The 60483-nt window shown below is 45.8% G+C and overlaps 1 protein-coding gene across 1 annotated transcript; it reads left to right on the forward strand.

Moving 5' to 3' along the window:
* The first annotated feature begins 17031 nt into the window (after window positions 1–17031).
* LOC144767591 (uncharacterized) lies at window positions 17032–28954 on the forward strand. The gene is given in 3 exon segments (XM_078651003.1): window positions 17032–18217; window positions 18220–18444; window positions 26536–28954. Coding segments are annotated over 3 exon segments (2331 nt in total). The 3' UTR covers window positions 27456–28954.
* The last annotated feature ends 31529 nt before the right edge of the window (window positions 28955–60483 follow it).

A 60483-nucleotide genomic window follows, 5' to 3' on the forward strand; every position in this document is an offset into this window, starting at 1 on the left:
TTAAATGTTCGATTATGGCATCCACTCCAGTGCACAGGAACAGTATCCAGCTCACAGAACGCCCTTTAAATGTTCGATTATGGCATCCACTCCAGTGACAGGAACAGTATCCAGCTCACAGAACGCCCTTTAAATGTTCGATTATGGCATCCACTCCAGTGACAGGAACAGTATCCAGCTCGCAGAACGCCCTTTAAATGTTCGATTATGGCATCCACTCCAGTGACAGGAACAGTATCCAGCTCACAGAACGCCCTTTAAATGTTCGATTATGGCATCCACTCCAGTGCACAGGAACAGTATCCAGCTCACAGAACGCCCTTTAAATGTTCGATTATGGCATCCACTCCAGTGCACAGGAACAGTATCCAGCTCACAGAACGCCCTTTAAATGTTCGATTATGGCATCCACTCCAGTGACAGGAACAGTATCCAGCTCACAGAACGCCCTTTAAATGTTCAATTATGGCATCCACTCCAGTGACAGGAACAGTATCCAGCTCACAGAACGCCCTTTAAATGTTCGATTATGGCATCCACTCCAGTGCACAGGAACAGTATCCAGCTCACAGAACGCCCTTTAAATGTTCGATTATGGCATCCACTCCAGTGACAGGAACAGTATCCAGCTCACAGAACGCCCTTTAAATGTTCGTTTATGGCATCCACTCCAGTGCACAGGAACAGTATCCAGCTCACAGAACGCCCTTTAAATGTTCAATTATGGCATCCACTCCAGTGACAGGAACAGTATCCAGCTCACAGAACGCCCTTTAAATGTTCGATTATGGCATCCACTCCAGTGACAGGAACAGTATCCAGCTCACAGAACGCCCTTTAAATGTTCGATTATGGCATCCACTCCAGTGACAGGAACAGTATCCAGCTCACAGAACGCCCTTTAAATGTTCAATTATGGCATCCACTCCAGTGACAGGAACAGTATCCAGCTCACAGAACGCCCTTTAAATGTTCGATTATGGCATCCACTCCAGTGACAGGAAGAGTATACCAGCTCACAGAACGCCCTTTAAATGTTCGATTATGGCATCCACTCCAGTGACAGGAACAGTATCCAGCTCACAGAACGCCCTTTAAATGTTCGTTTATGGCATCCACTCCAGTGCACAGGAACAGTATCCAGCTCACAGAACGCCCTTTAAATGTTCAATTATGGCATCCACTCCAGTGACAGGAACAGTATCCAGCTCACAGAACGCCCTTTAAATGTTCGATTATGGCATCCACTCCAGTGACAGGAACAGTATCCAGCTCACAGAACGCCCTTTAAATGTTCGATTATGGCATCCACTCCAGTGACAGGAACAGTATCCAGCTCACAGAACGCCCTTTAAATGTTCAATTATGGCATCCACTCCAGTGACAGGAAGAGTATCCAGCTCACAGAACGCCCTTTAAATGTTCGATTATGGCATCCACTCCAGTGACAGGAACAGTATCCAGCTCACAGAACGCCCTTTAAATGTTCGATTATGGCATCCACTCCAGTGCACATGAACAGTATCCAGCTCACAGAACGCCCTTTAAATGTTCGATTATGGCATCCACTCCAGTGCACATGAACAGTATCCAGCTCACAGAACGCCCTTTAAATGTTCGATTATGGCATCCACTCCAGTGACAGGAACAGTATCCAGCTCACAGAACGCCCTTTAAATGTTCGATTATGGCATCTACTCCAGTGCACAGGAACAGTATCCAGCTCACAGAACGCCCTTTAAATGTTCGATTATGGCATCCACTCCAGTGACAGGAACAGTATCCAGCTCACAGAAGGCCCTTTAAATGTTCGATTATGGCATCCACTCCAGTGACAGGAACAGTATCCAGCTCACAGAAAGCCCTTTAAATGTTCGATTATGGCATCCACTCCAGTGACATGAACAGTATCCAGCTCACAGAAAGCCCTTTAAATGTTCGATTATGGCATACACTCCAGTGTGCGTGAATAGCTGTGTAAGATGCATGTATGATGCCTCTCCATCTCTATGATTCTCTGAGGCCACATGTCATGTGTGGCTATGTACTGCAGGAGAGGGATTTGTTTATAACATTCTTCAGCCAGACAACCGTCATTGCGAATGTACTATCAAAAGTTCCCATGCTTCTCTGTTTAAAAAACATATATTTTATTGATTTTTATGCTGAACAATCCAGCGAGACAGCGAATCATATGTAACAAAATACATATAGGAGTTTGAAAAGAAGATACTGAATCCAATTGTAATTATCTTCTTTATTGTAGAAAAGATACATCCACTAAAACGACCGGCCAGAAGGACAGCATACAGTAGCTGACCCTCAAGCATTCCACATGCCACCATTCCAGGATGGAACATCAGTCATGGTGGCATGTGCTACACTTATAAATAAATACACATCCATTAAAGAAACATGAGACCCAACAGAGTTTCCTACTGTAATCAGAGAGCGATCATTACAACTTACTTATATTCTGTAAAGCAGTGTTACCACCGTAGAAGATGCAGTGACCGTGTTGTAAATCATAGTAGCAGTGCTAGTTTCACTGGTATATTCATTCCTTCTACATCATCTTAACATACCCCTGCCTTCCTATAACTTACAACATAAACATTCCCACCCCCTCCCTTTCCTAGATTACCTCCTGTCCTCCCATGAGCCGATAAATAATTGGTTTAGTCCCTGTTTGTATGTATATTTCCAATTAATCGGTTTAAAGCTGTGCGTGTATCTGGTTTGTTAATGTCTGGGGGGATCTGTTTTTAGTTTTCTACGTTTTGTATTGGCGGGTGAGTATCTAAACTACAGCGTCTTAATGTAATGAAGCTTCAGAAGATATAAAGAGTTCACGGACTGTGTCCCATTCTAGTGAAATAGGGGTCTTTCTTAATCCCCTGGGTTCCTTCCTCCTTATTGCCATGCTTTCGGCCCTTCCCCATCTGACTCCTTCTCCATGCCAGGTGAGCACTGCAGGGGGCAATACGGATTTCCACCTCATAGTAATTGAGGGTTTTTCCAATATGAGGGCTAAGTTCGTAAATTGGGTTGCACTGTTTGTGTCCTGCGTTTACGGCGCAGTCCTAGTATACAGTATTCTATGGTGTGTCTCCCCCTATTATGTTCGTAGCAGTTCCTTACACCTTCATCACATTTGCCCAGAAGGGGACCAATTGAGGACAAGCCCATAATATATGTAGCAGATCATTGGTCTGTGCAAAGCATTGGGGACAGTGATCTCCCACCTCCGGGTACATCTTTTTTTTAATCGGTGCGGTGTAAGCTAGGCCCTATGTGACACCATGTGTTGAATAAGTTTTAATTTGGCATTGCAGGATACTTTTTTGGGGTATTCTAATGTGATATCCCATTCTTTGTCAATTGTTTCTTTACCTATAACAGTGCTCCACTTTTCTCTGAGCGCCTCCAGTGAAACTGCTGCGTGGGAGTGAATTCCCTTGTACAGCCATAGGGTTAAATGCCTTCCATTGCCCATAAGGTGTCATGTATGTATTAAATTGTGTGTGGGGGGCTCTCTGCTATCTGGTGCACAGTTCTGTCTAATGTACCTACTGATGCCGCGTGTAGAATGTAAAGGGAATTTGGTTCCCCTTGCTTTCTAACAAAGTTCTCATGGACTAATAAAACACTGTCCGGGAACAGCCTCCCAACCGTGTTCACACCATCTCATGTCCACCTGGAGATGCCTCTAGTTTTTATTACTCTTGTTTGTGAGGGGATCCCTAACAATGGAACATTAGGGGCGTAGGGGAGTAACCTCTTAGTGTATTGTTTTTTTTTTAATACATGAGGGCTGTTTTCAGCAAAGGTGGAGCCGCAATATTAGGGTATGGAGGGTCCTCTGGTCTGGTGTCTGTTGCGTCATCCCTGTCTCATGGAGGTTATGACCTTCAGTCCAGTATGATAGCCATTGAAGTTGACTTGCATAGCAGTGTGCCCAAGGTCGGGGACACCCAAGCCTCCCTGGTTAGTACTCAGCTGAATTTTCAAGAGCCCCACTTCCCTGCGGCCCCCACCCTATATTTATTCTGAAAGCAGCATGCTCAAGGTCTTGAAGATGTTTTTTGGTACTATTACTATGGGCAGATTTGTGAAATAATATTGTAGTCTTGGGAGCATAACCATATTTAGGTCTCGCCTGGCGACGCAGCGTGAAAGCGCTGTCACCAGCGAGATCTATTGTCGCTGACTTGCCTCTCAAGGGAGACCGGCGTTGGGCACGCGCAGGATGGACTGGAAATGTGAACGCGCCGTGCACATCTCCTGTCCCCCTTGGGAGGCAAGTCAGCAAGTCACTTTCACTTTTTTTAAAACTCACCCCATCGTTGGAGCGGCCTTTGCAGGCCCGCACAGTAAATAAACATTGGCACTGTGCCTTCAGCGGCACAAATAAAGAATCCCCCGCTCGCCCGGTGTGGCGGCTGGCTGCGGCGCGGTACTGGAGCACTCCAGCTCCTCCATATTTCTGCCAGCACAATGCGGGGCTATCCACCCTCAAAGCTTCATGCTTAGGGGAACGGACCAACTGCACGATGTCACAAACTACGTGCCCTGAAGGTAGGCAACATCACGTAAACGTCATGTGTGTGGATCGTGATCGTGCAGGGATTCTGCACCAGAGCTTTTGGGTGTGTAGTAAACTGGACTTGTGTTGGAAGGATTTTGTCTTTTGCACACACACGAGTAATAGTGCATTGAAGGTGGAGGTGACCTCCTAAATATATCGACTTCCCCATTGGGGAAAGCATTAAGGCCTCTATGACCCAGATGAACTTACTAGGACACCATTTAGATTAAACTCTCTTCTTGTTGCTGCACTGCACCTATAGAGTGGCCAAGGGGCCATTCAGCATGGTGCTCAAGCTCAGAGGCTGGCCTAGGATTTAGTCAATCGTTAACTTGGACTATTTAACAAGGGTTAGTATTGTGGCTAAGAGTCTGAACAGCTGGGCGTGACCTGGGCCTCCCTGGACGCAGTAGAAGGCTTGCATTAGGGCACAGTTTTGTAGCCCTTTGACCCCGCAACCAGATCAGTAATGGAGCCCCTGCTTTGAAGGGGCCCCTACTGTAAGGGCCCTTGCCCAGCCCAATGGTTTATATGGGGAGGGTGGCTAGAAAGTAAACCGCAATGTTATTATTAGATTACTTTGAAGTGACAGTTCCTAAGCAATAGCAGGGCCTGGCATTTGTATATCGTCTCTGAGGCAGGGGCTGGTGGGGGCTAAGTCCAGGGTAGACCCATACTCAGTACAAATGTCTGCTCCACGGGGTTCGTGACGACTAAATAACCAAAGAAAGTAGAGAAGGTAAAGGAGAATAATGAGAAAGAGCTACAGGCAAAAGGAAGGGAGCCAATTTTTGTGGCTTGCACGTGGTCTACTTTCTTTGGTTTCTTTTTTTGGATGATAGGTACAGGACTGTGCCCTATCAATTGCGTGTGTTTACATTCTGATAATTTTTTACTAATTGTTCAAATAAACATCCTATGCCCGGCTGGGCATATGGTTTAAACTTATAGAACTGACTCTATTCTATAAGATTATTTTGTGAAGTCATTTTCTCCTATTACTAGGACCTCTGTTTTTTAGAATAATTACTTACCCATGGTCCTAGTGTATCCATTGGGTCCCCTTGTTCATAAAAAGAAGACTAAATAAATGCAAGCACACTGTCTTCTCAATGCAAAGTGTAAACTGGTCTCTTATTTCCTTAGTTTTTCCTGCGCTTAATATGTAAGCTACCGGACAGGATATTATTGCAGTTGTCTGGCAGCACACTTGTGTGCCTGATCGGAAGGAGGCTGAGCTTCCATATTTGTTGGTCAATGCGTTCCTGGTGTAGACAAGCTTGTATTTCCCATGTGAGCTGCACACATTCCAAGCCAGTACAACTACTCAGGATTACCTAGATGCATGACTTTATCAATACCGAACACGCTTCTGCGTTGCAAGGTTTTTATATAAGGGGTTGCCTCTTACACTCTCTTTCGCTGTTCTTCTCCGCCTGTTTTTGGCGTGTTCTCTGTCGCCATCCCTCAGCATCTCCTCCAGGGGCCGCATTCACTTTAATAACACGACTCAGTGGCGGTGTGCATAGCACTGGTGTTTGTCCTGCACTGCCGTATGTCGGCTACACTCAGGGTCACTGGAATTATATGTTTGTGCGGGTGCTGCATTTTTTATATAATTAGGAATTTGCCGCATTAGCCATATCATTTATCATCTACTGTAGAATTGCAGATTGTAACAAAACATTATTTCTAGCTTAAACGGTCCAAAAGTTACGAAAAACGCAGCAGCACATGTTGCTGCACATTGGAAGGCCTTTTGCATAGGTTCACTGGTTACCTTTCTGTTGCTTATTACTATATTTGGGAGCTAAGCCAACACTAATGGTGCACAACTATGCCTAGACACTAATAAGTGTAAAAATAAGAAAATAATAAATACTGTCACAGAATGTACCACTTGCTGCTTAATTTGCCTTCACTTAGCCCTTAATTCAGTCAACCCTGTCGCATAAATTAGCCCCCTGCTGCTGCATAATTCCAGTGCCTCTGGCTATACTTCAGTGAGCCTCAGTCAGTGGTTCACAATTAGGACATGCTGGCAGTGAACTACTTTATGCAGAATGATACCAATATATAACCAAAATACACAACTTGTATGTTTTGACACCTCTTATTTCTCTATTTTGCAGTTTCCCACAAGAGTGGTATTCTATTTGTCTACAATTTATCAATATTGCTGATTGAGGAGCAACTCAATCAATATTAAATAATACTTTATAGTGTACTGTGTAGCAACAGTAGCTCCCAAAGCTACTGATGCTTGCCTGTAACTTTACATATGTTTTTATTTTAATTGTGTCAATCAACAAGCTAGCAGTGATAAACAAGCATTAGCAATGCAATAGGTCTCGCATTTATGCGAGTTTCAGCTATTGCCATTGTAAATGACATTGCCTTTTATTTATGTGTTGATTTTAAAAACATAAATGAAATGCATGGTTATTTACAATGCCAATATCTTAAACTCTCGCAAATGCGAGACCTATTGCATTGCAAATGCTTGTTGAAATGGCAACTCTCCCCGCCACCGACAGTGGTAATAAGGTCCAGAATGCAATCTGATTTTTAAGTGCCTTTGTTGCACGTAATAGGTTACCGTCCAGTAGTTCCTACGTTCCCCTATATATTTTTTATGCCAAGATATTTGAAAGTAGAAGGCTCAACTGGGAATGCCCAGGGGCCAAAGCGGATCGGCTCTACCCTTGCTGCGTCATTGAAATAGTAGGCATACGATTTGGGCTCACTCATGGAAAGGCCTGAAAGACTTTGGAACTGAACAAATATACTTGGGATGGGCTCGAGATCACCCTGTAGGTTTTTTAAATAGGTTGTTTAAATAAAGTATAATATCATCTGCATCTGCCTATGGTTAGAGAATATGGGTGGTGTTTCCGATCTTAATACCCTTTTCTGTTGCAACGGAACGTAGTTTGATGGCTAACGGTTCGAGTGCTAATACGAACAAAATTGGCGACAGTGGGCATCATTAATGCGTGCCATGGGCTACTGGGTAGGACTGTGAAATGCGGGCACCCGTGCGGGCTCATGCAGTAGGTGCCGTTTATAATAAGTTAACCCATCTCACAAACAAATTTTGAAAGCATCTCGTACGGCTGTTTTCTTTGAGGTCTCAGTGATTGCTGTCTGCTCCAGTCTACTTTCTATTTCTTTTAGCTCTTTATTAATTGTTTGTCGGGCTCCCACTATTGTGCTGATAGTTAAACCTCTAATAACTGTCTCAAATGCCTTTCCATTCTACTTGTCGTGATTCTGTAGTATCTTCATTTTCGGAGAAATAATTAGAAATAGCTGTGGCTAGGGTGTTGCGAAATACAGTCTTCTAGTGTTTGGGGCTGCAGTCTCCATGTTGGGATTGGAGTAGGAATTTTCCCCCATGAAATGTTACCTCTAGGGGGCTGTGGTCCAGCAGCATTTTCCCGAGGTATGTGGTTTGGGCAATTTGTGCAACCAGGGGCAAAGAGCAAAATATCCTATCTATTTGTGTATGTAACATATGTGGGGAGATTAAAATGAATACTGTCAGCCGCTCGGGTTTTTAGTGTGCCAAGCATCCGTTAGTGCCCATCCCTTTGCCCTTCTATGCAGAGAGGCTGCTTGTTTCTTGGCGCCTGCTCCGTGCAATGGAGGGGGAGAGCGATCGAGGTCTATATCAAGAACTGCATTGTAATCCCCTCCCAGAAGCCAGGGAGATTCTACCCTCAGCAAGGATATTGTTACGGCTACCTAAGAATGTATCCTGCTCTGTATTTGGGGCGCATATGCTGCCAATCACTATATGCATATTGTCTAGTGTACCGTGGATCAATACATATCTACCGTTCACATCCACTCTTTGGTCTAATGCAACAAAGGGAGTGCCGTTTCTGATCCATATAGCAGCTCCCCTTGCAAAGGCAGAGTATGTTGTATGGTATATTTGACCCCTCCATTCTTTCTGTATCTTGGTGGCCTCTGAGTTAGTGAGGTGTGTCTCCTGCATTAAAACAATATGTGACTTCCACCTATTCACTTGGGCATATATTCTGTGACGCTTATGCACAGATCCCTTTCATCTAATATTCCAGGTTGTTATTATGTACATTCCTAACATAGCCATACGTTTCTGTATGTTTTGTCTTACAACTTGTCATTCCTTGACAGCTTGTATACATGGTGGACTTACCTAGGAGTGAGGTAACTGTATAAGTACCCTTAACATTACCCAATACTAGGTCTTTCCGAAGAACCACGATAGACCAAACTACAAAACAAGGTTGATTATAATTAAGGCTCCCGGTTTTATGGAATTTATTTTTTTGTCATTTCCGTCTGTATTTATCCACATTTATTTTGGCCGCAATCAAAAGGCAGCGCTGCAGCTAGTATTTTTCCACATTTAAATAGACAATGTACACCGTTTACCTTTCATTTCTGTTTAATATGGGTGATGTGTGAGAAGCTGCAGACATTTCTTTTAGATCAAAACAGACCTCACCTATGAAAAATGGGCAGGTGTCACAGTGATTATTTGTTGTAAAATAAATAAGCTGCTGCCTTTGTGCACTCGGGTGAGCACTGCCGCTGCTTCCTTTGAAGCCTGTTTGTGCTTGAGCCTTAGGCTTGGTTCATGGAATCAGAAAGCTGACTTCCTGGCTCAAGACTTCCACTGGGGTGCGCTTGAAACTAGGGTGCAGTGATTAGACTCCTGTACAGGGTGGCCCCGGCCTGCACGAGTAATATCGACCCAACAAGCAAAATAAAAAGGAGTCAGAGACTAAATACATTCAATTTCTTTGAGCAGCAGCCGAAAAGGGTACATTTGAGGCGCCTCGCCCCCCTAGGCCAACTACTGCCCCAGTTAATGTATCACAAGAGGAGGGAATCCACCTAACTCCAGGGCTTTAAGCGAGCTGAGTCCCGCCGGTGCTCAGCATCAGCAGTTCTAAAAAACAGGGGTGTGGAATTCCGATCCGCACAATTATAACTAATTTGGTGTTTCTGCCCCTGGATTTACTGGGTGCAGGAACACTGGACTCGGTTTTACCAGCCAGTATAATCCCAGAGGGAAAATGCTTCAGTGACCCCTGCCCGACCCTCGGTCAAGGCACGGGAGGGTATGCCCTCCATAACCCCCTCCCTCCAGCTGCTGACCTGCATCAGACCCCTGCAGACATTTACCACCAGCTAAAAGGAAGTGGCAAATGTCTGCATTAAAACCTCCAGAATAGGGAAGACGGTATACACTGCATCTAGTGATTCCTGGTTCACATAGTTATTCCCCATTAAAGAGAATTAACTGGGAATTCAAGGAAATTTACATTGAGACTCTGGATAGTTTCAAAAATTCAGTTTGTCCAGAATCGTCGCATACAATTCTTCACGGGTGGAAAGAAGGCCCTAAGTCTTACAAAACAACCACCAGCCTCAAACTCAGTGTGCTAATGATTTACCCTATTAAAGTCGCATTTGTTGCAAAAGCCCTATGCCTTAAGGTGTCAGTTAATGGGTTTTTAAGCTTCTCAGATGTGGAGGCGTTTTGGTTTTATTTTTGCAAGTATGTGAAGGGAATTATAAACGGATCATTGTATATTTGATTCTAAAGAGCAAATAATTATCGTGTATAACTACTAGCTACTTTAACATGTAGAGCTGCGAAAATAATTTGAGGACTGGCTTGTAGCAAAGCTGTGCTTACTATTTTAGAACTGTGGACACATCACCAGGCTAGTAAAATAGCTCAGTGATTTCAGCTATTGCTCTTGACAACTGTGTCTGGTCGGCAGATCATAGAGTTGAATTTTGGCAAGGTTGACTCATCCTCTCATCCTTCCGATGTCGAAAAAATGAGCAGGCATTCTGACTAAATAATAATCATTCTATCATTATAATTGCCTTATAATTATTAACCTATATGTCCTTTAAATAATAAATGTTCTATGAATATTTTACATAAAGCGCTTCGGATAAAAGTGCTGTGTAAATGTACAATATATAAATTATTATCTTGGAACACTACATATTAAAATAGATAAAGACTAAACAGCTATTAAATCAATACACGAATACTATATACCACAACAGGTCAAACTGATTGACTCTGCCAATGCTTGTAGTCACTGGAGGTACCAGAGACTGCCTCTCATTTGTACAGAATGTGCAATCTTGTTTTGCGCAGTTAATAACTTCCGAAGAAGGCTCCATATCTTGTCCCCTCTCACCCTTTTTAGAAATGCATTATTCCGGACAGCAATACAAGTAACACAACCCTGCAGGTATTGCTGCAATTCAAACACAAACCCTAATATCAATCTGAGTTATAGTTTCAGTGAAATCGAATTAAAAATAAATGTTTTTCTTCTTGCACAGGGTTTACCCGCTGTAGAATCTGCCGCTGCAGTATTTGCTATTGACTTCTGGAGAATGGTGCCCCCATCAGCACTGGTCCTTGAACACCTGCATTAGTGGCATTTATAGATGCAGTGATCTCGCCTCCATCAGGTAGCCTCGCTCAGTCGCAACCACAGCTCTCACAGCGCACTGGGCTGCACTGCGCAGGATGAGAGCATGTCCCGCCTCGGGGGAGAGGAAGAAGGGGGGAGGTTTGGGGGTGGAGGGATGGGAAAACATTTCAGGGGCTGGGGGAGCTGACTCTCCCAGCAATAGTGAAATTAGAGATACAGGGGCTCTAGAAGAGGTAACAAAACAACAAAGCCTTGTTAACAAGTTAAAGGTCTTTTAAGACCTGTGAAGTACTAGGGTGCGGCGGCTGTGTGTGTGCAAGCTGTCTCAGTCCAGGCTGCCACACATGAGGGGGGGAGCCTGCCTGCCTGCAGCTGAGCACGGCTTGCTTGAATCCTGATGGTGCAGTGAGCAAGGGACTCACATCTGAGCATACCCTTCCACGCTTGTGGTGGCCAAAATGATTCAGAAAAGGGGGTGGTGATGGACAGAGCATCTGAATTAAGCAGAACACTCATACCCAGTCAAAAGATCAGGGCTTGATCCATCACCATTTTTTAGCTCACTGCACCATCCCAGTTCAGAACCTGGCTACATGCAAATTAGTCTGTCCCTGGCCCAGTGCATCATGGGAACAGGGCAGACCAAACTACCAAGCCAATTCTTTACTGGAAAGGAAACAAGCTTCCTGGGACCGGTTTCTGGCATTACAGCCGTCTTCGGCCCGGCTTGCTTGAATCCTGATGGTGCAGTGAGCAAGGGACTCACATCTGAGCATACCCTTCCACGCTTGTGGTGGCCAAAACGATTCAGAAAAGGGGGTGGTGATGGACAGAGCATCTGAATTAAGCAGAACACTCATACCCAGTCAAAAGATCAGGGCTTGATCCATCACCGTTTTTTAGCTCACTGCACCATCCCAGTTCAGAACCTGGCTACATGCAAATTAGTCTGTCCCTGGCCCAGTGCATCATGGGAACAGGGCAGACCAAACTACCAAGCCAATTCTTTACTGGAAAGGAAACAAGCTTCCGGGGACCGGTTTCTGGCATTACTGCCGTCTTCGGCCCGGCTTGCTTGAATCCTGATGGTGCAGTGAGCAAGGGACTCACATCTGAGCATACCCTTCCACGCTTGTGGTGGCCAAAACGATTCAGAAAGTGGGTGGTGATGGACAGAGCATCTGAATTAAGCAGAACACTCATACCCAGTCAAAAGATCAGGGCTTGATCCATCACCGTTTTTTAGCTCACTGCACCATCCCAGTTCAGAACCTGGCTTCATGCAAATTAGTCTGTCCCTGGCCCAGTGCATCATGGGAACAGGGCAGACCAAACTACCAAGCCAATTCTTTACTGGAAAGGAAACAAGCTTCCGGGGACCGGTTTCTGGCATTACAGCCGTCTTCGGCCCGGCTTGCTTGAATCCTGATGGTGCAATGAGCAAGGGACTCACATCTGAGCATACCCTTCCACGCTTGTGGTTGCCAAAACGATTCAGAAAAGGGAGTGGTGATGGACAGAGCATCTGAATTAAGCAGAACACTCATACCCAGTCAAAAGATCAGGGCTTGATCCATCACCGTTTTTTAGCTCACTGCACCATCCCAGTTCAGAACCTGGCTACACGCAAATTAGTCTGTCCCTGGCCCAGTGCATCATGGGAACAGGGCAGACCAAACTACCAAGCCAATTCTTTACTGGAAAGGAAACAAGCTTCCGGGGACCGGTTTCTGGCATTACAGCCGTCTTCGGCCCGGCTTGCTTGAATCCTGATGGTGCAGTGAGCAAGGGACTCACATCTGAGCATACCCTTCCACGCTTGTGGTGGCCAAAACGATTCAGAAAAGGGTGTGGTGATGGACAGAGCATCTGAATTAAGCAGAACACTGATACCCAGTCAAAAGATCAGGGCTTGATCCATCACCGTTTTTTAGCTCACTGCACCATCCCAGTTCAGAACCTGGCTACATGCAAATTAGTCTGTCCCTGGCCCAGTGCATCATGGGAACAGGGCAGACCAAACTACCAAGCCAATTCTTTACTGGAAAGGAAACAAGCTTCCGAGGACCGGTTTCTGGCATTACAGCCGTCTTCGGCCCGGCTTGCTTGAATCCTGATGGTGCAGTGAGCAAGGGACTCACATCTGAGCATACCCTTCCACGCTTGTGGTGGCCAAAACGATTCAGAAAAGGGGGTGGTGATGGACAGAGCATCTGAATTAAGCAGAACACTCATACCCAGTCAAAAGATCAGGGCTTGATCCATCACCGTTTTTTAGCTCACTGCACCATCCCAGTTCAGAACCTGGCTACATGCAAATTAGTCTGTCCCTGGCCCAGTGCATCATGGGAACAGAGCAGACCAAACTACCAAGACAATTCTTTACTGGAAAGGAAACCAGCTTCCGGGGACCAGTTTCTGGCATTACAGCCGTCTTCGGCCAGGCTTGCTTGAATCCTGATGGTGCAATGAGCAAGGGACTCACATCTGAGCATACCCTTCCACGCTTGTGGTGGCCAAAACGATTCAGAAAAGGGGGTGGTGATGGACAGAGCATCTGAATTAAGCAGAACACTCATACCCAGTCAAAAGATCAGGGCTTGATCCATCTCCGTTTTTTAGCTCACTGCACCATCCCAGTTCAGAACCTGGCTACATGCAAATTAGTCTGTCCCTGGCCCAGTGCATCATGGGAACAGGGCAGACCAAACTACCAAGCCAATTCTTTACTGGAAAAGAAACAAGCTTCCGGGGACCGGTTTCTGGCATTACAGCCGTCTTCGGCCCGGCTTGCTTGAATCCTGATGGTGCAGTGAGCAAGGGACTCACATCTGAGCATACCCTTCCACGCTTGTGGTGGCCAAAACGATTCAGAAAAGGGGGTGGTGATGGACAGAGCATCTGAATTAAGCAGAACACTCATATCCAGTCAAAAGATCAGGGCTTGATCCATCACCGTTTTTTAGCTCACTGCACCATCCCAGTTCAGAACCTGGCTACATGCAAATTAGTCTGTCCCTGGCCCAGTGCATCATGGGAACAGGGCAGACCAAACTACCAAGCCAATTCTTTACTGGAAAGGAAACAAGCGTCCGGGGACCGGTTTCTGGCATTACAGCCGTCTTCGGCCCGGCTTGCTTGAATCCTGATGGTGCAGTGAGCAAGGGACTCACATCTGAGCATACCCTTCCACGCTTGTGGTGGCCAAAACGATTCAGAAAAGGGGGTGGTGATGGACAGAGCATCTGAATTAAGCAGAACACTCATACCCAGTCAAAAGATCAGGGCTTGATCCATCACCGTTTATTAGCTCACTGCACCATCCCAGTTCAGAACCTGGCTACATGCAAATTAGTCTGTCCCTGGCCCAGTGCATCATGGGAACAGGGCAGACCAAACTACCAAGCCAATTCTTTACTGGAAAGGAAACAAGCTTCCGGGGACCGGTTTCTGGCATTACAGCCGTCTTCAGCCCGGCTTGCTTGAATCCTGATGGTGCAGTGAGCAAGGGACTCACATCTGAGCATACTCTTCCATGCTTGTGGGGGCCAGGGACTGACTAATTTGCATGTAGCCAGGTTCTGAACTGGGATGGTGCAGTGAGCTAAAAAACGGTGATGGATCAAGCCCTGATCTTTTGACTTGGTATGAGTGTTCTGCTTAATTCAGATGCTCTGTCCATCACCACCCCCTTTTCTGAATCATTCATTCACGAATTGGGCAAGAGCTGAAAGCATCACACTACACTGTGAGGAAACTGCAGGGTTGAGGAAGTTCCCGATCGCACAACTTTGGGATGCTGCCTTGAACTCGTTTCAACAGGCCAGTCTAGCCTGAGGGATCACTTAGTAGCTGGAACGACACATGGGACGCGCGCTTGTGGGGAGAGTCACCCCCGCATGTCCGGACCACACAAGCCCCTCGGCCCTTGTGAGCCTGACGGCTGACCTCCCTACCATTCCCTGGTTCATGGCGGACCGACCCCCCCCCGATCCACAAGGTACATAACGCCGTGCTTCCACCGTACTGTCCACTGAACAGGGCACTTGCCCCCCATGCCTACACGTAGACCCGCATACTGACACTGTGCATCTATCGACGAGACCTGTCCCCCCCACTTTTTCTTTCTACCCTCTTCCACGATTACTTCACGATCCCTGAGACCCTGTTTTTTACTTTTAATACCCTGTTCTTAGCCCTGATTGACCTCCTGTTCCTGAAGAGGTCTTGTTTGGGAGTTATCACGGCGACCTGGATTGCCGAATTTGTTGAACTATTGGATATGTTGAATCAGAGGTCTGACCACACCTAATATCTGCTGCACTACGGAGGGCATTGCGTCTAGCGCTGCCATATACTGGGAACCGAGACTTGGGTACACGCGGAACGAGGCCACCAGAGCATGCCACCTCCCGCTACGCTTCACTTGCTGACACTCCACAGATACACAGCCCTGCACGAGTAGGCCGCTACTGCGCCCACTGCAGACAAGATATCTGTAGCAATAGCCACACCCTTGCTATCTTACGACTCGATATGCATGTCATTTGCTACGCAGAGAGCTGCTACAAATTTACCCTACAACTTTGCCTTGTTTCCTCTGTAACAAAATGAAGATATATTCCTGTCTTGTTAGGCTGAAATTGTATGTTTGTGTACCATTTAAATGCATATTAAACTCAATAAAACATATTCAAACAAAAAAAATGACTTATGGCTTGATGCCTAATAGCCTTCGGAGATGGGCACTCTTCCACTCTTTGCTCAAAATGTGTAGGGCTTCAAAGTAAAGATCAACAGTTCTTTCTCTGTCTGGCAAGTTCTGTCAGTTGTGTCATTGTGCATGTATCATATTAAACGCCAGAAAGAGATTGCCCCTTATTTGACACTAGAAAGCAGGAACCTTGTAGCAGCTGCATAGGTTGGGTCCAGTTTGGACTAGTCGAACATCCTCTACTTACAGTTTCCTACACTCCACAAGAATGTTTATTTTGAGAGCCCAAAACATGGACAACGCCTCCTTCTCAGTAGTGGAATGTCTACATTCAGCCTCCGGCAAAGCCCTAGATGCAAAGGAAATAATGACTTGCTTTCCGATCATGCCGCTGTTTCAGTTCCTGGGCCCTTGTCTCTGGCGTCCGTAACAACGCAATGGGGCAAAACAATGTAGACTGTGAGCATTCACAAGACTCTCCTTAACATCTGCAAATTCTTCTCGTATTCCCTACTCCACACGTATTCTGCACCCTTCCTCAGCAGGTTTCACAAGGCACAAGTAAATTAGGTACAAACTCAGAATAGAATGTTTCTCACCAAAAACGTGTGTGTCTCTTCTTTCTTTATGGGTCTAGGTATTTCCTGTGTGGCTTTAATTGATTCATCTTTGGGGCAGACCCCATCAGCAGAGATTACGTGACCTAGGTAGCTCAATTCCTTACCAGCAAATTTTATTTTTTTCTGTTTATTAAAATCTATTATTCCCCAATGCTCAACTTCTTAGTTAATATCAATTATTGTAATGCTTACCGAATTTTCATTTAAATTTTTTTTAAGAATTACAAAAACGTAATAAATCCGTTAAATTATAGGGTTAGGTTTGATGAGGTCATTCTGATACATTTTGAAGCTTAACAGATCCGCTCTGGATAGGGAGTCCTCTCTGGCAGGGCAGAGCGGACCTGCATGAAATCTCACTATATCACGTAAGGGCAGCACTGAGCGGGTTTAGATATGTAGCAGGGTAACTCCTGATGTCCTCGAGGACAGCCTCACCTTGAGCAGGGTAGATCCTCTCCAGCTCTTGAGACAATTTAGTTCTTTCCAGCCATTAGCTGGACTGAATACTTTTTATTTAAAACTTAAACAACATGTGGTGAGACAGGAAGGAGTATTTTGACCTAATTGTCCTGTGATAATGTGTTGTCTTTTCTATTTTCTTCCCTTCACAGATACTTGAGGAGTGAACTTCAGAATTTCACAATGGAGAAAAGGCAGGATCCAAGGCAAAAGGGAGAAGTGCAGTGTTCACCTGAACCCCTGAGAGCCGCACTCCTTTCTTCTTGTATCCATAATGTGTCATCTTCAAGCTCCCAAAATGATGCTCAGAGGGACTGTGAGATGGAACCGCTATCGGGGAACTTGCCTAACATCATCCTTTTATCTTTGCTAGAGCAGTTGGAAGCCAAACTGGACAAATTGCAGAATACCTTAGAGGACGTGCCGTCAAGAGTCGCTGGGCTGATGGAGCAAATCTGGATAGCAAAGGGTCTGGATTACCTTGAAAATGGGTGTGTGTCTTTGGAGATGGCCAGTCCTGTGGTGGTTAGAGATTGTCATCTCAGCAGGTCCCCTCCGATCAATGTTTCAGTCGAGGCCAAGGAGGTGAACCCATGCCTTCAATCTACATCTTCACCTGGTCATGATCCACAGCTGAATCAGTGTCTTCATCCTACGTCTCCTCATGGGCATGAACCAAAGCAGAGCCAGTGCCTCCAACCTCTGTCTCCTCGTGGGCATGAACCAAAGCAGAGCCAGTGCCCCCAACCTCTGTCTCCTCATGGGCATGAACCAAAGCAGAGCCAGTGCCCTCAACCTCTGTGTTCTCATGGGCATGAACCAAAGCAGAGCCAGTGCCCCCAACCTCTGTCTCCGGCTGGCCCTGGACCACGGCAGGACGGTACTGTCTCCAGGTGCCCTCCTCCAGATATTCAAGTCATCCCAGTTGAGCCAAGCCTTCGTCTTCTACCAGTGTTTGATGATGGGCAGGAACCACAGCAGGACCAGTGCATACAACTAGTTTTCCCAGTTGAACACGAACAAGAGGAGCACGTGAAGAAGGAACCATTGTATGCAGATAGTTGGGACCCACAACAGAACGTCTGCCTGCAGCCACTGCTTCACGAGGGACATGAGCTACAGCAAATCCACTGCACACAACCAGTGCTCGAGGGAACAAGTGAACTCCTAAAGCAAGAGTTGTTGTGGTTTGAGGGTGAGGGTCAACGGCAAAACCTCTGCAGACAACCAGCATTTCAAGAGGACCAGAGTCTGCAGCACAACACATGCCTGCAGGTTCTTTCGGATGCACATGAATTGCATCAGAACTGCAAGACCGAACCAATGCACCTTGAGACACTCAGTCCAGATCGCGGCTATAAGCTAGAACACCGAGTCCTGAGGACTACAATCAGAACTACAAGCAAGAACCACTGCACCCTGAGAACCAAGATGAGAACTCTGACCTACAACTGACATGTGCTGATGCGCAGGGCCCATCTGGAGCCTCATCATTCCTGCCACAGAATGCTACTGATACTGATGGAGCTATCGCTAGAGACCCACTGGATCGAGGAAATACAGACGCAGATGGATTGCTGCTCAAAGTCATCCCAGGTATTTGGTTCGTATTGAATTAACATCCAGAATGGCGAGTAACTTGTACACTTGATGGAATGTAACATAAAATATCTCCAAAGTGGATGTTTCCAGATTTTTAGTAAGACCTGCCGGGGGCCAAATCTGAGTTTTGTGGAGTGGTATCTTTGTGGGGGCCTTAAGTACACCAGAAGCGGTTATGTACCTAGTATCGCCTTTATTTTCCCAAAGGAGTTTCTCCTTCCCGTTCAGTGATAGGCTAAGAATTGGGACTCTGCACATGAAAAATGACCTGAATTCTGGTCTGTGCATGAGACACCGCATTCCAGGCTCAGGAACTCTGAGGAATTATGTAGCAGAATCTGTGATTTCAATGCAAGCACCGCGATACTCACCAATCCCCTAAGTGTGAGGTGAAAGTGTGGTGTTATTCACCGAGAGTAACATTGCCTTTTTTGTTGCTAGTGCAAACTAAAGCACTTTAGAGATGGGACTGGGTCTTTGTGATGTTCAAATGTTCAGAATATAAGAGGATTTCTGGGTCAGTCAGGGTCTGACGCTTAGAAGGGGAGGAAGGCAGTGTGAAGAGGACAAGTGATCTGTAAGTCAGGTCTGTAGTGGTGGAATGGGTAGGGTAAGACCCGCGGCACCCCAGAGCCTTCGATAAGAAGTGGTCGTTTTTCTGAAGTGTGTAGGTACATGTACATAGAACTGGGGGGCCTGCAGGTCAGAGAGGGCTGGCTGTATTATAACATACTACATCATGTAGAACAACGTACAAGGTCAAGGGAGGTTCAAGATTATGTGTGGTCTGTAGGGTTAGGTGCACAGTACAAGGTGGTCTGAATATCAATCGGTTAGTTGTATTACCGTATACAGGATTGGGTGGTATATTTTCTCCTGTTTATTTTATCTAATATGGGCCCTATTATAAGGCCTCAGTTGTGTCTCCATAATGTCTCCTGTTACATTTCCCTCAATTTTTTCTCCCTCTAAGTCAGCAATATCAGCAATTACAGAAACTCTGCTGGAGGGTGGGTGAAGTAAATGGTGATTGCTCTGAGATATGTGGAATTACTGTGGAGATGTGGCATCTGATTCCCCCAGTAATTCCAGTGTACTATGATCGCATAAGGACCAAATCATGCACATTTCTGCCTCTCTGCACAAAATGGTGTAATGCAGTGTGTTGCAATAAGCTGAAAGCATAGCCCTTGCAGTATCTTCCACTTTGATACCGGCATGAAAAATCCTGATTGACCAATCTTTTCATCCTCTGTGCTTGGCCATTACTCTGTGGGTGATGACGACTAGCACATTTATCTTGAAACCGGTTCCATCCAAATACTGCTTTATTTCCCTCAAGATAAATTGTTCACCATTATCCGATACCAATTCACAGAAAACCCTCACTTCCATGTACAAATCATACTTTCAACCAATTTGACATGTACTCCACAAGCACAATGGTAAATTTCTGATGCACAGGAGCATCTGAAACAGACCTAAAAAATCATTACATTCATTGCCGCGCTCTCTGTCAGGAAAACCCACTTCTGTCATAAGCAGAACTCTGTATATCATCCTTTTATCATTTTGCAAACACCTGGTAACGCTCTCTAATGAGTTTTTCCACATCCCTCTCCATGTCAGGCCACCAGTATTGTATTGTCAGTCGTTTGCTGCTAGATATCACACCTGAATGTCCTTCACGGCTCACCTCTGACAGAATGAACTTGGCTATCGGTCTTCAGTTCACACAACAAATCGTTTTTCTTTTGGCTATTCTTTCCTCAATAAAATAGAATCTTCATCCAATGTCTTTCTCTACTTTTACACACACACACACACATACACACATACACTCACTCACTCACTCACTCTCTCACACTCACACTCACACTCACACTCACACACACACTCACACTCACACTCTCTCTCTACCCGACCAACAAAGACTTGCTGCAGTACATTCCACATCTTCGCAGTCATTCTCTTTGTTCTCATGTTCCGCATCTTCCTGCCCTCAGGGCAGTCGGGGCAAGCAATCAGTATTTTTGTTCCTCTCTCCTGCAGTGTGTTCAACCTCAAAATGATGTTTCAAAAGTTTCAAACTTAACCTCACCAACCTGGGAGTAGCCTGCTGGTCTTCACATTATTACCATTCAAAAAAGGTTGATTATCAGTTCATATTCTGAACTTGGTCCCACATAAGGATGACTTAGCCAGGTTATTTATAGATTTATTTCTGATCTAATGAGTGAATTTTCGGTTGAGATCAGTTTTTGTCTGTCTCTGGATTAATCTTTTAGACATTTCCCTACTTCCGCCCCACAGCAGGGAAAGGTCATCTATATCCCCGATCCAAATCAGCGCATGGTATGTCATGTTTTCATTTCGTGATGTCCAGACCACCTGTTATGTGCCCGGGTTAGGCCCATGTATCAAAGTGGCTCATTTAGTACATTGTCCAATGTTTTACAGTACCATTTCTGCTGTGACCTTTTGCACATATTTGCATGCATGACAATGTTGGATTTGTTTCTCTAAAACTATTTTGTTTACACATCTAACTTCGCACAACATTATCACGATGCCTCTAACACCATGTACAAGGCCTCTTGACGCACTATGTACAAATGTCATCTCTATCTTCATTCACGGAGTGACAGGGCTATCTACATATCTATAACATTGTCTAATCTATACGTACATCACAAGATGCTTTCTATTATAAATAATGAGCATCCCAATAGATTAGTAGAGGTGGCGCTACAGCTGACACCGAGGGTCCGTGCAGGCTAAGACTTCACTATGCAGCGGTTTGGCATCTCCGTGGGGGGTGTTCAGTTTGTAACCAATTTGTGGTCTGCATTCTCTCCTGTCATGTCCCTTAGTGGGGATTCTTGGCTGCACACCCACACACACTCTAGGTACACGCAGAGTAGGGAGTGCGTAGTAGGAGTACGCCGTGGCTAGGGCGACTGCCTCCGGAATCTGGGGATCACGGTTCGATCCCAGGGACCAGCGGCAGATTAGCCCAGCACCATGTGATTCTGGGCAATAGCTTGCTTAATCTTCCCGACGGCCCCCAGCACCTAGGGACCCTTACGGGTGATTGTGCACTTTACAAATGTGGATTATATTATATTGCTGCCTTGCTTATATGCCTGCATATATACACTGTTTTAGCACCATGGTAGAACTATATCTACTATTTACGTGCTTGTAATCACTTTCAGCTGCTTTTGTCTACTGATTATTGCAGCTTATGTATTCTATACAAGAATAACGTTGGTTCAATAAATATATTGAAAACGTCCCACTGTGTATTCTCTGTATATTTCTCTGAGAGCAAGTAAGCTTGAGTGACTGGGCGAAAGGTTCTGTTCTGTTTCCACGATCCCGGAGGGGTCAGGGTCGTCACGTTCAGTGGTTGCCAGAAACCATTCGCTTCCTGGTAAGGTTAGGGAGTCTTATGTTGGCACTGTGAGCTAGCTGGTCTCTAGGCCAACTCATCCTGCGGAGGTGCCCGGAGCCAGTCTAGGCACTAATCCCAAGTTTATGTTGTCCAACAAACGTGCAGGTCCTACGGATTAGTGGGAACTACACGACACACCTGTTCCTTTCACCAGACCACAAATACATTTGCAGAGCTTGGAGAGCAGGTGCCCATTGCTGTCCCTGAGTTTTGTCTGTAATATCTATCTTTAAATATGAAAATATTGTTATTTTGTTGTTTTGTTATTTTGGCAAAAGTCATGGTCCCAAGCATCCATGTATAGTCATATGGAGATATTGGTCTATTGCAAAAAGCATTTTCGTAGGCTCTTAGACCTTGCGTGTGTTGTACACATAATTAGCAAGATCACATCCTAGGTAATTGTCAAATATGATTGTCTCCTGTGTTTATCTTTCGTGGAAAATTCTCTCTATCTATACAATATGATGGGAGGCTCTCCACAAGAATCAGCAATAAATGGTTTTAGTTTATTGCTATGTTTTCCAGTAAACTATTGTTGGTGGGCACTATACGCCCCCCTTGTGCTTGCATACATTTGTTAGAAGGTAAAAGCATGGTGGTACAGTGGAGGGTAGTGTTTTACATAAATGAAAATGTTGCCATTCCCATTTCACAACAATCCGTATTTAATAATTATTGAAAAGCCTTTTGTTCATAATTGCAAACAATCATTAAAACCACATTCTTGCCCCTTATTGTATGACATTGGTACTTATGTTGTCATTACATAATGTGTTAATGGCCTCCCTTTGTCCATTACTCAAGTTGGGTCTGATTCTTCCCTTCTTGTAAATGTAAATGTAAATGTATTTCGATTTATATAGCGCACGTTTCACCCAGGGGTCTCAAGGCGCTTGCTTAGGGAACCCGTCCTGGTATTCCCCTGTGAGAGATACCCCGGCAGGGTATTCACAAGGTGAAAGCCAGGCATCCCGCCGCGAGGGGCCGTAGTGGAGATTAAGCAAGCTATTGCCCAGAGTCGCAGAGTGTGACCCCGTGAGTCGAGTAGGCACCGGAGCGAGAATTGTCGAGTCCGTGGAATTTTTGAGCCCGAGACCCGCCGAGGCGGGGAAACGAACCCTGGTCCACGGCTGATCTCAGCTTCCGGGTCTGCCGCCTCTAACCACTGAGCCACACTTCTCCACTGCCTCTTCTTGCATTGACTAGTGAACAATTTATTTGAACAAGTCTTTGGCGACCAAGTCACTAAAGACATCCAGATTATCATGAGGCAAGGAGGAGTTATATGTAGCTTGCTTTTTGAAGCGAGTTAGGCTTCCCTGATCTATCTGTGCCTCCTTTCCCAGCAATGCTTCTCGCTCTTTCGTTGCACATATATTTCCATTATCCAGACCAGCCAATGTCATGAAGTATCAGCGTCTCTTGAACACAAGTCATGTTTTCTGTATTGGGCTCCCTATTCTCATGTTCATTGGCTTGGGTCTGATTTTATGTTGATATCTTAGAAACGGAAATATGTCAATTCTACATGAACTGTAATCTAAGTCCCTACTGGGGCAGGAATATAAGTCAAGGTTCTGCATATTTAGTTCATCCTTTGTCAGTTAATGTTGTAATGAGTTAATAATGGAGAATTAATTCATATCTCGCCTTGCTCTATCACCTTTCTCTTCCTATGGGGTGAGTTATCTTTTTGTCTTCCATTTGCTCTTTCCTGTCTTTCTCTTCCTTTGTTTGTGCCTCTTGCTTTTGTTTTTCCTTTTTTATGATATTCCATTGTCCGTCCTTGTCTCAGTATCCCGTACTCAGCGAAAAAAGTGGCAAGTAGTTTTTTTTCCTAGGTAGTTGCTAGCAGAGTCGTCTGAGTCACCTTCTGAGCTTGATTCCTCTGTCAAAAGTTCATGTCGTCTTTGTGTCAATGGAATTTTGACTGCTCTCCTTACTTATTCGTATCATCTTACAAAGTTTAAGACTCTTCCAGAACAGTAGTAAAATTTCGTCTTTTGTAGCTATTACCTCTTTCTTATCACTTGTTCATCATTCTCGTTGTACTTAAGTTCAGCGCTTATTTTCAAGTGCAACACATGTGAGGTTGGAGAACTCCATCGGACTGCAGACTTAGAACTGTATAAAAAAAAACAAGTTAGCAGGCCTTCTCCATCTATGAACTCATGATCTGGAACAACATCCCTGTATCCATCAGGACCGCCCCAACATTGCTCCCGTTTAGGAAAGAGTTGAGGAGTCCCTTCTTTAAAAATAATTTATGCTCATCTTTGGCCCTAGCTTTAGGCTAGGTTTGCAGTATAGAAATAACATATACATACATACATAAAGAAGCTGGCCTAGCCTACACTAACGTTTGAATACTTTTGAAAAAACTCTTGTGAAAATGTTCATGGGAGAGTTGAGAATGGTTATCCCACCAGAGCACCCCTGGCATCCAGTTAAGATTTTAATGTTGTCTTATCAAGAGTAACAAGTCCACCTTTTAAGCCACTACATCACTGCAAGCCTTAATGTAGACAGTTGTCTACCTAGTAGCAGACACTTCCTCAAACAGTTGGCAAACTTCACGCCCCATAAGTAGATGAACTGTTCCTGCAAATTTACAAAGACAAAGTTAAATATGCATCCAGTGTTAAACATGCACTCATGCTCTACATTATCAGAATTGAAAATGTATGAAAAATAAGAAGTTTTTTTACCGGCACAATTTGGCATATGGTTTTCTACTCGGAGACTAGTTGTGGGCGGAATTTGTGTAGTTTGTTACACAAAACTCAGCAAAAAAATGTCCGTGAGCACGCAGAAATCTGCAAACACGCGGCGTTGCTTCTTCTGCCCTTTCACAATGCTTATATCCTGTTTGCGAACGCTGATTGCGTGGTCGGGGGGAAATAGCTCACGAACACACATTTTGAAAGCGTGAACAAGCAAAAAATACTGCGAAGCCACGGATCGCGGAAGTTTTGGCAATCCCACGTTCTCCACGGAACGCAAAATTACCCAATTCCACAAATTCCGCAAATGGAACTGAATTTCCCGCCCAGGCCTAGTGGAGACACCACATAGAAATACTATAGGCTGAGTCCACGTGTGATAAACATGCAACCTTGGCTTTTCTACCCAACATAGCTCTAGTAGATATTTGTAAAGCAGAAACATGTGGTTCTGTGCATCCTTTCACAAAATATTTCTCTGGTGACATCAATGCAAGGAAGAAGCCCAGAAGTGCTTAATTGTTCTAAGCATATTAGGTGGAGAAGTGTGGCTCACCGGTTAGAGGCGGCAGACCCAGAAGCAGAGGTCGGCCTGAGACCAGGGTTCAATTCCCGATGTGGCAGGGTACGGGACCAATGTAAGCGGGCTCGATAAATCTCGCCTCGGTGCCTCTCTAACCATGGGTCCCACGCTGCAACTCTGGGCAATAGCTTGCTGAATCTCCACAACGGCCCCCTCGCTGCCGGGGATGCCTGGCTTCACCTTGGGGATGCCCAATAGGGACCATCTCACAGGGAAAGCCAGGACGGGTTCCCCAGTGGTCCACAGCACCAAGAAACCCCAGGGTGAACGTGCGCTCTACAAATACATACTAACATAACATAACATAATATTAGTAACTGAATTAGCAATTCTTTCCTTTCAATCAATCAATCAATCAGCGGTTTATAGATCGCGCTACTCACCCGCGAGGGTCTCAAGGTGCTGAAGGTGGGGGGGGGGGAGAGAGCAGCTCCGGGTCAGTCGAAAAGCCAGGTCTTGAGGTCCTTCCTGAACGTGATGAGGGTTGGGGAGCGTCTGATGTTGACCGAGAGCTCGTTCCCAGATTTGGCTGCGATGTAGGAGAAGGCTCTCCTGCCGGTTCTGTTTCTGCGGATGCCGGGGACCTCTGCCAGGACGAGGACAGTGGAGCAGAGGTTCTTCTTGGGTACGTGGAGACATACTCGGTCGTTGAGGTATGTGGGTCTAATGTTGTTGAGGGGTTTGTAGGCATGGGTGAGGAGTATGAAGGTGATCCTCTTTTCGACGGGGAGACAGTGGAGGCTTCGTAGGTGTTGGGTCATATGTTCGTGGTGAGGAGTCCCTAGAATGAGCCTGGCTGCGGCGTTCTGGACTTTACCGATTCTTTTAAGTTATGGCATAACCTGTGATGTGCCACAGCTTGCTGCAAATGGAAAATGTTACTCACTTGCATGTTGCAGGCTCACATGCATCACCCACTTGCTGTATGGTTGGAAAATATATAGGTTGCTCAGATTAAGCAGTTTATTTTTTTTATTTTACCCATATAAGCAGTTGTACTCCGATGGAGAAACCAACACAATGATTTTAATTGGAGTCTGCACGCTGATGCATTATGCCTTTCTGGTATGGGATTACGAGTCGTTCTCCAGATCAAATCTCAATCTTTAATTTTTTTTTTTTTTAGTAGTCAGAACCTTACCCATGAGAGATCACCACATGTGAACTGTAGTACTACAAGCAACAAATGATTGTTTACAGGTAGTAACATTTTCCTTCCTTCCTAGATATTACTGTAAACCTTTCTCATATTATAACCGTGCATTTCTTTCAAGAAATATTTCCCATGTATAATTTTCAGTCTTTATTTCATTCTGCAGCACAGCAGTCGCAGACAGAAAGCATGAACGGGAAAGATAAGCTTAAAGCATCTGGAAGAAGGAAGAATTTTGCTTATAAAATGAATGAAAGAAAACACCAAGGAATACAGAGGAGGGAGAATTTTAACAATAAAACACTACTTGCAAAGCAGAAAAGAATAAGCACCAGCCTAAGAGCTTATGCCTGTGCTGAGTGTAAGAAGACATTTACTGGAAAGACTCATCTTTTACTGCATGAACAAACACACACAGATCGGTATCCCTACACTGAGCATGAAATGAGGTTTGCTGATAAAGCAACACATGAAAAAACTCACAGTGGAGAGCGGCCCTTTCACTGCAATATCTGTGAGAAAAGTTTTACTCAGAAGGGAAATCTTCTAAAACATCAAAGAATACACACAGGAGAGAGACCTTATCACTGCACTGTGTGTTCCAAGAGTTTTTCTCGGAAGGAGACCCTTGTACGGCATCAAAGCGTGCACACAGGAGAGAGGCCTTATCACTGCACTGTGTGTTCCAAACCCTTTTCTCAGAAGACAAACCTTGTACTACATCAAAGAACTCACACAGGAGAGAGGCCTTATCACTGCACAGTGTGTTCCAAGTGCTTTGCTCATCAGACATACCTTATGCTGCATCAAAGAACTCACACAGGAGAGCGGCCTTATCACTGCACTGTGTGTGAGAAGAGGTTTTTTCGGAAGGCGACACTTGTACGGCATCAAAGCGTACACACAGGAGAGAGGCCTTATCACTGCACTGTGTGTAGCAAGAGCTTTGATCTTAAGGCAGCCCTTGTACGCCATCAAGTCACACACACAGGACAGAGACTTTATCACTGCACTGTGTGTAGCAAGAGCTTTTATCTTAAGGCATGCCTTGTACGCCATCAAAGAACACACAGGCAAGGGCCATGACGCTGCACAGGATATGGAAACTGCTGTAAACAAAAGGTGGTGCTCAGCAACCTCAAGTAACACATACAAGATGGAAGCCTTCTCCAAGCACTGCCAAAAAACCTTCATTTAGAAAAAGAAATGTGATCTTTTACATCATCTAAGAATCTACAGCTGAAGTTAGACCTCCTATGACATCTAACGATCCTTCCGGGCTGAGGTCCTCCCTTTCCTCTGATGTCAGAAGAGCTTTGAGTTAAAGGACAAACTCCAACGTTCGCAGCGTCTCCAAACAGAATGTCCCTTCACCAAGCAACGAACTTCACAGAGGCTGCTTCACTGCGATTAAACCTGTCAGACTCTCATGAAATGTGTGCAGTGTTGAAGACATGTTACCAACTGTGGATCATAAACTATCCTGATAGACATAACTTCTAAGATTCAACAAAAAATTATTGAAAGACCTGAGCACATGGGAAAAAGAAACTAGAAGAAAAAGGAATCAAAAACCACTTGAGGACAAAAAACATAAACTCCTTTCATCACTAAAGCGGGAACATCTACTCGCTATCAGTATCTTCAGACCGGCTGTGTAAATATTCTGAACAACCCATCCAGGCTGAGAGATCAAAAGAGGATTCATGGCTGTCCAGATTGTAACAACTTACAAAGGTGGCACCAACCATATCATTCTACAGTTTCAATTGCCGAGACCGTTATACAATTCACAATGTTTTGAGATGGTTTATTCTGGTCAGAATTTTCTTTTTTTTGATAATCAATTTTATTATCATTTTTAAAAACAAACAAAGACAGCATACATCTTACACAGTAAAGCCAATTCCATCTCCAACAGACAGTAAAAATCCCCACTGTGTGGGTAGGAGTATTTATGCAAGCCACCCAAGCTGGAAGCAGCACCCCGTTACACGGGAGAGCCAAAGCTGGCAATTTAAAACAGTAGGTTCAGCCATTTGCCCCAAACCCTATGGAACCTCGCGGGACAACCATGTGTCTCAAAGAGGGGTTCCTCCTGGGCCGCGCCCCAATCCACTCCCCGGCGCCACTTTCGCAGGGTAGGGGCTGGGCCCAGGCCACTGCAATATCTCATTTAGCCACAGCGACCGCCGTTCCCTGAAAATGTTTGTCTGCTCTAGAGCCGTCCAAACCATCAAATACACCCAGGAGAAGACTTAAGGGATCGTGTGGAACCTGCCAACCCAAGGTCTGTGTGAGCTCAGATTCCACCTCGGACCAGAATGGGTCAAGGCCTGGGCAAAGCAAACCATATGGTAGAAGTCGGCCGGAGTTTGGCCGCTATTCTGATGAGAATTAAATACCCAAAAACTAACTTTCACATACATTACTAAACAAAGCATATTGTCAGATAAAGACACTGTAAGGAGTATTTCATCGCATGCTGTGATGTGTTTTGTGAGGTCAGTTGTGTCCTGTTCTAGTGTGAGGCGTGAGATTGACAACCAGACAAAGGACACTGCCGCAGTGAGCTGTTTGCCAAGAATGACTTATTTTATGCAATAAAACTTTGCTAATAAACCAATCTGCCTGCCTGTTTCATGTGGCGATGAGGCGGGCGATACTTCAAACTTATCAGTACGTTTAGTGTCTGTTTTCTATCTTGGTGATTAGTCTGTCACGGAAGAGGGTGGGGAGGATGTTTCCAAAGACAAGACAACTTTTGAAGTTTAATAGTGTAATTGCTTTGGGAACACCTTTGTCCCTTGGACCTTTTCCTTCACTGAGAGTATTGATTGGCTTAAAATAGTCCGATTACTCTGGACCCTGTGCCATCTGTGAGTGCACAAGGCTTGCCTCTAAACTATTATATGGAAGCAACAGCACTAGTATAAGAAGTCTTGAATCATCCTGGTGAATGTTGTGTGTCCCCCACAAGATCAATACATAGTCATCAGTGACCATGAAGCAAGGGACAGACAGATGCCTGGCGTGAGGCTGCTCTGGGATCACTCAGACACCAGTGCCCACGTTGCCATCCCTATCTCCGACAGTGTTTAACATATATGTCTCTCCTTGGGCCAGACTTATCAGGAGGCATGGATTTGCCCTGGTCTCATATTCTGATGATTCTCAGCTTGTTATTTCTATCTTCAATCAGCCTGAGGCCATAGCCGCCAGGTTTCATGCTTGTCTCACTGAGATCATGACCTGGATGAACCATAGCTTCCTGAAAATGAACACTGACAAAACGGAGGTGATAGAGTTTGGCCCTGGCTGGTGCCTGTGGAATGACTCCTAGTGGCCGGTTGAGGCCGGGGAATGCCCGTGTCCTGTCCCCAAGGTCAGGAACCTCGAAGTCATCTTCGATGACCAGTTTAATTTTTCTGCCCAGGTAAACAGTCTCACTTCCTCCTGCTTCTTTTTACTAAAAACCTTGAGAAAAATCTTCCCTTTTCTCTCACAAGAATTGCAAAAGACGGTGGTGGTGGCGCTCTTTCTGTCTAAACTGGACTATTGCAATGCCCTTTTTTTGGGCATTGATAAGACCCAGCTGAGAAAACTGTAGTCTCTACAGAACACTGCAGCAAGATTACTTCTAAACATTCCTAAAGGACAATCGACCTCGGCAGGAATTAAGTCACGGCACTGGCTTCCCATCCAGCAGCGGGTGGAATTTAAGGCCTTATGCCTGGTGCACAAAGCACTTTATGGTGGCGGTGCTGAGGATCTCCAAAAATTATTCCTACCTTATACCCCCCCAAGTGCCCTTAGATCTGCTAATTTGGGCCTTATCCAGATTGCTAAGATCAGACGGGCAAGATGGGACAGGCAGGACTTTATCAAGTTGTGCATCAAAGTTATGGAACGAAATGCCTATGGCTATGACATTTCAATCTAATCAGCAGGTCTTTAGGAAGGACTTGAAAACATGGCTGTTCACTTCCACATAGTCCCCCGGTAACACAGGCCATACTTCCTTTCTACATACACTAGCGCCAAGACGCCACGGCAATCTAGCGCTTTATAAACATATATCCTATCCTATCCTATTTTGGGCAAGCGCTGCAGCTTGCTGTGGCTGGTAGCAAGCCCTGGATCTGCAGTGACGTGTGGATCTCTAGGAATGAACTAAATAGCAATGGTGGCATGTATGTGTGTGCAATGATGAGACGCCCTGGGTGCTAAGTGGATGATGAGACTAGGAATTGGGGGCCTCAGCTGAAGCTGTGATACTGGATTATTGTCAAGAGCAAGCCAGCGGGTCACAAGATTGTTACAGCTACGTTGGCACATTTACGGCATTTCAGCCAGACATAAAACTTTATTCTGCTTACATAGGCTCTGAAAGTACAAGTTACTAGCATATTAGACTCAAAATTCATTTACTAAAACACAGTGATTTTTTGGCGACAGATGTTTGTCCCTCTCAGTAACATCAGTGCGAACAGCACCACGCACAGTGCAAGAGGGCGCTGCATCTTTCCGCCGCTTGAATAGAAGTTCTACTAGAGCATCAGCTTCCTAACCGTGAATGGAAGGTTTCTCAACATGAGTGCTGGATTTTCCTTGCTCACGCTCTTCAATTTAACGTTGGTGAGCACAAGCAAGGAAATGTTTTTCTGAACTCCGAATGCTCTGCGGAGTGCGAAAAACCACAAACTCTACGAACGGAGCGGAGTTCACCGCCCAGACCTAATGTTTATGTATCTGTATATAAGTGTTGAGAGAAATTTTATTTGAGCTATCACGTCAAGAATTACAAATTTTATTAAGCACATATTGGTGGGAATAACGCTTCTTTTTCTATTACTGAATTTGCACAGCAACCAATCAACAGTACACTTAAAAACTACATTTCCCATGATGTCAGTAACCACAGTCCACAAATCACTGCCCATTATGCTCAGGTATGGCCAGCACCATCTTACTGCCTCGTCTTTGAGTATGCTCAGTTTCAAACAGTTCAACCACAATATCCGGGTCCTAGGTGGGATTACCTTCTTTGTCTAACCTGGAACACTGCAATAGTTGTATAAACGTCACTCAGCTGAAGAGCTGTAAAGCTCCAACTTGAAGTCTGTTACCTTGTCTAGTATCCAGGTGTCTTGAGACAACATGTTCCAGTTGTTAAAGAAATATCTCACTTTTCCCCCCACCCAAATGTTATTTGACATGGAATGATCTATACCCTGAAAAAAAGGCATGGAGGGAGGTCTCGCTCTGGGTGGTCCCCCCTTAATTGAATTATTGTAGTCCTTCTCAGTGGTAAGGGCATCAGGGGCCGAGTACCCTAGTACTTGACACCTACTCTCTGTAGACAAATAGTTTTGCTCTTGCAAACTCTGGCCTCATTACAAGAGGCCTGCCCAGCTGGAGCGTCACTTTTTTTTAAAGCTCGTGTGGTGCAGGCCTCTGAATCATATCAAGGCGACACAAAACGCTTCATGGATATGGAGTAAGGCTAGGCAGCGCAAAGCGCTGCATTGGCTTACTCTGCATCAAGGAGGTGTTCCATGGGTGTTACTGTGGGTTTTCCCACGTGTAGGAGAGTAGGGTCTGCAATCCTATGATCACCCAGATTTTTGCTTTTTGCTTCACTGGTTTACGACTTTCCCTGGCTGTGGGCCTGCTAATCAGACCCACAGCCTAGCTGTTCTCTCTATTCCAAATTGTACCCAGGTACTGAATTGGCACTGGGCCCTCTCTGAGTCCCTGTACCCAGGGCTGAGGTGCACCCAGAAGTCTCCCAGGGGCTGCAGCATGTATTATGCCACCCCTGAGCTGACTAACTAAACAGACACAACTGGCTGCTTGACAGCTGGGAGCAAGGTGGTGTAATCACCCTTTTGCTTTAGATATAGTCTACCTATATCTAAACCTAAAATGGGCACACAGATCTCCTATCAGTCACTCCTATGGCAGGCCTTAACAATCCTGGAGGCAGAGTGCTTGGAATCGTGTGAGATAGTGCTCTGGCATGAGCTGAGCCTATCTGTGGCCTTCGGGATCTATCCCTTAGCCGGTTCCATGATAGCGTCAGACCATATACTCTTAAGTGCCTTATAATCCTTGCGGTCATGGTAACTTTAGTCTGACATTATCTAAACATGTCGTGTAAGGTGTCATACGCTTTGGAATATTACCCCCTCGCCAGTTCTGGCGACGGGGGTAGCATTCCACCCCTCTAGAGGGAGAAGACATGTTGGTAGCTGTAACCCCGGTTAAAGTTAACTCAAGCCTCAGCTCCACAAAATGGATGCTGCCACCGAGACACAAGTCTGCCCTCCTGCTGCTGGGAGTCCTTCCAGCAAACGGAGGCCTGGACAAAGGGTTTCCTGTCAGGGGCTGTGCCAGCACCATCCCAGACAGGACTTTGTGTATCCCAGGTAGGCAGGGCTTTAGAGGAAGGTGACTGCAAGCGGCACCCCGGTGCTCACTATGCATAGGCCGGCTCAAACCAGTTCTGGGGGCACACCAGCCCCTGAGCTGGGGAGAGACCGGACAAAGGAGAGGGGTGTAACCACCCCCCTCCTAGTCCCACCCATAGGGCAGGACTTAGTCGTTTGCCAGCCACTTTTCTCAGGATAAAGGTAGGAGCAGGCCCCCTTCCAAACTAGATCATCTTTGAATCCTGAAACTACTTTCCACGAAAGGAACTCAAGACTTCTTCCTAAGATTTCTCCCTTGTGACTAAGGAGTAGTCACCCTGCAGCAGCAGGCACCATCCAAGCTTCGCGGTTTGCTGTAAGTCTCTCCTCTGGATCAAGACTGCCCAGCTCGACGAGAACCGGCTTCCCTGGCACCTCTGACCTCTACCTGCATCATCAGCCCAGCTGAGATTCGTGGGTGTGACGAGACCTCGAGGGACCGGCCATCTTCAAGACTGCACGACGCTTGCCCAGCACGACCCCTGAGGGATCCTCGAGTAAGTGCTTTGGGGTTCGAGAAGCCCCAACCCTGAGCAGCTCCAGCACCGAAGTCCAGCCCCCTTGCATCCACGAGATCTGCGTGGGGCCCTTCTGCACTTTGCTGCTCACCGTGTTGTCCAGGTCACTTGCCCGTTGGCTAGTGGCCCTTCTGACGACGAACCACGACGACAACACCGCTGGTCTGGTTGCCCCAGACTGGCCCTAGCTCCCCTCCAACAGAGGAGCACCCCGGACCCTCCTGGTCCACTCCAGATGCCATTTTGAGTCCACCGCGTGGGCTTGCATTTGCCAAGAGTTGTTGCCCCAATCCTGGGTCCAGCGACGTCGACAGCAGACACCTTCGTGGGACAGCTCGCACCTCCATCCTGGTCGCCGACAACGCCTCCTGGTCCGAGAGACTGCAGAGCCCAGCGTCGCCCACTCACCTAGTCGAGGTGACTTCGCCCGGTGCCATCCTGGTGCCCACCTAATCACTGGCTAGTGATTCAGGACTTGGTCCCCTCTGCTTACAGGTATCCATCTTCATCGATCCAGGCTTGGATCACCACGAACTTCCTCACTGGTCGCCTGCCAGGAACTTCTTCTTTCAGGCTCCATAGACTGCAACGAGGATTCCCGAAGTATTTTCAGACCTATGCAGCCGCAGCCCCTGGGCTAGGTAACCTGAGCATTTCGGTGCTCCAGCATAGCCTAACTATCTAAGGGTCCAGATCCTTTTTCGTTTTCAGCCTATCTAGTCGGATTCGTCCGATATCTGTAACTTTGCATTTACTAGCCTCCATAGACTTTGTTCCGCATCCCGCGTGAGAGTGCACACTCTGCACCCTATCTCCCTAGACCTCCTGCTTGTAATCTAAAGGTTCAGTAGTCTAGTCCTAGCGATCCCAAAGCCTCTGAGAATAGTTACTTACCTGCTAGTAATTCGCATTCCACTTTTGTGGTATATGGTTTTTCGTGCCCCTCGGGCATTTGTGTAAATTGTGCGACTTAAAGTATTTTCTTAAGAGTTTTGTGTTGTGCTTAGCTCCCTGACTCATAAAGAGTTCTGGGTAGTACTGTTATAAATAAATATACTTTATTTTCATAACAACTTGTGTTGTGTCCTTTCACTTGGTGTTCAAGGGGTAAATGTGATGGTAAAACAGCTGGCTTAACACGCCCTCTAGAGTTTAGCCTAAAGACTGCTCGTGTCCATGCTACTAGGATAGCTGGTCTATCAGGTTGACTTACAACCAATCATCAATAAGGGTTGTTTGGACTGATACAAAGTGCTCACTAGAATAGTGAACATTATATATCAGGCCACCTTCTCACACCACGAAACACCCATTTATTTTGACACCGCCCCAGATTTAGACACTCAAGTAAACCTGGGGCAATGCCAAAACCTTACACCTTGAGGTACTGGGTTTTTCAGAACCGGCACTGATCCGGTAACCCAGCGGTGCCAGGGTACACCCAAGGACCTCGAGTTCTCCTGATTCAGACCACAGAAACTCAGAGTCTTCTAGGTGAAGTCAAAGATCGGTTTATTGGCTGCAACCAAGGTAACAAGTGTCCTAGAAGTACAACACACGGAAGTATGTTCTCAGGAGACTGCTTCTAATCACGAAGTCAGGCTTCTCTTTTTATACAAAATAATAAGCTTCAGGCAAACATTCCTAGATTTACAGGATACTATTCACGTATTTCGACCACAAATAAGTAACAGAGTTATGATGACAAGCTCACATTTCGTTTGTCTAATACATAATAAATTACTCGGCAAGGTCCGGTATTTCAATCAGATATCGGTGTTTCCCAAATAAAATGAGCACGTCCTCATCATAAAACAAGTAGGAAAAAAGGAGCGGGGCCAGGTGTGGGCAAGATTCGGCAGGGTGTATGTGTGATGAAAGGGTTTTATGGCCGGGTGCGCCTAGATGCTATCTTGACCGGCCACTGGGAGAGGAATTGACCAAACGGGTTGGCCTGGGGCGATGGTTTCAATCTGCCCAGGTCACGAAAAAGTCAATCAAGGAGTGCTTGTCCTTATGATATTGGATTAAGCCTATGTGAAGGGCAACATACAAAATGGCTGCCATATACAAAATGGAAGCCAAGGGTTCAGGGTACAAGTGACGATTTCGAGGTGAAAGCAACCTTTGAATGCGACGAAAATGCTTGTGCATAATGTACTCGCCATTCTCGGTCTTTTGATACTAAATTTGTCGTGATACGATGAAGTTTTATTCTTGTGTCTGAATGGTTACACAAGTTTGGATTTTCAGTACTACAAACCCTCCTTTTGCCCTTACATAGGCAACTTAACCTACTCTCATGCTAATCTGAGTCCAGGTCGATATTCCTAAAGTCATTGAGATGTTGCTGTAACATCATCCTAGTACTTAGCTCGTCTCTTGATACAGGTTTCCTTACACATGATGTGACACAAAGGCCACATATTGCAGGAGCACACTGCACACACAGACAGAACAGGAAAAGGATGGCTAAGACCATCCCAATGACCATCAGGATTTTCCATCCCCAGCTGGATATCAGTTCCCAGAACCACCCCATTAATGACCAATCTCCTTTATCCACATGAATAGATTCGGAAATCTTATGCAGTTTGCAGATGGCTTGGTACACTGTTGGAGCGTTATCTGGGATAAAAACGCAGCAGCTAGATTGGAAGTCTGAGACCCAAAAACATATGTTTCTGTACAGACACTTCTCCCTAACTGAGCTCTGGGATTCCTGCCAATACCTTGCAGACACAGGTGACCCTGATGGGGTACGATCCATATTGGGGATGATCCTTTAGCTTGCTGTCTCTCACTGAGAGTGGCTTCATATCCGGTCACGTTCCAATTTACATATGCAAGTATCTCATCATCAGGAGTATCTTCATAAGAAATTACTTCGTTAATCATGTCAACTATTCCTTTTACTAGGGCGCTAGTCTTGAGGTTGTCTTTTACAGAACGTAGGGGTTGGATTTCTCGTGCATATATGAACATCGTTCTGTATGCCCACACAGAGCCATTACGACTGAAAGGCAAAACTAGATAAGGGATACCTTTATCCGTAGTGTGAGGCATAAGACCACACACCCAACAGTTAGTTGTGTTCATCACTAGCTGGTGCTGGTGCAAGAGCTGAATGAAGGAGTTATTAATGAACTCTAATCTTCTATTGTATTCATGGCCAGGAAGGGGGTGGAAAGAATGAGAGGAAACAGTAGTAGGAGGTATGGGTGATGCAGTGGGTGCAAATGTTACACGAAAGGAGAATAAAGCGTAACTTATCAAAAATATCATCACACTGAATAACATACAAATGCACATTATGAAAAAACTTTTCTTTGTCATCGCATTGCATAACATGTTTTTACAGTTCGCTCGTTTGGCAGGTTTCTCCACATCAGGAAACTCCATCCTCTCTAGAGTGCTGCCCGCGGTGGGAGGTTGATTCTGCTAAAGGATGCTTCCGTCAGTCCAGGGCAACTCCCTTAGACCAACCAGAACTACCGACCTAACGTCGTTAGCTGCACCCAAAAGACTTTGTAGGCAACTGCGGCCCTAGCAGCGGAACCCGGATGGCGGTTCGAAAAACAAAAATGAGCAAGTTTCCTTCTGGTGGGAGAGCTGCACCTTAAAAATAGTACTTGGAGGGGAAAAAAATACTTTTTATTGGTCCATAGGTTTTTGCCTTAAAGTGAAAAAAGAAATTATTTTATTAGTTCGTATTTCTTGGTCTCAAATCGTATCTTCGTCTTCCCGGTACTGTGTTGTCCTGAAACAACAGTTCAGTCTCTGAAGTGTTCAATCGTTTTGACGGTGTCACACCTTCTTGAAGAATGTTCTCGTTTTCGCGCTCAGAGTTGGTTCCTTTCACTTGTGCATCACTGAAAGGTATGAAACGAGGCACCGTGTCAGTTTCTGCGTCGCCGACACCCTCCTGGACCCACTGGTCATATGGCAGAGGAAGAGGGATCCTCTTACAATGGACCCCGTGGATCCAGGCCTTTTTCCCTTCCACTCGAACCGCCGATCTGGTAGAGAGAAGGACGAGGTGAGGCCCTGTCCACCTGGGCTGGTCGTTTTTAGTCCTCTGGAAGTTCCGCATCAGCACCCAGGATCCAGGGTCAATGCTGTGTCCCGGAGTCTCCGAGACCGGAGGCAGGGTGTCGTTGACCTGTTGATGCAAAACACGCAATTTAGCCGTCAATTCATACAGATAGTCAAGTAGAACAGGGTGCTCAAGCTCGCTAAACTTTTTGGGCCTAGGCACTCCCCATATGTTGGCCGGGCGGCCGAAAATGATTTCATAGGGGCTGAGTTTCACTCGCGAATGCACAGTCATTCTGGTGGATAGGAGTGCTAAGGGTAGAGCGTCGGGCCATTTAAGACCTGTGCTCGCTTGAATTTTGGCCAATTTTAACTTAAGAGTGCCGTTGTAGCATTCTACTAATCCAGCTGATTGGGGGTGATTTGCAGCGTGGAACTTCTGTCTGATACCTAGTCCTTCACATACGTTCTTCATTACACGACCTATAAATTCACTCCCGTTGTCAGACCAGATCATTCTAGGCATTCCGAATCTAGGGAAGTACTCTTTCACAAGGGCTTTCGCTGTGGACAAGGCAGTATTGTCTTTTAGGGGTTATGCTTCTATCCATCTCGAGAAGGCACAAACGACAACGAGCACATATTTTAAACTGTTGCACCTTTCCATGTGGATGAAATCTAGCTACAAAACCTCGAACGGATACGTAGGAGGTGCAAAATGACCAGCTGGAGTTGGGGTTCCCCTACCAGGATTGTGTTGCAGACACACCATGCAATTCTTGACCACATTCTCTGCACACTTGGGAATCCCTGAATTCTGCCATACTGGAGCCAACAACTTGCAAATCCCTTTCACGCTGATATGAGCCATACCATGAGCCATTGTAACTACTGCAAGCACATACGCATCGGGTAACAACCATCTCTGATGTTCTGACAATTCAATCCAACAACCATTTGTATACATCCTACCCGTACTTTCTCTCCATATGCTCAACTCTTTCTCTGTAGCCTCAGCTTGGATAGATTTCACACTCTCCATAGTGTCTTCACACATGCCTATATCACCAACCCATCTTGCAGGTCCTGCAACATACATTCGGCTCATCACATTCTTTGGAGTTTCTTTAGCGGTTTCATCAGCGAACGCATTTCCACGACCAACATCATCAGTCACCTTCTTGTGAGCACTACATTTCACAATCGCTACTTGTAAGGGCAGGGTCAGTGACTCAAGGAGTTCATTCATCAACTGACCATGCTGAATCTTAGTTCCATGCGAAGTCAGAAATCCACGTTCTTTCCACAATCGTCCAAAACTATGAGCCACACCGAACGCATACTGGCTGTCGGTGTAGACAGTCACTCTCATTCCTCTTGACAACACACATGCTCTCGTGAATGCAATTAGCTCCGCTGCCTGAGCTGAATTATGTGGGATGCGTGTAGCTTCAACAATCGTGTGCAAAGTCGTGACAGCATATGCTGCAGTCGTATCGCCATTCGGAAGCTTGAAACATGAACCATCTACCCATAATGTACCATCACATTCATCAAGAGGAGTGTCGTAAAGATCGACTCTTCCTTTTGTCTCTTCTTCTGTTCTAAGAAAGCAATCATGTTGTTCCGAAGTGTCTGATTCTTCTCCGATTGGCAATAATGTGGCTAGGTTTAAAGTACTGCACCTTTTGATGTGCACATGACTTGCCAAGAGCGTTAACTCGTAACTTGATAGTCGAGCACTGGTTAAGTGCTGTGTCTTGGTTCTATTTAACAACGTGTCTACTGCATGTGGGACCATCACGATTAGTGTGTTATTCATTACTAGGCCAGCAGACTGTCGAATAGAAACAGCTGCTGCCGCTGTGGCTCTTAAACAACTAGGCAATGCTCTAGCCACTGGATCCAAAGTCGAGGAAAAGTAAGCTCATGGACGCTGTTTGTCCCCAAATAACTGAGTCAGGACTGACAATGCACAACCATCCTTCTCATGGATATACAATGTAACAGGCTTACTGTAGTTGGGGGTACCCAACACAGGAGCCGAACATAAGGCTGTGCGTAATTCAGAAAAACTGTTCTGACACTCTTCCGACCAAGGAATAGGGTTAGGTGTACCTTTACACGTTACTGCCACCAAAGGTTTGGCTAATAACGAAAAACTTGGGATCCACTGTCTACAGTATGATGTAATGCCCAAGAAAGCACGCACTTCTCTCTGTGTTTGTGATACACTCAATTTCGCTATTGCCTGAATTCTTTCTGGGGTCAGTTTCCTACCCTCCTTCAATAAGAGGTGACCTAAGTAGGCCACTTCTTGTCGGCAATATTGAAGCTTGGAAAGTGACACCTTGTGATGCAAAGCACACAGATGACGCAATAATGACAAAGTGGCATTCTTACATATTTTCTCAGTATCTGCAGCAATGAGTAAATCGTCAACGTACTGTACAAGAGTGGCACCTTCAGGTAAAACAATAGTATCAAGCTGTGTTTTCAGAGCTTGACTATATATTGATGGACTTTCACAGTAGCCCTGAGGAGCGCGTTTGAAGCGGAAACTGCGACCTCCTAAACTGAAGGAAAAAATATCCCTGCTTTCCTCAGCAATCGGGATGCGGAAGAAAGCATTCTTCAGGTCAATCACCGAAAACCAGGTGGCAGAAGCTGGAATCATAGTCAGTAATGTAGTGATGTCGGGGACAACTGGAAATTGTGGCACGACTATTTTGTTGACCTCTCTAAGATCAATCACGAATCTGTACACGGGTGGCTGAGTGGGGTCAGTTCTTTTTAAAACAGGCAGAACAGGACTATTGCAAACATTTCCTCTCGTTTCTTCAATCACATCTTTTGCAATTAGCTCGTAAACGATCGCTAGCAAGGCTTTTTCACCCTCACTGGAAATTCGGTATTGCGGAATTCGTGGCATTTTAACATTGGCTTTCAATGTTACAACATATGGTGGTATTTCTAAGAGTCCCACATCATTGGGACCAGCTGCCCAAAGTATGTCTGGAAGAAATGACAATTCTGTTGGGAGTTTATCTCTCGATAAGTACATTGGAGAAACCACTTTCTTACCCAGGGTAAGTTGTACTCCTGATGGAGAACAGTACAAAGTTGCATACAATCTTTTTAGCAAATCTAATCCTAGCAAATTTTCGCCACAACCTGTTGTCAGAATAAGGGGTGCTTCGAATTCGCAAGGACCAACAGAAAGAGACAGAGGGTCAGAAATCGGGTTCCTAACCGGGGCGCCAGAAAAACCTACAGAAACGTTCGTTTCGCCAGACAAAGGTGCGCCAGGGAGTTTGGAGTGCATAATAGAACTCTTTGTAGCACCAGTATCCAAGAGAAAAGGTTCTGACACACCTGATGTGATCACCTCAACGTATGGTCCACTCTGATCTACTGGAACTGAAACAACTCCCTCTCTTTGTCCATGGCTGTCCTAGCAATCATTACTCTCCCAATTCTCACTTTCTGTATAGTAATAATTTGTATAGTACTGAGCTGTCCTACCAGATGTGTTATTCTGCTGATCGAACTTATTCATAGAATTCTGTGGTGGAAGAGACTGCGCGTTCTGGGGGACGTTTCCACGTCCTCTACCTCTAGGTGCTTGCTGAACGCCTCTACCTCTTACGTTCGAAACACCATTCGCACGTTGTAACAAGATAGGACAACTATACTTAAAATGACCTTCCTCCTTGCAATATGAACACTGGTTGGGACCTATATTGACACGTGGCTGATTATACTCGACTCTTTGTGAGTTCCCTTGATACTGTTGAGGCTGCTGATAGTTATTCTGATAGGTGTTCTGACCACCGTTATTCTGGCCATTACCACCACCACGTGGCGGATAGGCTTGCTGCAATAAAACCTTAGTTTTTAATTCTTTCGTTTTCTTTTCTACTCTATCTTTCTCGTCTTTGTCTCTATTCTCGTAATATTGCGCGGTGGCTAATATCTGTGCTGAAGAGGAAACAGCCCAAGAACTCTCCGAATCATTTAACTTTTTACACAATTCTGGAAGCAGATTGTGCACGAACTTATCGACAAATAATCGCTGACCACCTTCTGTGGTCATGTCTTGGCCACTGTGATCGACAAACGTTTCTTCGAACCTGGTGAAGAAATCTGAGACCGTCTCGTCTTTCTTCTGCTTACATGCACATAACTTATCCCAATTCACACGTATTGCAGGCATTATCGTTTTCATGTAATCAACTATTTTACCAGGAAGTTCTGCTATTAAAGGCTCAGGTTTAGCACCACCAACTTGTCGGGCATCTACAGCAGCAATATTAGCCCCATGAATCACCTAATTCCTGATCATGATCTGAATGACGAATCTTACTCCATAAAGGCTGTGGAACAACGTTCCCAAATAACATATCGATACCCGCTAAATTCATTATACATGACCCAGCAGTCTGTGACAACTCTTTGTAATACCCTGCAGGTTTCTTACGCGGATCTGGTAATGTCTGTTTAAGTGCTAAAACTTCAGCTCTCTTCCATGGGACATGTACCCATACACGCTGAAAGTGTGGCGGAATAGGGGGTTCAACAGATGTGTTACCCTCCCTCCATTGCGGGGGAACTTCTCTCATGGGGTATTGTCGCGCCTTTTTCCTACTAGATGTACCAGGCTCAGACGATGACCCAGAACTATTCCCTTTATTCCGATATGATAACACTGTCTCAACTGCTTTTTCAACATCTGGACCTACAATCATACCCTCTCCAAACTTAAACCGTACACGACACAATTCCTGTGGGATGCGTTCTAAATCATTGTCTTCCAAATCCTCACAGAGGAAAACACACATTTGTTCAAAAACATATCTTTGCGTCGGTGCTTCCCATTGACGGAAGACTTCCATAACGCATTCTACATCATACTTTGCAGTATCCATAGCCCATTTACGCGCTAAACGATTCAATGAATCTCTCTCCTGATAGTCAGGCAGTTGACTTCGCAACTGTCTTCGTCCCATATTAGGGGTCGTTTTAGGCGACCGGAAAAGGGGTGAAGGAATGTTAGTGACAATGCTGGCCATTTTATGCCAAACGGAAGGTGAAAGTGAAGGAAGAACTGGTGGAGAAACAGTGTGAGATAATGTAGGGGCAGAAGCAATAGCAGATGGATCATTAGGAGAAGTAGAAGGTACGCTAGGCAAAGTCGTAGGAAACATAGGCGAAACAGGTAGGATTGGCGAGCCTTGAGGAGGTTGCACCATAGTAGTAGGAGCCAGCTGAAGAGTAGCTGGGTGTTGCTGTAGAGGATCATTAGGCACATGTTGCACAACTAAAGGTTGCGGAGGTGCTGTGGCACTTATCGCATAGGGGGGTGGTGAACTTAATAAATGCGACGTTAATGGGTCTATTTCACGTTCTTTGGCTGTCTCTTGCTGAAGAGACGGCAAAACTGGATAGCATTTATCTGTTGCCATTTTACGTTGCCTGTGCAACTGCTCACTCATCTGTACCTCTTCTTTGTCTTTAAACCGCATAGCAGCTTGTATTACTGAAATATTCCCTTCTCTCTTATTTTTCTTTTCTAATTTAATTTCCTTCTGTTTGGCCTCTTTACGCCATAGGCGGAGAGAGTCAAACATCGCCGGCCGGGCTTTCTTTTTGAAAAGTTTGACCTCAAGATTATCTAAAATTTCGGTGTCAAAGCTACCGTATTGGGGCCATTTTAAAACACCATCGTTTTTGGTATATTTGATCCACACTTCATTGTATGTGATGGGGCCTACCCCATGTTTCACATATAACTCGTAAGTTGGAGTTCCAACCGGAAGAACCGGACATGTTATGTTATGTTATGTTAATTTATTTCTTCTATAGCGCTCGGCTACTCCGGGGAGCATCCCGGCGCTTTGGCGAAGAATATCAGCAGGTAGAACAACAACAATAACAGCTAAAACACAGACAGAAAGAAGAAAAAAACTATTTAGTAAAAAGCCACGTTTTTAGGCCCTTCCTAAATACAAGAAGGCTGGTAGCCTGTCTCAGGGACAGTGGTAGTTCGTTCCAAGCCTTCGGGGCCAGATAACGAAACGCCCGACCTCCCATTCTTACACGCCTAATGGTAGGAACTAACATCTTGGACAAGCCGGATGACCTCAAGGTCCTGCTGGGTCGATACAAGGAAAGGCGTTTCCCAATATACTTCGGGCCTATACCATGTAGAGCTTTGAAAGCCAGAGTCAGGCTTTTAAAGAGAATCCTCTTTGAAGTAGGTAACCAATGCAAGGTATTCAGTAAAGCAGTGGCGCCTGCTCTTCTCGGGAGTCCATAGATGGCACGGGCTGCCGAGTTCTGTACTACTTGCAAACGGGTCAAGAGATATTTCGGTAGACCCAAAAAAAGAGCGTTTGCGTAGTCCAGTCGTGATCCAATCAGGGCCTGAACAATTGTTTTCCTGTGATGGAGTGACACTAAGGGAAGAAATTTTCTCAGCATCCGTAGAATGCCGAAACACTTTCCTGAAAGGCAAGAAATGTGTGGCCCGAAAGACAGTTCACTGTCCACTATCACTCCCAGGTTCTTGGCCTTAAAAGACGCACTGTCAGGAGGAAACATATCTTGTGGCCACCAAGATTTCCAATTCAGCTCGGGAGCGCATCAAAAAAAGAGCAACTCCGACTTGTCGGAGTTGCACTTTAGGCCATGACCTCTAAACCACTCAAAAACCGCACCAAGGCAATCCCTAATCTGTATGCCATCAAACGACCCGCCCCTGTCGCATGTGAATAGGAGCTGGGTGTCATCGGCGTAGGATATGATCTGGGCGCCAAAAGACTCCGCCACCACCGCCAGAGGGGCCATAAAGATGTTTATTTATTTATTTATTTATTTATTATTACATTTATTAAGCGCTCAGCTACCCGTGGGTTTCCCGGCGCTGGAAGTAGAAGACAGTATGCCAAGAATGGGGATGGAGTAAAATCAACGAACTTACATATTAAAAAGCCAGGTCTTGATTCCCTTACGGAAGGTAAGGAAGCACATTTCAGAACGCAGAGGGAGGGGTAAAGAGTTCCAAAGAGAGGGAGCTAATAAAGAAAAAGAGCGACCTCCCATTTTTGCTCTCTTGATGCGTGGTATCCTGAACTTATTCTGGGTGGAAGACCTAAGTGTGCGAGGTGGAAGATATTGTTGCACCAAGCTAGATAGGTAAGGAGGGGCTTTTCCGGTCATGATTTTATGCATGAAGCATAGGGCCTTAAATTTAACCCTGCTCTCGATCCGCAGCCAATGTAAGTTACGCATGTGAAGAGAGGCTGAGGATCTGGCGGGAAGATTACAGATAAGGCGAACAGCCATATTCTGTACTACCTGGAACTTCTTAGTGACCTCCTTACAGGCACCCAAAAGTAAGATGTTACCATAGTCCAGGCGTGAGATGACAAGCGCCTGGACTACAGATTTCAGGGTGTCAACCGGCAGCATCCATGAGATTTTCCTAAGCCACCTGATGATGGTAGTACAGGTGGCAGAGACTTTCACGACGTGCTGCCTAAAAGACAATTGGTTGTCCAAGAGGACCCCAAGGTTCCGGGCAGCAGGAGTAGGCGCGGGAAGAGGGCCCATCTCCGGTGGCCAATGTTGTGGGCCCCAGAGCAGGATGTCAGGGCCAAACAGAAGCAGTTCTGTTTTTTCCCCGTTTAATTTTAATTTGTGCTCCAACATCCATGCCGAAATCTGTTTAAGTCCAGCTTGAAGAGAGGAGAACGGGAGGTGCTTGTTAGTGGAGAGAGAATAGATGACTTGAGTGTCATCAGCGTAGGAGTATATAGAGAGACCTGCCTGTTCCGCCAAAAAAGCAAGAGGTCTCACATATAAATTAAAGAGAAGAGGACTGAGAATAGAGCCCTGTGGAACACCGTGATTAGAGGGAAAGGTAGAAGAAACAGAAGTAGAAGAAAAGACTTGAAACGTGCGATTAGATAGAAAGTTAGCGATCCAGGCCAGGGCAGCACCATCAACTCCCGCCTCTCTCAGGGTGGACAACAAGATGGCATGGGAGACGGTATCGAATGCGGCACTCAAATCAAGCAAGATGAGTGCCACCGTCTCCCCGTTGTCCACTTTTAGCCTGATGGATTCTGACACACCTAAGAGAGTGGTTTCAGTCGAGAAGCCAGCCCTGAACCCGGATTGAGAGCCATGAAGAAAGTTAGAGGATTCCACGTGAAAATTAAGCAAAGAATTAACATGTTTCTCCAAAATTTTAGAGAAACATGACAGTAACGAAATAGGGCGAAAATTAGAAGGGTTGTTAGGGTCTAGGTTGGCCTTTTTTAATAATGGGACCACCATAGCGTGCTTCCATTCATTGGGCACAATAGCTTCAGAAAGGGAAGCATTCAAGACCTTCAAAATAATAAGGAGCAAGGAAGGATCCAAAGAGCTCAGGATTTGAGGGGGCATGGGGTCAAGCGGAGACCCAGATTTTATGTCCTGTAAATATTTCCCTAGGAGCAGAGGGGAGATGGGATCCCAAGCAAGGAGTTGGGGAGGCGAGGAAATACAATAGGCAGATGTGACAAGAGGGGAAATACATGTAGGTAAAACAACATTGGTAGACCCAGCAGGAGCGGAGTTTAAGGAATCATAGATCTTCTCGATCTTATCGACAAAGAAATTGGCCAGGGCTTCACACTGGGGGGTATCGAGTGGGGGAGCCTTGGGTACCGTAGATGCACCCGACAGCTCCTTCACGATTTTGAACAGAGCCTTAGGTCTATTCTGTGCCGTAAGGAGCGTGGTGTTCGCAAAGGAAGCTCTGGCACTATCACATGACGCATGGTAGTTTTTAAGCGCGGCCTTATATTCCGCTTTCTGACCAGCATCATAATTGGAGCGCCATATGCGTTCCAATTTTTTGCATTTGGACTTTTCTAGGCGAAGGACGTCAGTAAACCAGGGAGCAGGTGGATGTAGAATATGTAATTTGTTCTTTTGCGTAGGGAGACAAGAATCCAAAGCATTAGTCAGCCAACGTTTAACAGAGGGTAGCTCCTTGGTAGACAAGTTAGTGGACAATGAAGACTTAGAATCAGAGAGATATAGGTTAAGTTTGTCAGTATCCAGGCGTTTCCAGTTTCTACTGTCTTTATGGGGATGGGTGGGCATGGAAGGGATAGAGGAGGTCATTTCAATAGAAAAATTTACAGTAAAGTGATCCGACCAGGGGACCTGCATAGCGGATTGATATGAAATGGTCGAGAGGTTAGAAATAATAGGGTCCAAAAGGTTGCCGGCCTTATGAGTGGGGTCAGAGTTGTGAAGATGGAGATCTAAAGCTGCCAGGTCCTGTAAAAGACGAGTGGAAATGGCACATGAAACAGAATTAAAATGAATATTAAGATCTCCAATAACCATAAAATTATTGGATTGTGCAAGGAGTGGGGCGATAAGATCCGGAAGGGAAGAAGCCCAGCTGCTCGCTGCACCAGGAGGACGATAAATCAACGTGCCGGTTAGAGTGAAGTGTGGGGAAAGTGATAATTTAAAAAGACCAGCTTCGCAGTGAGGGAACTCAAGGTCTTCCCATTTACAGGAGAATTCTCTCCTGAAAATGATGGCGATTCCCCCGCCCTCTTTAAGAGGCCGGTTGCGCCCAACGTATGTGTAGTCATTGGGGAGAGCCATGGCGATATCAGGGCCAGAGCTGTCGTTTAACCATGTTTCCGTTAGAAACATGGCCGCTGGGCCAACTGTCTGTAGAAGATCAAAGATGTCTCTCTTGTGTTTTGCGAGAGAACGACAGTTGATACTAATAAATTTCAGGAGGGGACCGGACTTAGGTGGATTAAGAGGAGGAGAACTGCGCCGGGGGGCAGAGTTCCAAAAGGTAGATGACATACAGTCTATCCGCGAGGAAGAAGATTCCAGTGACAGATTGCAGGAGGAACATGAAATGGGCGCATTGTGACAGTTGAACACACAGTACGAGATACATGGGGGACGCCGCAACCGCAATAGAGCAGTACGGGAGTAAGTCACACCACTTGGGTTAAAAAGCATGGGGCTAAGAATGGAACCCTGTGGGACCCCAACCTCTAGCGGAGTCATATCGGCGGAGAAAGGGGGCGCCCAGATCGTTTGCCGGCGGCCGGCCAGGAAGGATTTGAACCAATTCCACACCGTTCCTCGAAGGCCACATTCCCAGAGTCTTAAAAGGAGGCCGTCGTGAGGAACGGTGTCGAAAGCCGCCGACAAATCAAGCATAACTAACATGGCCTTTCCCCCAGAGTCAAGCACTTCCCTGATGGCATCAGTGACCTCGAGTAAGGCCGTCTCCGTGCTAAAATTAGCACGGAAACCGGATTGCGACGCGTGCAAAAGGTCGTTCCCTTCGATGAAGCTGGAAATCGTCCTATGCACGTATCTCTCGGTCACTTTCGCCAATGCAGGGAGGAGGGAGATTGGCCTGTAGTTCGCATGAACGAGGGGGTCTAAGGTAGGTTTCTTGAGCAGTGGTAGGATCATGGCTCTCTTCCATGCCTGCGGAACCACACCTGTAGACAAGGAGGAGTTCAGAATAGGGTTCAACAGAGCATTTAAGGCAGGTGCCACTTTTCCCAGATATTTAGCCGGGCACAGGTCGAGTGGAGAACCAGATTTCAAACCTGACAGAAGATCCAGAGATGTGTTAAGGCACATAGGAGGGAATTCAAAAAGAAAAGGGCCCTGACCCTCCGAAAAGGATGACGAAGGTGGAGGACTCAAATCCGGCTGTGGGCAGGAGTAAGATAGAGAGGCTTGAATAGTTGTAATTTTACTGACAAAAAAGTGGCTAGTTGTTTTTGCCAGGGTTCAGAGTATGTATGAGTGGGGGTGCACAAGGCAGAAGAAGTAAAATCTTGAACCACTTTAAAAATTTCTTTACAAGTATTCTGAGTCCTCCAATCGGGAGTCCCTATTATTACCACCAAGACAAAACAAATTTCCAAGTCTAAGACTAGGCATCTCTGCTCTCTAGTCTAGTTCCAAACGTCAAAGGATTATCGATTACGATATTTTCTCGTGAAAACACGAGTCCTTCGGTTTTGGTGCTTGCAAGTACCAACACAAAACTTTTTCCAAAGGATACCCAAAACTAAGAACCACTAAGGACTGGGAGACGCTCCACTTATACTTAACTTCAAGGGTCCAAATCAGGGCGATAGCCAGGGCAGCAGTCCTTCGTAGCCGTCGGGAAGCGGCCTTCCTCCAGAATTTTCACACAAAGCTCCTCACGAACCTCTGGCTGGACCGGTACCGCTGGAATCGCCCCAAACGTTGGGCGCCAACTGAGGTACTGGGTTTTTCAGAACCGGTACTGATCCGGTAACCCAGCGGTGCCAGGGTACACCCAAGGACCTCGAGTTCTCCTGATTCAGACCACAGAAACTCAGAGTCTTCTAGGTGAAGTCAAAGATCGGTTTATTGGCTGCAACCAAGGTAACAAGTGCCCTAGAAGTACAACACACGGAAGTATGTTCTCAGGAGACTGCTTCTAATCACGAAGTCAGGCTTCTCTTTTTATACAAAATAATAAGCTTCAGGCAAACATTCCTAGATTTTCAGGATACTATTCACATATTTCGACCACAAATAAGTAACAGAGTTATGATGACAAGCTCACATTTCGTTTGTCTAATACATAATAAATTACTCGGCAAGGTCCGGTATTTCAATCAGATATCGGTGTTTCCCCAATAAAATGAGCACGTCCTCATCATAAAACAAGTAGGAAAAAAGGAGCGGGGCCAGGTGTGGGCAAGATTCGGCAGGGTGTATGTGTGATGAAAGGGTTTTATGGCCGGGTGCGCCTAGATGCTATCTTGACCGGCCACTGGGAGAGGAATTGACCAAACGGGTTGGCCTGGGGTGATGGTTTCAACCTGCCCAGGTCACGAAAAAGTCAATCAAGGAGTGCTTGTCCTTATGATATTGGATTAAGCCTATGTGAAGGGCAACATACAAAATGGCTGCCGTATACAAAATGGAAGCCAAGGGTTCAGGGTACAAGTGACGATTTCGAGGTGAAAGCAACCTTCGAATGCGACGAAAATGCTTGTGCATAATGTACTCGCCATTCTCGGTCTTTTGATACTAAATTTGTCGTGAAACGATGAAGTTTTATTCTTGTGTCTGAATGGTTACACGAGTTTGGATTTTCAGTACTACAACCTCCCCAAAGCAGGCATAATGAGGAGAAATGTTTTAATTTCTCCTCTTTTATTACTCTTTCCATGTGTGCCACGTTCTTCAGCAGACATAGACCCCTGTGCACCATGGTGCAAGGTTGTCTGTGTTGGTGCTCGGCTGCAAAATGTGCGCCTGAACAGCCAGTAATGCACTGTGTCTTGTACGGTGCATTCCTGCCCTTCCGATTGGCGCAGAGCAGTGCACCAAAAAAGACTTGCAATGCTGCTGTATGCCAATTCTTGGTAAATGAGGCCCTCCGTGTTCCTCGATCAGTGTATGAGGTGGTATTGACCGTGTCTTGTTGGTCTAATTATCACAGCTCAGCCATGGGCTTATCGCTCGTGCAAAGCGGAGTGGGCACACTGGGGCGCGTGTATCAAAGCAGGCAGTAGAAGACTGCGCTCCTCCGATCAGAGAGTGTGCAGTCTGACCCAAATCTACTGCTCCACAGATGAAAACGCTGTGGCAATTACCCACCGATTACATCACTCGGCAGACAAGTGTAGCAGCTTCTCTTTCAATTACATTAACAATCAAATAAAAGAATCAATCAAGAAGCAAATACACCGTACATAAGATTATATAAGAAGATATGACCACAACCAGATATATGAATGATAACTGTGGGAAACTGGCTCTTTACAAAGTATACCAAAAAGAGGTCTACTGTGCAGGGAGTCATGATTGGACAGGGTTTGCTTTAGCAATCTCAAGTTGCTCTTCTACAAAGAAGTGTGGACGAGCAGCCTTGGGCTTATCAGAGAGGAGTGTCAGACATCTGCGATACACAAAGAGTCAATAAATGGTACACACGACTCAAAAAGGAGAGCCACACCAATTTGTAAAAATAACACATATCTTGATATATATTTAGGCACCAGAATCAATACCATCAGGTAACAGTGCAATTTTCATAAGCGTCAATGCTACCCTATGGAGGAAAAACAAACGTTGCATACAAGTTCTTTACAGCGCCTCACCTGATCACTCTCTTGGTCTTAAGTTGAGTACGCGGCAAGGTCCAAAGCAGCATCAACAGGTCACCCTCAGGGGCACTAGGGCGGCCGGGTGCAGTGGTGCAATACAGCATCTGGTGCCCAATGTTAATCTATGGGGATCGGTCTGGTTGAAAAAAAGCTTCGGGTTTGGACTGGGAGGCCAGTCAAGCTGAATCAGCAGGTAGACTTGGATCTTATGATACTCACCTTTGGTCCTCTTCGCCAACAGTGCATGCTGTGTTGGGTTTTTGGTGTCTGGAGTCCTCTCAGTCCTGTTTGGGTGCCTGCAAGATGCAGGAAAGCAGCTCTGCTGCTCAATGGGCGATCCTGGTTCGTGGGTGAAGTGCTAGCACTTCTCTCAGGCTTCTGGAGACACGGCAGCTGCAGGACAAGTGGTCTTTGTCGCACTTGTCAAGGGCAGCAATCCGGTTGGCACCAAGTCAATTAGTGTCTTCTGTTCCTTCTTGCGAATCTTCACAACCATCTTCTTTTTTCAGGTCATTAGGATCGGATTTCATTATGCCAGGAGCTTCCCTAAATACTAGATTTAGGGGTGTTAGGGGAGTGAAGGGTAGTAGCCCAAGAGTCCTGAGGGAAGTGGGCATACCTCTGTCACAGAGTTCCTAATTCTGTTATCACAAAGATGACTCTGAGATTTCACGTTCACTCCGGTAGCCCATCTTAGGGGCGGAACTATCCTGAAGGTGAACACACCTGTCTGACTACTAATTTTCCCACCTTGTCCAGGCGCCAAACAGACCTTGGCCAAGAGGGATCAGCATCCTCTCCTGTGAGCGAAGCCAGGTTCCCAAAGGTGGTGGGCTCTTTGAAGCTCCCTGCCTTGGAATGCTAATTCAGAGGTCATCCTGTTGTAAACACCCTCTGCCTGAGCGGGCTTTGTGTCGGACCTCCTGAGAGAAAGGACGTCACTCTTGGGTGCCTGAACCTTGACTGTGGTGGCAGGCTGGCTAGGACCAGACAGCGTAGCACACTAGTAGTTGGTAAGTTTGCTAAGGTGCCCTCTGGGTGCATGTAATAATAAATCACCACTGGAATCAGCGTGGGCTTTTTAATACGAGATGTTTGATACCATCATGTAGTTGGGAACTCGTTTTCACCAGTGTTCTGCACATGCACTTAAAACGGCTTCCCTGTTCACTTTTACAGGCAGTAATGGAACTGAACAACACAGCGCCATATCTGCTCATGCAGATATGTCCACACATGTAGCATAGTACTCCCTGCCTTAGGGCTGTAAGTCCCGCTGTAGGGGTGACTTACCTACACTGCATGCATTGTATGCTGACATGTCACACATGGAGTTGAGCGACGTGGTGTTGTCACTTTTGTCTGCACCAAGACATGCTGCCTGCAGTGGCAGTGTGTATGTTTTTGCTGAGGGGTCCCTTAGGGTGGCACAATATATGCTGCAGCCCTTAGGTACCCTCGTTAGCCTCCTTGCTCTAGGTACCTGGGGTACCATTTACTAAGGACTTACAGAGGGTGCTAAAGGTATTGCCATTTGTGGAAACAATTGAACAGTTTTGGGAAAGAGATCTGGCAATGGAAACCTGGTTCGCAGGAACCCAATGCACTTCCAGTCAAAATCGCATCAAATACTAGATAAAGTAGGGGTGACCATGTCAAAAAGGGGCACATTCCTACAATAACTTCTGCACTCAAATACTTCCGCATTCATTTTTGCTGCTGAGCAGCAAAAAAGAGGCAGCCAAGATGGTGGTGGCCATATTTGAGGAGAAAAAAGGGCAGTGATTGGTAGGCTGTGGTTACTAATATATAGTATATAAATCTGTCTTTTGAGATTAATGCATTATGATTGGCAGCTGTGAAAAGTCAGTAAAAAAAAGAAAAAGATCAATCAATTAATCAATCAGAATACTTGTAAAGCGCACTACTTACCCTTGAGGGTCTCAAGGCGCTGAGGGGAGGCGGTGCCGCTACTGCTTGAAGAGCCAGGTCTTGAAGAGCTTTCTGAAGGTGAGCAGGTCTTGGGTCTGCCGCAGCTGGGCCGGGGGGTGTTCCCGGTCTTGGCGGCGAGGAAGGAGAAGGATCTGCCACCAGAAGTTGTTCGTTGGATGCGGGGGGACGGCGGCGAGGGCGAGGCTGGCGGAGCGGAGCTGGCGGGTGGGGGTGTAGAAGCTGAGTCTGCTGTTCAGATAGGCTAGTCCGGTGTTGTGGAGTGAGTAAGTAAGTAAAACTTTATTGTTTAGTTAATTAAAACCATAACAAACGGGCTAGTGAAAATTGTCTTTTGCAATAAGAGAGAACAGTAAAATTCATCAGGATACAATTTTAAACACAAGATTTAAAAAGAATATAGCTTTTTATCAAGCTACATGTTAGTAAGACAATTAATGATATAAAAAACCTTATTATTTAAAAGTTCATATTGCTTTCAAGCGCTTTTCAAAGGCTATCAGGAACTTTATCAGCTTGCAGTTGATTATAGGGGCTGTTGGGTCCAGAGCACCAATAATAGCAGACCTGCAGGTACGTAGACTTTTAATCCTGAAAAAGCTCTTTAAAAAGTACGTGCGCTCCTGGTTCAGAAACTTACAGTGGCATATAATATGGATTAAGTTCTCTTTTGAGGAGCCACATAACCGACAAGCGTATGAGACTGAACGTATCCAGGACGGTTCGTCTGCCAAGGTTGGCGATTTTCCGAGTCTCAGGGCCATCAGCCTTTTTTTTATAAAAACCGAATATGTTGTGTCAAGATACGCAGCAGGGGCGAGTTTTTTATAACTGTTAATCACAGACCAGGAGTGGGAACGGCTTGAAAAAATTGCTTTGTCTGTAATCAGCGAGTGAAATTTGGCCGCCTTATTTAATGTCTGTTTAAAGGAAGTGAATGGCAAGTTTTTTTCCCACAGGTTGGCAGTACATGTTTGCTCCAGAGCGCCAGTCAGATATTTTTTGGCTACTGAGTTTTGTTGGCTTTCTAGTTCCTGCCATAAGAATCTGTTTATAGTATTGTTTGTGGAGTTCATTTTAATTCGGTACCATACTCTGATGCATGTATAGAGTCTTCCCAGTAACTCGTTCGTTAGACCAAATTCTAGTCGCATCTGCGCTGGTGAAGATGAGCTCGGGAGTTGTAAAACCTTCTTATAGATTTTTGTAATGAGGTTATTTAACATGATTGCGTCCTTGCCCTGCATTGCAATACTAGCATACGATAAAGTAGGAAGTACTTTGGTGGCCATCACTGCCAATAGGGGTTTAAATGAGGGGCCTTCCAGTTTTTTTGCCAGTGTACTTAGCGCAAATGTTAAGGCTCCAGCTCTTTGCTTCAAGTAGTTTTTTTGGGCATTTAAGGTGAGTTTGTCGTCGATATAGTATCCTAGATATTTATAATTTGATACTCGTTCCAGCTGTTTACCTTCAAGCATGATCTTAAGATGCGCAGAACGACGGTTGGTTATTAGCATTGTTTTTGTCTTAGACAGATTTAGAGCAAGATTGTTTATCGCCAGAAATTGTCATTACTGCTAATAGTCTAGATAGGCCCACTTTAGTTAAACTCAGAAGCACAATGTCATCAGCGTAAGCCATGTGAGTAAGTAAGAGGTTGCCAAGTTTCGGTGCATGAGCATTGCAATCGTTTAATTTACCCGAAAGATCAGAAATGAATAGGTTAAATAAATATGGTGCTAAAACGCAACCCTGTTTTAGACCAATTGATGTATATACTTTTCTTGATAGATGTGAGCCGTCCCCTATCTTGATTTGTGTCCAGGTGTCTGAGTAGAATAAGAGTAGGCCCCTAAGTATGCTCTCCGGTATAGACCATGCTTTCAGCTTTGCCCATAGTATCTTGCGATCCACACTGTCAAATGCCGCTTGCAGATCAATGAAGCACAGGTTCAAGTCCTGTTTAACGCGCCGGCATTTCTCTGCTATCATGGTTATTGACAATATGTTCGACATTGTTCCGATACCGGGTCTAAATCCAGTTTGGTTAATTGGAATGAGTGCTTTGTCTTCTGCCCAATTTACCCGGTCTTTTAGGAGGAGAGAAGCAAAATATTTAGCTTCTATGTCCTGGAGTGTTATTAGACGGTAATTTAGAGGGTTAGCTTTGTCTCCTCCTTTATATATAGGCGTAATAATAGAGCCTTTCCAGCTTTCGGGGATGTGATTACAGGTTCGAACATCTGCGAAAAGTTTTTCGAGAGGTGGGCCCCAAAATTCTGGTGCGTGTTTGAATGCCATTTGCGGGATACCGTTCGGGCCCGGCGCTCCGTTGCTTTTACCCTTTCTAATGATGGTGATTATCTCTTCAGCCGAGTAGCAGCCGTCTGTGGTTTGAGGGTATGCAGTATTCCTTGGGACTAATGTTGTTAGGTGGCTACAGTGCTGTTCATCGTTGCTGTTTTTGGGGGGAACCTCAGGAGGGAATTGCTGCCCAAGAGCCTTCTTTGGATTGTCTTTAAACTTTGCCAACAAAAAAGTTGCCCATTCATTTTCTTGGATGAACGATGTTAGTACGTTTTGTGGTCTTATTAGTTGGTTTATTATTTTCCAAAATTTGCTTGAGTCCTGGAGCTTAGAGCTCGCCAACAGGTTGATCCAGAATTCATCATTCGTCTTCTTTTTATATTCCCAGATCCTTTTTTTATATAACTTTCTTTGAACAAGGAAGGTATCCAAGTATCGCCGGTCATTTGATTTTAGTTGCAGGATTTTTTGACTTCTGCGTAAAACCCTTCTTAGATCTTGTAACTCGAACGGCAATTTCTTTGTTGGATGCTTTATATTAGCCGTTATTTTAAATGGTTTCATTTTTGTCTTCAGTTTCTCTAAAAAAAGGGACCAGGCTTGTGTCTTATCCATTGTTGTCCTGCCCAATTCTTGCAGTGTGGCCTCTATTATTGAGATCCACTTCTCTTTATTGGAGCTATTCCAGTATATTCGTTTTAGGTTAGTTGTACCTGGTTGGCCCTCTAGGGAGTACGCAGGTTGCAGTGTTTCTGCAAGAAAATTAAGTTTAAGATGTTGCATGGCGTGGTCACTCATTGGTGTATATTCGATGTAGAAGGTGAGTAATAGTGGAATCAATGGTAGGCTTACAATGGTAAAGTCCAATATTGAATGATTGTAAGGACCATAGTAAGTTTTTTTCGGTGGTCTGTCTTCCTCTGTCCTGCCGTTCAGTACTCTCATACCTAGGTACTCTAGCTCCGTTACTAAGTGTATGGTTAAGATGTCCTTTCGACTCCTTGTCACTCCATGTGACTGCTCAGGGACGTTCCAGTGCGTATTCTCTGTGGTTAATATCTCGTCTTCCTCTGGGGTGTATATCAGGTTGGAGTTGAAATCTCCAGTTAATATAATGTTCCATGTTGGTTCTGTACTTCGTAGATGTAATATTTCCTTGCATAACAGAGCGTTTTTTTATCTTTTTTGCTTGAAGATTAGGTTGAATATAATAATTAATCAGAATTATCGTTTTATGGTCGTGTGGGTTTTGTCCTGATAGTTTGATTAGCTGGATGCTTGGATCTGGAGATTTGAGTTGTTCTGTATTAATTTTTAGAGGGGTAGACACATAGACTGAGAGACCTCCTATAGCGCGGCCATAGGTTTTACACTTTTTCGCGGGTACATTGTAGTGAATGAATCCGGCCAGTGCGATGTCTTCCTGCAGCCATGTCTCCTGAAGGGCAATTATGTCGGCATTGTCCCAATCGTCCAGTGCGAGACCATCCTCCAGCAATCTTTTTGCACCAGCTATATTCCATGAAATTATATGTATATTCTTATTGACTGCTTTATTTCTTTCTAGATCGTTCGGTCAATTCATCCGGTGGTTATTTAACACGCTGGGAAGCATTTCCAGGCATCGGGTGGCGTTGGCAGGTCCCCCGCTCTCTCTGTATCGGGTACTTTGCATGTAATGGCCGCCTCACATCTGCCTTTGGCATTGTATAAAATAGAATATACTGTTTTTTTCGGGGCACGGTCCGCCAAACTCCTTGTGAGTTGCGGCCGGATGTTTTTCTTTAGAGGAAGCGGATATCTTGGGGAGATTGGCTGCGATAGTTGAATACCCCACTTTTGAAATGCGGCCGATTTCCCAAGTATTGATTGCACTAATGCGGCAGTTTTCCAGGTTGTCATCGTTTGTTCGTTCTCAGTTTCATTAGTGCTACTTAGGAATTGAACCTGAACTAAGTCGGACGATTTGATGGCACTCAGGTCCTCAATTTCCGCCATCAATTTTAAGATATTACTCCTGTTTAGAATATCGTGTCGGCCTTCAGTCTGGTACTCCGGGGTGAAAATAATTTGGAAACTGACGTCTTCTAACTTAGAGCTATCTAACGTTGGCTTTTTTGCCGCCTCATGATTTAGTTGCGTGTTTTCGTTATTGACTACGCAGAAGCTCAATTTTGTCTGGACCAGATGGCGCCGTGTGGCTGTTGGTGGGTTTTGAGGGATTGCCCTGGAGTTTTGAGGAGTAACTTGTATTCCCCTTTGGGGAGCTGTTTTTAGATTGTTATCTTTCAAGCTCGGATTTACCGCTTCGCTCTGTGTTGGCTTTTGCAATTGGCTGCTAGCGCATTCATGTGCTTCTTTGTTTTCCTTGTGATGTGCCCCTGATTGGGCCTTTACGAGAGTTGATTTTGGTGATATGTTGATCGAATAACTGTGCCATTCTGCGTTGTGGAGTGCTTTGTGTGCGTGAGTGAGGAGCTTGAAGGTAATTCTTTTGTCGACGGGAGCCAGTGCAGGTTTCGTAGGTGGGGGGTGATGTGGCCGCGACAAGTGATTTTGAGGATCAGGCGGGCGTTTGCGTTTTGGATGCGTTGCAGTGGTTGTAGGTGTTTGGCCGGGATTCCTGCGTACAGTGCGTTGCCATAGTCTAGCCTGCTGCTGACGAGGGCTTGGGTCACTGTTCTGGTTTCGGACGGGATCCACTTGTAGATCCTGCGGAGCATGTGGAAGGTGTTGTAGCAGGAGGAGGAGATGGCGTTGATCTGCTACGACATGGAGAGGGAGGAGTCGAGGATGAATCCTAGGTTGCGTGCGTGGTCTGTGGGTGACTGTGCCATTCCCAGTGTGGTCGGCCACATGGAATCATCCCAGGCTGAGGGGGTTAGTCCAAGGATGAGGACCTCTGTCTTGTCACAGTTGAGTTTCAGACGGCTGCTCTTCATCCATTCAGCGACGGCCTTCATTCCCGCGTGGAGGTTTGTTTTGGCGGTGTGCGGGTCATTGGTGAGGGAGACGATGAGCTGGGTGTGGTCGGCATAGGAGATGATGTTCAGGTCATGCTGGCGGGCTACTTGTGCGAGGAGGGCTATGTAGACGTTGAACAGGGTCGGGCTGAGGGATGAGCCCTGGGGTATGCCGCAGATGATGTTCGTGGCTCTGGATCGGAAGGGTGGAAGGCGTACTCTCTGTGTTCTGCCGGAGAGGAAGGATGTGGTCTAGTCCAGGGCCTTTTCCTGGATTCCGGCTTCTTGGAGGCGTGTCTTTAGTGTGCGGTGGCAGACCGTGTCGAAGGCAGCTGATAGGTCCAGGAGGATGAGGGCTGATGTTTCGCCGTTGTCTAGTTGGTGCCTGATGTTGTCTGTGGCGGTGATGAGTGCGGTTGTGGTGCTGTGGGTACGTCTGAATCCGGACTGGGACGGGTCTAAGATGTTGTTGTCCTCGAGGTGGTGAGCTAGTTGCATGTTGGCGATTTTATCAATGACCTTCGCAGGGAAGGGCAGCAGGGAGATGGGCCGGAAGTTCTTGAGGTCCTTGGGGTCCGCCTTGGTCTTCTTGAGGAGGGCGTTGATTCATGCATCTTTCCAGCTTTCTGGGAATGTCGCTGTCTCGAAGGAGATGTTGGTGATCTTCCGTAGTTTGGGTGCGATGGTTGTGTCGGCTTTGTTGAATACGTGGTGTGGGCAGGGGTCAGACGGTGATCCTGAGTGGATAGAGTTCATGATCTTGCGTGTCTCGTCGTCGTTGACGTGGGACCAGGAGGTCAGGCGGTTGGTGCAGGTGGTGTTCATGAGGGGGGGTGAGGTCTGCCGTGGTCGGGGCGTTGAAGCTGTCGTGGATATCAGTGATCTTGCGATGGAAGAAGGTGGCCAGTGAGTTGCACAGATCTTGTGAGGGTGGGATGTTGTTGGTGTTGGCGCTGGGGTTAGAGTTCCTTCACTATGCAGAATAGCTCTTTGGTAGAGAAGCATAATCTGAGCCTCCGGGCCTCACATACAATATTGCTCTCAGGTTCCAAATTATCATTTTAGAACATTTCAAAAACTAACTCTTACACTAACTATATAACCCGAACTCTTACACTATATAACGCTTACTTACACTAACTATCTAACCCTACCTCTTGCACTAACTATCTAACCCTAACTCTTAGACTAACTCTCTAACCCTAACTCTTACACTAACTGCACTCCATACACAAACACGCCATAGAGATCTGGGACCTGCTCAACACCCTCTCGCCAGATATCGCCTTCTTCACCGAAACATTTACCAATGTCTCCTCTGCTCCTGACATCGCCACTGCCATCCCCGACGGATACAAGATCCAGAGTAAGGACCTCCCCCACCGCCCAGGAGGTGGACTCGCCATCGAGCACAAGAGCTCCCTCTGACTCTCCATCTCCAGCACTAGCACCCCCCTCTCCAACAAAGAACACCTCCACTTCCAGACCAGCCCCAGAACCACACTGCACGGGACCCTCGTCTACAGACCGCCAGGGCCTCGTGCCTCCTCCGCCACCACCATTGCCGACCTTGTTGCACCCCACGCCATGGCCTACACGGACTACATGCTCATGCTCGAAATAGGAGAATGGATGGCTACAAATTGCCTCAAGCTCAACTCAGAAAAAACTGAGGTAGTTACATGTGGACCTCTTCTCCCAGTATGGCCTTCATATTGGTGGCCATCAGCCTTTGGTTCACCCCCAACCCCAACATCTAAGGTTAGGAACCTGGGAGTCATTTTTGACGAAGGTCTCAGCTTTATGGACTATGCAAACAAAGTCGCAACTACGGCCCATTACAAATTGAAAATGATTAGGAAGATTAGCCCCTTTCTTCCGGAGGCATTAATTAAAACATTGGTTAGTTCCTTAGTTTTGTCTTCTTTAGACTACTGTTACGGTCTATTTCTCAATGCTCAGGTCAGGGTCACAAAAAAGTTACAGTCAATACAGAATGCGGCTGCACGCCTGCTCTCTGGAACTTCTAAGTTCTAACCCATTTCAGAAACAATAAGACAGTTTCATTGGCTTACGATCCAAAATAGAATAAAGTTCAAATCCTTATGTATAGTTTACAAGGCACTTAACAACCAAGGACCGCATTCTCTTAAGGACCAACTGAAACTTTATATTCCTTGCAGACATCTTCGCTCTTCCACCATGCATCAATTAGTAATCCTACGATCAAAGACAGTGTCCTGGGGTGACCGTCGCTTTCTAGTGGCTGCTCCCAAACTATGGAACACTCTTCCTCGATACATCAGGACGAGCTCTTCACTTCTCCAGTTTCGAAAACTTGTAAAGACATGGCTGTTCAATCAATGAGACCTTTAGGATGAGTAAGAAACAGATGAATTGTTAGCGCCGAGACGCCCAAGGGTATTCGCCGCGCTCTACAAATGTGAAAAATAAATAAATAAATAAATCGGACATCCGGAACTTCCACCTTAACAACCACAGCGACCTTGATTCCACCACCCTCCTTGACCACCTCGCCAACCTCAGACTGAAACAGCTCGTCACCACCCCCACCCACAGAGATGGACACATCCTCGACCCCATCTTCGCAGCAGGGACAAAGATCCACTTCAGCCACGCCACACAGCCCCTCCGGTCAG

This window comes from Lissotriton helveticus, chromosome 1_1, assembly GCF_964261635.1.
Source record: "Lissotriton helveticus chromosome 1_1, aLisHel1.1, whole genome shotgun sequence".
In the NCBI taxonomy this organism is placed as follows: domain Eukaryota; kingdom Metazoa; phylum Chordata; class Amphibia; order Caudata; family Salamandridae; genus Lissotriton; species Lissotriton helveticus.